The sequence below is a fragment of the Pinus tabuliformis genome, chromosome 4_2 (assembly GCF_031772625.1).
Source record: "Pinus tabuliformis cultivar Carrire ecotype Pingquan chromosome 4_2, CPIR1, whole genome shotgun sequence".
NCBI classification, from domain to species: domain Eukaryota; kingdom Viridiplantae; phylum Streptophyta; class Pinopsida; order Pinales; family Pinaceae; genus Pinus; species Pinus tabuliformis.
The window spans coordinates 349,177,214-349,249,302 of NC_142304.1; positions in this window are offsets into that span (position 1 = coordinate 349,177,214).

Here is a 72,089-nt window from a genome sequence, read left to right on the forward strand (position 1 = left end):
TTTTGATTTGATTGTTAAGGAAAGATTTGTTTTAACAAGCATTTGCATTCTCAACTCTTTCTTTAGCTAGAAATTAATTGAAGAAAAAGGATTGCTTATCATCTTAAGTGCATTTTTAGTGATTTGGAGTCGAGTCTTCACACCATAAAGTTTCATCTCCGCACCTTTTGACTTAAGAAAAAACCAATAAAAATAACGCTTAAAGTAAAATCTATCTAGTAATCTTTTTATTTCTAGGGCTCTTTATCACCAACATAGCTTAGGCTAGTATCTTGGAGTAGGGAGTAATTAACTCTCCAAGATAGTAAAACAAACAAGTAGTTGTATCTTGCGGTAGGAGATAAATTCCAATTGTTACATCTATGCTCTGGGAAGCTCCTCTTATAGAAGTCAAGCACGAGATCGTGTCCGAACCAGTGGGGTAATAAACCCTTCCTCATTGGGAACGATACTAGATATACACGTATTAAAAACGGTAAACCTTGGATTAACCATTGTCGAGGAGCCTGGGGTCACTTGTTGGTAAAGCTTGTATTATGTCAAGGAACCTTCAAGGGGATTGAGCTTGCTACTCTGCCCTTGCGTGTGTATCGGATCACAGACTGTTCCCCCAGGTATATTTGTTTCCGTTGGTAACCATAGTGACCATATTCTATAGGATTCTTTCCTAAGGTGATGGTGGAGGGAAGATCCCACTGTACCTGGAGTAGACGTCGGCTAGACTCACTTGGATTTTCTGGGGGGTTCTCTTCACTCGAGACGGTTTAGTGGAGAAACTTGTGCCATTCTATTCATTAAGGAGGTTGCCGGGGTAACTGTTCCAACCGCCATTTCTGTATTGAATTCTGCGACATTGGATTTCATCACCAACTAGTGTTTTCGGTATGGAAAGTTACTGTTTGTGTGTGGTTTGACCTCCTAGATTCTTTAGGCGTGTGATTCAAAATTGTTTGGTTCTTTATAGACTTTAGGTGGTTTTCATTGAGATTTTTCTTTGTTTGTGTGTGAAGTAGTTAAAATATTTAATCGTGGCTGAATTACCGAGGAAGTCGCGTAGACTTCAGGGCCAACCTCCTGAGTTTTCACCGAGCCAGCTTGAAGGGCTTCGAGCCCTTGTAACTCCTAGTGACAGTAGAGTTGGGTCACCTGAAGAAGGAGAGTCTTCTTTAGTTGTACATCCTTTTTATCAAGTGCAAGCACCAGAGTATATTTTAGAACCTATTTCATTTTCCGAAGTTGTTGGTAGTTTTTCTTCTACTAGTGAATTAGCCGAGGAACCTGAAATATCTGAACCTGAAACTGAACCTGCTGCTACTCCAACATTAGGGTTTGTCTCTCCAACTTCCAATGGTCCTGGTTCACCTAGGGTAGAAAGAGTCATTACCCAAAATCTTCCTTCTGGACTTATTGCTATTGAAGAACTTGTTACTCCGGAAGAAGGTATACCTATTCCTGAAAATCAACCAGCTATAGGACTTAGGGAGCGTGAATCGATCTTTTACAGTCCACCTAGGAGGGACGCTTGGTACATTTCATTGACCAATTTTTTGGAAAACCCGGGACTAATTTTTTCACCACCTCGCATTCCTTTTCATCTAACACCTAGGGGTTATTATCCTCCTTTCAATATGTCGAGACAGTCATCCATGTTTTCTCAATCTCCATAAACCTTTTTATATGGTGGTTCTTATGTTCCCTCTGGGTATCAGTCTCTTACTGGTACTTTTTCGGGAGCATCTCCTCAACCTATTGAACAAGGGTTATTAACTGGTAATAACGGAACTAAGCCGTTGAGTGTAGAATATATTCTTATGATGTCAGGTACCATTCCAAATCCGCAACCTCAAGGTGTCTAGTTATCGCTTGGGGGTAGCCTCAAGGTCCTCAATTATTACCTGGGGGGCAACCTCAAGGTACCCAATTACCGCCTGGGGGGAAACCTCAAGGACAGTACATACCTACGGGACAGTACATTCCTCAAGGTCAACCCCAGACTCAGTATGTACCTCAAGGTCAACCCCAATATCAATATGTACCTCAAGGTCAACCCCAGTATCAGTACGTGCCTCAAGGTTATCAACCTCAAGGTTAGTACCCAACCCAAGGTTTCCAACCACCTTCCGGTCAATCATTTGTTCAAGGAACTGGAAATGTACCTTTTAATTATCAACCCTACCCTCAACCCGGTTATGGTCCTCAATATGTTCAACCTGCTATGGGTCCGTACCCCAGAATGAATTTAGTGTGGGATCCATCTCAATCCCAATAGATTTTGCAACCGAATGTGCAATTGTCTTCTCAATCTGGACAACCCTTGGTTTATGGTTCAACCCAACAACCTGTCCAGTCTACTATTCAAACTTCTGCACCTTCTGTAGTTTCTCAGCCTGGCCTTAGTTTGCCTCGAACTCCACCTCAAACGACTGCTGCAACATCTGTTCAATCTACCCCACCTACTTCTGGAGTATCGACAGCTCCGGTTTCTACTGTTCCTATATCAACTCCTCAAGCATCTTTACCTCAGTCTGGACCCACAATTCAGACTTCGGTTCAAATTCCTGTAGGATAACCTGGTCCAAGTACAGTTGTCACAAGTCAACCTCAATTTACTTATCAACCGTACCAGGGACAGTACCAATTCGGTCCTGCTGTGCAGCAGCCAGTCTATCAGTATCAACAGTACCCTGGATATACATATCAACAACCCCAGTATGGTCCAGTTAATCCTGGTTTTCCGGGAGGATATAATATCCCAAATGCAATTCCAATTCCTAGTTATCCTGGATATCCTCCTCCTGGGGCTGGTCTCATGACCCAGGGTTTCAGGGACCCTAATCGTCAGTTACCGTTCATTGCAACTTTGGACTTGCCTGATTTGTCGCGCGTAACGAACGATCTGATTAATTATCTTTCGTTTTGGCCGCCAATGCCGAATAAGTTGCCTAGTGATATTCCTAAGTTCGAAGGTAAATCAGGAGAGGATCCGTCGAACCATGTGATGACTTATCACCTCTGGTGTGCGTCTAACGCCATTTCAGATGATTCAATCCGTTTAAGGCTCTCTCAATGCACTCTAATTGGTCTTGCGGGCAAGTGGTACATTGAGTTACCGCGAGCCACTTTTTATAATTTTAGTCAGCTAGCTAGTTCGTTTTTAACTCATTTTCAGTTGCCAGTCAGATATGACAATGGCACAGAATTATTAACTTCATTAAAACAGTCGACGTCCACTTATATTTCAGATCACATTCATGAATGGAGACGTCGACGGCGTTTAGTGAAAGTTTTTATTCCGGATCAGATCGTAGCAGAATGGTTTGTCAAATCATTATTACCGAAAATCACTGAGGATGTAGCTAAAGCCATAGTCGTTACTGAAGAGCAAGTAATTGCTCAAGCTCAGTACCTTGACCTAGTTTATACGCAGTCAGGTACGTTACACGAGAAAATCCCCAACCTTCCTAAACAAAATAAAATAACTGCAGCTCCTTCAGGGTCTCATGCCGCTGATGGTATGATTGGTACAGTTAATACCAAAAGTAAGAAGCAATCTTCCAAGAATTCTTCTCCTATCATAACTTTACCAGATTCCCTGACAGGAGATTCTTCCGCGGAAATTTCTGCTGATATTCATGTTGTAGAGTCATCTACAGCCAAATCAAAATCCAGTGGTAAAAAGAAATGGAATAAGAAAAATAAAACAAATAAAAATTTGAAAGAGAAAACAGAAAAAACGGAATCTACTGATGAGAAACGCAAACCTCGTTATCCTTGTCTCATTTGTGACGAAGAGCATTTTACAAGAGACTTCCCTCATCACGCTGAGGTTGCAAAAATTGTCAAAGGTTCCCAAATGCTTGCTGTTTTGAAGGATCCTTTTCCTAGTCAAGACAGTAAGATGATAGGTTCTTCCTCAAATGCCTCCGAAGAACCCATAATGATGATGTCCCATGTTAGGATTGCGACACGATCGCAAGATTATGGAAGTAAAAGTCCTGTTGGTGGTAAGGAAGTGGAATCTTCTAATTCGAACCCATCAACTTCAACTCCCGGTTCCGATCCACTACAGATCAAGAAATCTAACCCAGACTTAGTAATCAAACCGCCCGCCAAGGGTATACTTCGAAAGTCAGCTTTCAATCCACATGCAAGAGCTGCTCAGAACTATAACATTGTTGAAGATTTGGCTATTTCACCTTCAGCAATGTCGGCTTTGGAGGTGCTGCAATCATGTCCAGCACAATGTAAATTGCTATTATCGGCTATAGAAGCTGTTGACATTCAGGACTCGAACCTTATAATTTTCGATCTAGAAAATTGTACACCTCGCTTACCTCATCAAATGGCTTTCCAGATTCCAGTGTTAGTCAAAAACAGACCTTGCTATAGGACTGTGATTGATGAGGGAACCTCAACGTGTATTATGTCGATTCAATGTTGGAGATCTCTTGGTTCTCCTACACTTAATCAATCCCCAACGATTCTGAAGGCCTTTGATGGTCGTGGGTTCCATCCTTTTGGCATTCTACAGGATTTACCTATAGGGGTTGAAGGCAAAACTGTTAATCTAGATGTGGAGGTGGTTGATGCCCCTCTAGATTACAACCTTCTCTTGGGTCGTAGTTGGTCTTTCTCTATGACAGCTGTGGTTTCATCGGTCTTTCGGCTTATAAAGTTTCCTCATAATGGAAAGATCGTAACTATAGACCAGCTAACTTACTTTTCATCCGACCCAACCTCTTCTGAAAGTATCCAGCATGTTGGCAAAACAGCTATCCCTTATAAGGATGTTGGAGTAGGACTAGTTAAAGATTCTAGTTTACTAGAAACTTTTCCCTTTCCTCCTCTCAACGTATTGCCTTCTACTACAACCATTCATATGATTTCATCAGACACTATTGTTTATGATGATCCTTGGATCGTACCTTCCGAATCTGAGATAGATTCATTTGGTGATGCTATGCCTTTGAGTCCATATGAAATTGCGTATCAGGCCGTACAGTCGTTTTCCGACCCTTCTTCAACCGAAATTGACTTAATGAATGTGGTCCATGAAGAATCACTTTCAACATCAAACTCAGATTCAATAACTTTTTCCGAACTTGTTCACATTGATGAGAAAATTCGTGAAATCCTGTGTGTTGATGATTTACCATGGGAAGATCTTCATCATAGATCTTCGTTTTTACCTGAGATTGATTGCTTTGAAAATGATTTTTCATCTATTTTTACGACTGATTATGTCAAGGAACCTCAGAATCCAATGAAAAATCCTGATTTTGAGTTAAATTTGGGAAATATTTCTCGAACTATTCCTATTGACATTTCGGTTAAGCCTGGAATTGTTGAAAACATTCATATAGGTGCCTCTTGTACGGAAGATGAAATTCAAACATATAAGGCCCTATTTCAAGAATTCTGCGACGTGTTTGCCTGGTCATATGAGGAAATGCCAGGAATTGACCTAGCAATTGTTGTTCATGAAATCAAAACTTACCCGGATGCTAAACCCGTCCGGCAATGTTTGCGTCAGATCCACCCGCGAAAAGCTACTGCTATTAAAGCAAAAGTTGAAAAATTACTTAAAGCAGGTTTCATTTATCCAATTCCCTTAACGGATTGGGTATCGAATATTGTTCTCGTTAACAGAAAGCAAGGAACAATAAGAATATGTATCGATTATATGGATATTAATCGAGCCTGTCCAAAAGAAAATTACCCAACTCCCTATATCGATCAAATCATTGATGATTGTGCCGGCAGTGAAATATTCTCCTTCATGGATGGTTTTTCCAGATACAATCAAATAAATATTCTACCTGCTGATCAACCAAAAACGGCTTTCATTTGTCCATGGGGGACATTTTCTTATTGCAAATTACCTTTTGGGCTCAAGAACTCCGGGACAACTTTTCAAAGAGCCATGTCTTACGCGTTTCATGACATCAAGCACATTGTGCAACCCTATCTCGATGATTTACCTGCTCATTCATTACATCGAGCCAATCATCTCATCCATTTACGAGTAATCTTTATGAGTTGTAGGCATTATCGAATTAGGTTGAATCCACATAAGTGTGTTTTCTGTATAGAGGGTTGGTTACTGGGGTTTGTTGTTTCGAAAGCCAGCTTTCACGTCGATCCCTCGAAGGTTGAAGCTATTGTTAAATTGCCTCCTCCTTCGAGTCTTCGCCAACTCCAAAGTTTGCAAGGGAAAGCAATCTTTTTACGTCGATTCATTCCTAACTACGCCGAGATCACAAAGGGTTTTACCCAATTGTTGAAACAGAATACTCCATTCTTTTGGGATGAGATAGCTGACAAATCTTTTGATGCACTAAAACACGCGTTGACCCATGCACCGTTATTGCATCCTCCTAACTACAACCAGGACTACTTCTTATATCTCGCCACTTCGCATTCCACCATTGGAATGGTGTTAGTTCAGGAAGATGAATTCGGTAGTGAACATGTGATATATTACCTTAGTCGCACTTTGAATCCAACTGAGCTAAAATATTCACATGTGGAGAAATTGGCCTTGACAGTTGTTCAAGTTGTCCAGCGTTTTTGTCATTACATTTTACTACGCAAAACTACAGTAATTTCCGATTGCAACCCTATGATCTATATTTTGACCAAACAATTGCTAGGGGGCAAGTACTCCAAATGGATTGTGATACTGCAGGAGTTTGACTTGGAATTCGAAAATTCTAAGTCAAAGAAATCTTTAGTTTTTGCGGAGTTGATGTGTGACTTCCCGCGTGTTGACACTGAAACTATGGCGGAGGAGCCCATTGCGGACGAATCCTTGTTTCTAATCAGCACTTTAGATCCATGGTATGGGGATATCATAGTTTATCTCCAAACCCAATCCTTTCGGCCAGAAATTTCAAGGTCAGAGCATCGAAAAATACGATTCCAGTCCCAAAAATTCAAAATTATTGGAGATACACTTTATCGTTGTGGGGTGGACTCTGTTTTCCGATGTTGTTTAACTCATGAGGAAGCTGAAAGGGTTCTAATGACTGTCGCTCTGGAGCGTGTGGTGGTCATATGTCTGGGTTTGCCACAACCCAAAATATATTGCGCGTTGGCTATTTCTGGCCGTCTTTGTTTAAAGACTGTATTAACGCGGTCCAAAAATGCCACAACTACCAAATTTTTGATCGAAAGATGCGCGCTCCACCTGCTCCTCTCCACCCTATAGTTGCCGTCGGTCCTTTTGCGAAATGGGGTATCGATTTTATTACATGTAACACTCACTCAGCCAGGGGGCATGCGTATATCATCCTTGCGGTAGATTATTTTACCAAGTGGGCCGAGGCGATGCCTACATGTGAGGTAGACGGAAAATCTGCTGCGATTTTCGTGTTCAATCATATAATAGCTAGGTTCGTTGTTCCACAAGCGATTATCATTGATCATGGGCGTCATTTTCAAAACATTATGATGACTTAACTAACAAACCAACTTGGCCTGCGTTACAATAATTCAACTCCATATTATCCACAGGCTAATGGTCTGGTTGAAGCCATCAACAAAGTTCTATTCATCATGATCCGACGAATCATTGGGATTCATAGGTTGAATTGGCATAACATGCTATTTTTAGTGCTTTGGGCGTATCGAACCTCAGTAAAAACGTTAACCGGTTTCACTCCTTTGCAACTAGTTTACGGTTTGGAAGCTATGTTACCCATTTGAATGCGAAATATCGTCACTGCAAATGGCCATAGAATTACTTCCAGCCACTTTCGAAGAGGAAAAGCGTTTGTTGTACTTGGCTTAGCTAGATGAGAATCGACGTGATGCTGCATTAGCAATCGAAGCTCATGCCAAACGTATTAAAGCTCAGTATGATCGAAATGTTACACCTCATAATTTTTCAGAAGGAGACCCAGTCTTACTATACGATCAAGCAAATGATAAATTAGGCGTTGGAAAATTCGTACCCATGTGGCATGGTCCTTATGTTCTTAAGCGAAAGCTGGAAAAAGGGGCCTATGAATTGCTAGACTTTGACGGGGTCTCTTTAGGTAAGCCCAGAAATGGTCTTTACCTGAAGAGATATTATGCTTAAATCTGGGTGTGGAGATTTTAGTTAGGTTAGTTTTCTTTCTAGCGGGTGTGTTTTAGATTAAAAAGTGTGCTTAGCTTAGAGAGTGTTTTTGTCATTATTCCTACTTATCTTGATTTTACTCTTGATATTGCAAATGTCAACATCTCTCCAAACATACATTGGTTTTGCTGATGGTGCTTGTCGTAATACACGGAACATTTCTTCCGATGCTTGGGTTATCTATTCGCCCTCTGATGAGTTGGTATATATGCATGGGGTAAGCCTTGGTCAAACAACGAACAACATTGCAGGGTATAGTGCAGTGATTGAGTTATTGTCTGAATCCATCTCATTTGGGATTCAGAGTTTGATTGTGAGGTTAGATTCTGAACTCGTTGTGTTACAACTTAATAGAGTATATGCCATTAGAAATCCAGTATTATTGAGATTATTTTTGAGAGTTCGTCTCTTGGAACGTGAATTTGACTATATTGAATATCAGCATATTCCAAGATATTTAAATACATTAGCAGATGCAGTTGCTTCTCGAATGTTAAGTAGACATTTGCAATAATCATACAAGTAAATTTAAAAACATTCCATAATATGTTTTACAAGATAAGGCAGTAATAGTGATATAGCAAAGCATAGAAGTGTGTCAAATATACATCGTCTTGGATCATAGGTTGAAAAACACCTTATGATCGGCAAAAATGATAGTACAAAAAGCAAAAATGTCATATGAGTCTACAACAGGCGATCATCCTATCACTGGTGATGATCACGATAAGAAACCACTGTACGGGCCACCCTACAAAGGAACCTCCTGAAAGGTCCTGGGACCCCAATCACATAGCGTTGTAGCCTAAGAGGAATGTCATCTATGCTGGTCTCTGGAATGTCTATTGTGAAACGCTCTAGATGGCTTTCCAATTTGGCCAAGGTCTCTGTAGATTCGTCCTATGGGGCTGGTGCTGCTGCAGCTGGCTGTTTCCTCTCATAAGGCCGGAGAGTGGCTGGTCGCCGTGGACCTACATCTACATTTGAAACTTTCACTATCAATTTTGGGACGATTTAAAAAACAAAAAAAAAAAAAAAATTAGAAAATGTTGAAAATGATTTTACCTGAGCCATCCCATTGCTCTCCTGGTGGAAGAGCCATGTCTGGGTCACCACGATAATCTATCCCAGCATAAGGAAAATCCTGAATAGCAAAAACTTGGTTCTCCAACCAATGAAAATACTCAGGAGGAAATCGAACGACTTCTGTTCCCTCCTCAGGATGACGGGCCATAACTGCAACCCAACGCATCAATTTGGGCTCTCGGGGAAGTCCAGCTCCGATGGTAAGATGCTGTGGCACCAACATCGGGACCCTCTCTAGACCAAATCTCACAACTAAAGCACCGTATCCAAAGTTCTTCAGTTGTCCGTTCTTTGCTCTAGTCAGTTGGCCTTTTACATTAGCCAACACAGCCTCGCACCAATTGAAGATGGTGCCTCGAAAGCAGCCTACTGCCATCCACATTTGGGATCCAGTGGCCACATGTAGTGTTGCACTTCCGCAGAGCTTGGTAACAATAAATGCAATCACTTTGAGTTCAGGACGAGAGATGGTTTTGATATCAATCCCTTTGTCTCTAATTTGGTCGTTACAAAACTCTAGCCAAGGCTATCGACAGACTAGCCACCTGGCCTAGTCCTGAATAGAGTCAAATGTTCACCTCTCTTAGGCAAACCAGTCAAAAAGTAAATGTCTTCCGGCTCGATTTCGAGCTGGTGGCCACCAATAAAGAAACACTGGTCCTGTATATTCCACATGTCTACCAGCCACTACAAAAAGTCCACTTGGGCCCTCATGCCAGGTATGGCCCAGAATTTGAATAAACTGCATGCCTTCAATGCATCAATCGAAGGTTGATGATTAATCGTGGCGAGATCCACATCCTCGTGCTCCCATTCCCGCCAGTCAAGCATGATGTATACCCTACATTCAATAAAAAGGCGGATTAGAATATTTAAAATCAAAATTTTTGGGTGGAATTTGAAAAATTTAAGTTTGAAAACCTTTGCTGCGGGGACCGCACCCTCTATGTTAGAGACAGTGCGTAGGTCCGCACTCTGCCTTAATGGCAGGTGCGGGCCCCTGACTTTTTTCCTTTTACGAAAAAGTCGGGGTCCGCAGGTTCCCTATGCTATGCCTGCGGACCCGCGCGCGCGGGTTTTTAACCTAAAAATTTCCTAAAAAACAAAATAAAACCCTAAAAACAAATTTCAAACGGATGAAATGAAAGAGTAAGATGATGTGGATTACCTGGAGGTGACGATGTTCGATTCCAACGGATGGATTTTCCACAATCTTCACGAGAAGTTTCTGACCAAAAGCTCTCTTTTCTCACTCTGAAGTCAAACGGTAAAAATGAATTTACAAAATCCCTTTTTATAAGTTTTTTTGAATAAATGAATTTTTAATTTGTTTATTTTTTACTTTAAAGAGGTAACTTTTGAATAATTTTTATCTATTTTAAACAGATATGAGTAATGTTTGAGTTTTTGTGGAGGATAACAGATTTTTCAGGCAAAATTGATCATTTTTGACAAAAAACATTAGTCACCTTTAAGCTCTTTTCTGACTCCTAAAATATGAAAAGATTGCCGAGTTTTTCTTTTTAAGCTCATTAAAATGGAACTAAAAAGACGGTCCACTTACATCCCTTTTCTGACCGTAAAAACATGAAAAGATTGCCGGATTTTTGTCGTTTCAATTTCGATGTTGGTTGTAAAACAACGTGTCATTGATCGCTTTTTTACTTTTTTGGATCAGAGGCACTAATTATGAAAAGTAGTCCTTGATCGTAATGGTCAAGCGGTTCTCTCATTATTTTATACTTTTTCGGGCTTGGGAGACACAAATTTACAAAAAAGGACAACCATGGAGTTTTCTTAAGTTTTTTCAGACTCCCTAAAATTGAAAAACGCTGAGTTTCTCCTATACTGGACTCGTTAAAACTTAACAGTAAAGGACCTGTTCAATTACAAACAGGAATGGACCACTCCTTCTTAGGGTTCGAATTTAAACTAAGTTGGACTCATCCGAAGGATGAGCTTATAATCAAGCAAATGTTATCCTCCTCAAGCTTGTTAAAAATAAAGAGGTACTTGCCAGAAATGGTGGGGGAAAAGAGAGAAAAATGAGCATGTTTGTCATACTTTATGTCTCAGAAAAACATTTAACCACTCTTCAACACGACACTTTTTATTCACCTGGGTTGGGAAATCCTTTGCTTAACAGTTGATCAAACCATATTGAAAGTCTTCATCTGGTTTCTGGGTATTAACTTTGGGTCAATTGTCACCAAACCATCTGCTGTGTCATTATGTGTTCAAGAGGTCAGTGCAAATAGACCATTCATCTGCAAAATATTTGTCATCCATCTTGACCATCCCTGAGTCAGCGCTTGCAACTATATTTCTTCAAACTTGATCTATGATTTCGTGTTGTGGGCTTGCCTACGATGGATCGCTTTCTATCGACTTCAGCTCATTATCTAGAAAGATGATCTAGAAATCGTCAGTACCTCGAGCTCTGCATGCCTCAATGGCAGGTTGCTCGCCTTCGACGATAGGTTGCATCATTGACCTTCGATCAAAGGATTCCGTGACATGTTCGACATCAACACATCTATTCACATCTCATGGATTGTACTAAGTACTTTGAGAGCCATTGACATTACTGGTGGTTTCTCTCACACTTGTTAACAGTTTACATCATTGACTAGTAATCAAGTGGTTTCTACCATGTTCGACTTCGACACATTCATCAAGACCCTGGATCTAGTTTCCACCATCTAGGCTGCGAGGAATTTTGTATTCATTATAAAGTGGACTATTCATAAACAGATGGCTGCGCCCATACTGTGTCTACATGTGTCTATACTTGTGATGTATTGCAAGATCATTCCTATATCAGAGCAGTTTAGTTAGTTTTCTAGTCAGTTATGATTTGAGTATGGGAATGCCTGCCTCAGCGATGATATGATCTCATATATATATTTTGTATTGAATTTTTTTACAAGTTCCAACCAGGCTCTCCACAAGATGATCCTCAAAATGATAAAGTACTTCACTCTTCTTAGATGATAAATGAAATCCTCATCTACTACAGACTTCGCACTTTAGGGGGCAATCTGTTACACAAAATATTGTCACCATGACTATTTGCAGTTAATGTGAGTCTATCACCACTCATACTGTCCTCCTTTGCAAGTCTCAAACCTCAGCTCTTCATGTCAAGCTTTAAAAATGAGAGAAAGTCCTTGAAAATCAATAAAGCTCTGGTTTCGCACTTTCTCTTACTGTTACCTGCGGTCCCGCACCCCTTGGTCATGTTACCTGCAGACTTGCCCGCTCTGTCTCTAAAGGAGTGGGTGCAAACCCCTGTGAAAGTCAAAAAGGCACAAGTTTATTATTAAAAACTCACTTGTGGTTAATTCTGGATGCTTCTATAAGGAATCTTGACGTGGATGGTTCACTCCTAGGTGGTTCATGCATCCCATAATTAAAGGAGCTAATCCCTTGATGAGAGGAGCTTATCCCTTTGAAGGAGGGCTTTATCCCTTTGAAGGTGGACCTAGTAACTTCCCTCCATTGCACTATAAATTAAGGCATTGGGCTGGTTGCTAGGGAGGTTACAAGTTGAACATTTTTGAGGGTAAATGTTGTTGGAATTGAGACTTCCTAGTTAAGCTTGAGAGGAGAGATTACATACCTTTTGGCTTCTTTGGGAAGAGAGTGAAACTTGTCAAAGTAGAGGAGATTCTTGCTAGACCCTGGGAGGATCTTGTACAGCATCGAGGCACCAAGGTTGTAAAGTTCTTCTTTGATTAAAGTTAATACAATCAGATTCATTTTTCTCAATAAATTGTCTTATATGGTTTGTTTCATGAATTCCTTGATCATCATGATAAATATGCTTTATTATGTTGGCTTTTCAGGTGCTATTTAATGTGTGTGCTTGTTTGTGTTTGCAGATTCTTTAAAAGGGAGCTCATTTGGATCAACGGAGCGTGGCTTCCACAAACTAGCACTGGACCCGAGGTAGGCCTAAAACACCTGTTTGCCTCTATTTATAAATTGCATATTTATAGAAAGATAGAATTTGTTTGGTTTGCTTGTCCCTAGATATCATTAGATACTAGGGAGTTTGGTCTTGTCCGCAAGAACGACTTATCCGGTCGACACATAACAAGGTTGCAAACATGTTATCTAGATCCATTATAAATGCATCTACATACTTAAGCATAATTCTGCGCTACATGAAAGCTACATAGAACAATATGCTTAAGATATGGATTTTAAAGATGTATATTCAACTTTGACTCAAGGCAAAAGAGTAGAAGAATTGGACTATCATATAAAGGACCGACTCTTATATCATTGTGGGAAAATCTACATTCTAGAAACTGAGAGGATAAAGATAATTAGGGAAGCACACACTTCTCTGATATCAGGTCACTTTGGGTAAGTAAAACAGTTGCACAGCTGTAAAGATTCTGCTATTGGCCGAAAATGAATGAGACAGTTTCTAGATATGTAAGAGGGTGTGCCATGTGTGCTAAAAGCAAGCCCAGCAATAGAAAACTAGGCTTGTACACTCCATTGCCAATTCCTTCTCACCCTTGGGAAAGTGTTTCCATGGATTTTGTTGGAGGACCGCCTAAATCTAGGAAAGGTCATGATTATCTATATGTTGTTGTGGATAGGTTCAACAAAATGTGTATTTTAATACCTTGTAGTAAACAGAGTACAACTGAACAGACTGCAAAATTGTTCTTTGAACATGTATGGGTTCATTTTGGATTACCCACTTCCATTGTATCTGATCGAGACACTTGATTTGTGGGGAAGTTTTGGTCGAGTATGTGTGAACTGATGGACACCAAGTTGAAGAAAAACACAACTTTTCATCCACAAACAGATGGCTAGACAGAAGTAGTAAACAGGACAGTGATCCAGTTACTGAGAGGATATTGCAGTAAACATCCTAAGCTTTGGGATGAACATTTGTGTTATGTGCAACATGCTTACAATAGAGCCAAACACTCTTCTACACAAAGATCTCCTTTTGAGACCTGTTTTGGTTTCACACCAAGGTCTCTTTTGGATACCATGGTTGATGGACACGATGATGTGGACAAGGCAACTAGGTTCATTGAACAGATCCAGGAGATCCACCAGGTAGTACAGGAATAGCTGGAAAAGAGCCAGGCCAAGTATAAGGCTAGGCATGATAAGCATCAGATGGAGCATAGTTTTCAAGTTGGAGACCAAGTCTGGCTGTATATCAGCAAGGACAGGATGCAAGGTGAAGGTAAAAAGCTAAAGCTTATCAGGTATGGACCTTTTAGGATACTTGAGAAGATTGGTGAAAATGCTTTTCACCTTGATTTACCAGCTTACATGCACATCTACTCAGTCGTAAATGCAGATTGCTTGAGATTGTTTGAACCTTCAATGATTGAGGACCCTGAAGAGCAAAGTCAATTGCCTTCTATTGATGACCTGCTACCTGAATACCTCAATGAGTTGCAGGAAGACACAGTGTTGGACAGGAAGGTGAGGACAACGCACAGGGGAGATGTTGAGTACCTCAGGATTGGGCTCAAAGGTTCAAAGCCAAGCAGTGCAAAGTGGATTGAGATTAGACAAGTGAGAAAACAGTATCCTCACTTAGTCGATGCTTCAAAACCAACTTTTGGTGGTCCAAAAGCTTTTTCAGTGGGAAGGCCGTGATCCGAATTGGATCCATAGAAGACTGTCAAAGAACCATGACTGTATCAGGTTGAACAAATCTCTAAAGAAATCCAAAATAGCGATCAAAGACACCCTGAACCAGTGGCAATGGCAGCCGACGTGGAACGACGAGGGCCTCGGTCAAAGTGCGCTAACCGAGGAACATGGAGATCGCACAGGAGGCCAAAGTAGCCTTGGGAGCCCCAGAATGGGAAAAGGAGATGATTTTTGATGCGCTAGGTGAACAGGGCCATGAAGGAAAAGCCTGAGCACTCAGTCGCACGGGGAAACTGGAGGACCGCGGGCTGAAAAGGGAAAAAGCGCCAAAACACAACGACAGGACCCGCGCTTTGGCAACCGGCAGTTTTGATCAGGGCGCCCTTAAAAGGTAAGAGGTTTTGGACAAAAGTGGAGCGATTCCATACACTGATCGACACATGGCAGACTAAGCATCACATTTGGCTCTTTCCACTGTAGACTAGAAGGTCACAGCGCTAGTAGGAAGAAGAAGAGTCTATGTACTCTAGTGGCTTGGGGAGTCCAAGAACCACCCTGCCAAGAAAAACCTGCTTCAGGAGAACTCACATTGAGTCCATGTATTGTAATTTCTCTACCCAAAGGCACAATAAAACAAGGCCACCAGTGAAAGTTGGACCGAAGACGTAGCCCTGGAGGATAGGGTGAACTCCTTATTAAAATTGCTTGTGTCTTTGTGTTTGCTTACTGTATTTCTCTGCTGTCTTTCCATTTTATTGTCTGTGTGTTGGCAATCTGATTGATTCGTTGCTTCAATAACACAGAACACACACTAGAACATGAGTTTGTAATACCTTAGTTTAATAAATGTTTAACCGATGTCACTCATAGGGTGAATATCAGATCATGAACATTGGTTGGACCTTTACCAATTCCTTACTTTCACCAATCCAACACACCTCTAATATATGTTCACTTATTTTTGACACAGAAAATGTTGATATTTTAGATCTATTATTTTGATAATACAAAATATAAATTCATTGGTTTATGAACTCTTAGGAGTTTTTTTTATGTTCAAATATTCACTTTTACTTCTTTCACATTCTTTTAAATATTTGTTCTAATAAATTAAAAACCATCTAACATGGCCCATCATGGAAATTTGCACTTAATGAACCATCTTTATTTATGAGTTTATTTAAGGAAACACAACTAGTGATAAAATAATCTTAATCTCTTCCTAGAATCCAAACAATTCTAAGGGGTTAAAGCCATCCTATAAGTGCAATTTGAAATCATCGATTCCAATAAAATGTTATTTTTGAATTCACTCATCATTTTCAAGAACAACAATTATTATAAAGTTTCAAATGAAGGGTTGTGTTTTCAATAGCTCATTAGTGTTACAACTCCTAAGCTATGAGTGGTTAATGGTCACTATAACTTCAATTTTAAATGAGCATGTATGTGAGTGGTAGTTAATATTCTTGATTCAATACATGTTATTTGCATTTGACATATTAAAAAAATCATCACAACTGTCATTTACCATGATCTATTCATTTGTAAGATGTACCTTTCCACAACATTAAATCCATTAAATATATCACCACACATAATATTAGCACCATATCATCATATTAGTTTCACTTGATCAAAGGTAATACACCTTATCTTCTTGAATCCCTCCTTGAATTCATGTGTTATAAGAATCATTGATCCTCATTGATCTAATGATTAGCATGCAATTTATTGTCCATACTAAAGCTATTTGGTTCCACACTCTGTCATAATGAGTAGGTTTTATGTGTTTCATGTTGGTCCTCAATTTTGTCATTAAAAAGCCACATAAACTTTATTTGTTTTGGCCATTTTCACCTATTTTTCCTCATTTTCGTGCATTTTGCTTACGTTTTGGCCCAATAAAGATAAACAAACCTACAAAAATGCATTTACACTATTTTATTTTAATTTTATTTATTTAACAAATAATGTGTTTAAAGTTGAATTTTATTAGTTTTTATAAGAAAAAAATAATCATGTAAATCATCCTTTGTTTAGATATTTGCAAATAATTTCAAGAAAAACAAAGACATGGATTTTCTTCCCAAGGTTCATGACATGGTTGATTTCCTCTTGGATATTTTGAAAGCTAAAACATAAGAAATTGGTCAACATGACAATCAATGTTATGGTTACTGAGAGAATCACAAACCATTTAAGGAAAAATCTGCACCTCGTCCAAATTGTGTGACTGTGCATGAATTCAACTAATCTAGGGGTCTAATTTGTTGGGTTTTAGATGCTAAATTAGGATTGTTATGGTCCATATAGGATTGATAGCTAAGTTTGTTTTATTTGATTATATAAATAGATATAAGGAGTGGAGACCAAAGGATGGAATTTCTTAATGCAAAAAAACCTTTTAATGAAGAGTTGTATCTATTTCTACCAATAATGTATAGTGAATCTAAGTTTCTACAATTAGTATATTGTTTTGTGTGTGCAAGAAAAGTCCTAGAGGGCCCCCAAAATGTGGCATGCACACTCATCCTTTATGTGTACATATATCTTACTTTCCTATGCATTAATTTTTTGGTAAAAAATATTTCTTATCCTATTTAAATTTTTGTTATATATGTGTAAAATAACCTTTTCTTTGTATATGGCTACAAGATACATAGAGTTTGCTTTCAAATCAAGTCTAAATTTTATTTTTAGTGAGGATAGGTGTGGTTTGTAGAGTACTACTACAAGTCTCTTTCAACCATGGGAGTTGTATAGATACATTATATTTTTTTTTCTACCCATTGATACCCCAATGCATGTTAATGAGCTAGTTGGACTTCGCCAAGTTTATTTCATGTGATTTGATATAAAGACTCTTTTTATTTGATGCATAAATGTTATAATTCCTTCTTAATTAACAAATTCCATAAGTGAACAAACTATTGTTGTGGGAGCCACCCAAGTCATGATATCTCGCAAACTGATTTTCTACCTATGGAAGCTTTGATAACCTTAGATTAGAAGGATTAGTTCTTGTTTTACTTTAAAATTTACGTTGCGAGTTTATAATTTCATTGCAATAGTTTGAGTGGAGAAAGTATTGATTTTCTTATGATCTCAAGTTAGAACTTTTAGTTTTCTACCACAATGACATTGTTAGCTTTCATACTTCTTTTGATCATAGTGGTTAATTTGATAATATTCTTAAGCTGATTTAGTAACTTAATTAGTATTCATACTTCATATGGTTATATATGTTAGTTTGAAATTCATTCTTAAGGTAAGCCTTTGTTTACACTCATACTCATTAATTTGAATTTCATTTTTAAAAACCATTTAGAATTTATATTATTTACTAAGTGATATATATTTCATTTTTAGTTAAGCTTATTATTTATTAAGTAGCATCTTAGGAAAATTATAAGTTAATTCCTTCACATATAGTGGGCATACTTCATCAATTTATGAATTTCCAATTGATATAATGATGTCTTAATTTATGTAAGCAAATTAATCCCAACATTCATATAGATTTTTGCTAATGCTTCTCTTTGGGATAAAAAATCATATCAAGCCAAGTGAAAACTTCTAACATGTCAATTCTTTATTCAATATAGAAATTGATCCTACACAAAATGGACCTTGTCACCATAAAAAAACCTAAAATTATGAATATATTTGTTGGAATTATGATCATTTTAAGTCTTTTTTACACAAATAAAATCCTCACTTCTCTATTCTCACGAGTGACCATTCCACTTTTCTCAATTATATGCATTTTTTCTATCATACTCCATTGAATTCTTCTTACCACTTCTAGTAGCATTGCCACCTTTTTGGTAGCACTCTTCCCTATCAAATAAAATAATTTAAGAATGCATTCAAATTTAACTTTTTGCATGCCTCATTCCAAGCTCAAGATCCATGATACATAATCTTTGCAAATTTGAATACTTGAAGCAACATTTTTTATGCTTGGGTCACAAATTCTTCAACAAGTTATAGAAAATGTAACAAAGTTGTGGTTACTATGGACTATGCTTTAACCTTTAACATTCACTACAGAAAATATTTTGCAAGGTTTGAGATATGAGTGAACAATCAATATCCTTTATAAGGTTAGTAGATTTGGTGGTTAGATTAACAATTTCCTTTAATCTCTTGTTTGTATGGATCTCACAAAACTCCAACTCATAACATCTTACCCTGATTTAAAACAACCATGCATGCAATCATGTTAGGCATACATATTTGTAGAGCACCATAGAGCAAGTAGACTCTCTTTTGGGATCTTCTAGTGTTTTGATAGAAATCTCATCCTCTAGCGAAGATTTCAAAATTTGTTACAATTTATTTTTCTAATGAGATTTACATCTAACATACGGTACTAATTGGGATTTTTAAAGGGCACTAATTTCCATTGTTGAGGATGCTTTGTGATATGCTTAAGACATAAATTTAAGATATAGTTTTTGGTAATCACAAGGATACATAGAACACATCCTCTCTTATGATACAACTAACATACTATAGTAATTAGGAATTATAAGGGTGACTAACATCCACATTTAAGTGTGTTTTCTAATATGTTTGAGCTACAAATCCAAGGTATAGTTCTAGTGATCATATGATTACATAGAAAAAATCATATTTTATAGTAATATCCAAAAATGATCAATGTCAAAAATTTTGTGTGATTTTTAACACTTTTAAATTCTCAAAAAATCAATTGAAATTAAAAAATTATATTCATTATTAATTTTTAATGAAATTATAATTTATTTATTTAGTGTTTGATTAATTTTTAATATTTTTAAAAGTAAAATAATTATTCTATTCATTTTTTAAAATAAACCATAGACTTGATGTATTATGGTTAGTTGTCAATTATAATATAATTATTTGTACAATTAGAATATGACAAACTATAATTATTCTATAGATTTTTCATTGAAATTCTACAATACAATGCTTGTTGAGAATGCATCTTTTTATTGTTTAAATTATGTTTTTGATGTGTCTAGAAAACCCCAAGAACATTGAAATTGTACAAACTACACAACTCAAACTTACAATTTCAATCAATTCATACTAGATTTCATGTGAAAATGTTAAAAAATATACCTCAAAAAATTAAAATGGAAAACATTTATACTCTATTAAAATAATTTTAAGTTAATAGTAAACATATAAATTTTTACAAAACATTTTTAATTTGTGTATCTTTTTTTTTTTACTTTCTTGGTCAAATCAATAATGGGGACAACCACCATTGTCTGCTATATGCAAGCCTAGGTTGACTCATAACAGATATTCAAGGAAAACCACGAGGAAAATGCCACCTCAAATTACCAACTGGTGGTCTGTAAAGGGGTAGACTTTCACTCTTGCCAAATATCTCTAACTCTTGAGCTATTAACATCTTTCCTTACATTCCCCTATCCTAGCAAAACCATTTTTATATTTGTGTATCTTATTAATGGATTATATATATTTAATGTAAGATATTTTAAAATTTAATATAAGATATTATATTTGAAATAATATAATTGTTTTATTTTTAAATTCATCTTAATTGTATGGTATAACATAATCAGTTTTGCCTTTGACTTGGTATTAGTTTGTCTTTAACCAAAAATTTATGAAGTTTATCATAGTTTAATATTAGGAATTCATTTTTTGTTATTTTTTATTATTATTTAAATTTATTTATGTGTAAAGTGATTGGTTGAGGTCTTATTATACGTTGTTTAGTAACTTCCATTTCTATTTGTTACTATTTTTTTGTTTTTAGTTTTATTTCATTTTTATTTAAAGTTTTGATTTTTTTTCTATTATTTTTATTTTCATGAATTATAATTTTTCACAATATTTTCAATTTAAAGGACTTACTATTATATTAAAATCATATTTTAATAAGTTTAATTATAAACAATTATATATATTAATAAAAATAAAACACATACATATAAATATATGTATGTTAATATAAACAATATTCGAATTCAAGCTTTTGTGATCCATAACTTGTTAATTCATGATTTTTTTTTTTTTTAAATCACATAGAGAGTATTTGGTCCACGCATTTCGAACCAAAGATGAAGAGATAGAGGAAAGGTTAAATAAGAGCTATATTTGACTGGGGAGGGAAAACCAACTAAACGGCTATATATGACTAGGGAAGGGGATTACTTTAAATTGTTTAAATAATTAATTAATAATAAATTTATTTATTTAAATAATTATTTAATATATTAATTAACTTATTCATTCCTTATTTATTAATTAATATTATTTATTTGATTATCCAAATAAAAAAATAAAAATAAAAAATATATATATAAATAACTAAATAAACTAAACTAAACTAAATAAATAAATAATAAAATGGATAAATGAATAAGAATATATAAACATAAAAAGTAAAGAAGTTAAAAAAATAAAAAAATAAAAAAAAAATAAATAGAATTAAAAAATATAACCAATTATTAAAAAAATTAATAATAATTAATAAATAACTTTTTATATAAAAGTAATAAATAAATAATAAAGGGATAAATAAACAATAATACAATGAAAATTATTTAAAATATATAAAAATAGAAGAAAAAGGGTATTCAATGAAAAAGGGTGTTCAAAAAAAAAAAAAGTTCCTCTTTGAAACTTTAGTCACTTCGGTCATCTTATATGGTGTGAGGTTTGGGGTTGTAGCATCTTTAGAGAATCCTAGAGAAAGATTCGGCAAATCCAAAACCTCAAAATTAAAAGCAACACACCCTATCTTATTCTCCTTATAGAAGTGGGTCTTTCCCCTATCGAGAGCCTAGCTATGACTAGGCTTCTGTTGTACAAGCACAAGTTCAATAACATAGGAGACCATAGACTTCCTAAGCTAGCTTAAATTCCAGCCAAAACCACCTAAGGCTCAAATGAGGTTGGTATAAAGACACCAGGCCTTGATTAAACCATTGGGGACTAGGCTTCTGTTGTACAAGCACAAATTCAATAACATAGAAGACCATAGACTTCCTAAGCTAGCTTTAAATTCCAGCCAAAACCACCTAAGGCTCAAATGAGGCTGGTATAAAGACACTAGGCCCTGGTTAAACCATTGGGGGATCGATGAGAATGTTGCATTGCAAAACATTAAAAACATTAAAAATATTGTTACTTCTAAGTTCAAAGAAAAAATGTGGTGTGAGAAAGATTTAGAAGCTAAAAGAAAATTAAGATATTATAAGGAGGTCATCAACCTCACCCTAGAAGATCAAAAGTATCTCTCTGTTTTAACTAGCTCAAAGAAGAAAATTAATATAGCCAAGATTAGAACGAACTCTCATGAGCTCCATAGTGAAAGGGGTCATTGGGCAGTTCCTAAAACACCATGGATGGGAAGGTTCTCCCATCTCTGTGAGAATACGAACATCAAGGATGAAAATCACTTCCTCTTAGAGTGCCGCGTATACAACCACATTACATCTCAGTGTCAAAATCTTTGTTGCAATACTAACCTTCCTAGCCTTTTACGTTGTCAAAATTATAGTGAGCTCGTGAGGCTTCTCTCTAAGCTTTTTGAGCATAGGAATAGAATCTTAAATCAAACTAAATAATTCGTTTGGTTAGGTCCGATAGGCCAAAGTTTGGTCGACATTAACCATCATCATCATCATCAATAATAGTAATAAATGAAATTGATTACAAATACATTATATAACTAAAAAACAATAAAAATAAATAAAAAGAGGGGGGAAGAAATTGAATAGTCAGAAGAAAAAACAGCTATATTTGAGTGGGGAGGGAAAACCAACTAAACAACTATTTTTGGTGATAATATTTAACAATACAATATTTTATTAACCTTTTTTTATTTTTATAATGAAATCTTTGTTTTTATTATTTTGTGTTTAGTTAAATTATATTTAAACTACACTGCAAGTACTAACTAATATATAACCCGTATTTACTTATTGTTTAACTAAAATATTATACTTAAAATGATCTAATTATTTTCTTTTAATTATATATTTACTTTTAAATTTATTTTAATTATAATTTAAGTAGTTAAAAAAAAACAAAAAAGACTTGATTAAATCCACTCCAAGATCAACATAACTTTATTAAATCCAATACTACATCAAAATAAAAATCCAGTAAGTGTCCATATCTCGGTGGTTGTTATCATCGAAAATCTGATGATCATGTGATTTGTGGTTCGTATCTACATAGTGCCACGTGGTTTCAACATCTCCCGTGAATGACATGTTAACAGCCAAAAACAACTTAGCGACAATGACCTGCCTTTGTTTTTTCCGATAAAAATTACCTCCATGTTGATTGGGGAATGGAATTCTTAATATAAAACCACCAACGTCGGTGAAAAAGAAATAGATGAGCCTTCTAAACTCAAATTCGCAATCCATTCAATAAAAATATAATGTTGGGAAAAAATACGAAAGCGCCACCAAATAGGATATGTTCCACATTATCCCCATTTTGTAAATGGGGAAGCGCCTATTTGGCAACCACTGCCGTCACCAAGTCAAGTATATATATCTTTTTTTCACTGCTACGTGTTGCACTAAAGATTAATGGTGTGAATTTTTTTGTTTTTTAATGAAAAAATTATAATTTTAAATTATTAATAAAACTTCATAGTAATAAATATATTTTTACATTTAAAAATATAATTTAAATTATTTTATTTATGGATTTTTATTATAAAATCTAAAAACTCAACCCATTAATTTTTTTTTATAATAATATTATAATTATAAAATTATATTATTATCATTATTATTGGTTTTCACTTTATTTATGTGTGTTTTGATAAAGGAAGAGATTATTTGCATCTATACATGGCATGCATTTAACACAATTTACTCAACTAGGAACCATTCATTTATTGAATGTGTCTATTAACAAGGGCTATATAATAGCTACTTGAACGAAATTACAAAAGATTAAGAAATATGATTAATTAATATTGTTTATAGTAACATATATACACTTCAATATATATAGTTATTTTATATATTTAGATGTATTTTTTTTATTATATATATATATATTTTTTTATAATTAAATTTATTAAAATATATTTTTAATATAATAATAAGTTATCGCCCACAGGGTGTAGCTCAATTGGTTATCGCCTTGTTTCAAAGTCATGTGTAAAACAAGAGATTCAATGTTCAATTCTTTGGGGGTTCCATCAACAAAAAATAAATAATAGTAAGTCATCTTAAATTGAAAATATGGAGAGACAATTATAATTAATGAAAAGATAAAAAATAAAATAAACATACACATTTTATTTAATTTACTAAAATAGGTTTTTAATATAATAATAGTCATCATCAATTGAAAATATGGAGAAAAAATTATAATTTATGAAAATGGAAAAAATAGAAAAATAAAAATGGAAAAAATAAAAAAATAAAAATAAATAAATAAAACTAAAAATTAGTAACTAATAGAAATAGAAGTTACTAAACAACCCATAATATGACCTCAACCAATTACCTTACAAATAAATAAATTTAAATAATAATAAAAAATAACAAAAAATGAATTTCCAATATTAAATTTTATTTAATTTATTAAAATATGTTTTTAATCTAATAATAAATCATCTTAAATTGAAAATATGGAGAAAAAATTACAATTCAAAAAAAATTCAATGAAAAAGGAAAACAAAAAATTAGTAACTAATAGAAATGGAAGTTAATAAATAACCCATAATAAGACTTCAACCAATTACTTTACAAATAAATAAATTTAAATAATAATAAAAAATAACAAAAATGAATAATAATAAAAAACATAAAATTGTAATAAAAACAAACTAATATACAATTAAAAACAAGAGTGAATAAGTAATACATATCTACAACAGATATAATAAATAAATATATTTATTTATAAATAAATAAATATACTTAGTCATAACTTTAAATCACATATTTTATATATAATACTAAACAAAACTAAATATCAAAAATAATACATATCTACAACACATATAATAAATAAATGTATTTATTCATAAATAAATAAATATACTTATTCATAACTTTGAATCACATATTTTATAAGTAATACTAAACAAAACTAAATATCAAAAGATTTTATTGACACTGGGTTATTTTTATTTAGAAATGAACACCTTTTATCTTCAAACTTCTAATCAAATTTATAGCAATAAAACTCTACTTATATATAAAATAACTTAACAATGCATATCATATAAAATAAAATAAAATAATTTAAAAACAAAACTGTACTTGTATATAAAATATATAATTTATATACCATGCATATCAAAATTATGGGGAAAACTGGTGATGGTCTCCTTCCTTGAGAAATAAGAAATCAAATAGAAAAACTTATGTCGTTTATCTTCAAACTTCTAATCAAATTTATAGCAATAAAACTCTACTTATATATAAAATAATTTAACAATGTATATCATATAAAATAAAATAATTTAAAAACAAAACTGTACTTGTATATAAAATATATAATTTATATACCATGCATATCAAAATTATGGGGAAAACTGGTGATAGTCTCTTTCTTTGAGAAATAAGAAATCAAATAGAAAAACTTATGTCGACGCGTTTCGAACCATCCAGTGTGGTTCATCATCAGGACAAGTTGAATGAGCAGATCTCATTTAGCACATTAAATAGACAAGGCAGAGAATCCATGACTCAACGACTAAAAAATAACAGCTAGAAATGACATGATAACGGCTAGTTTGACTAAGATAAAGGGATATTAATAATAATAATAATAATAATAATAATAATATTATTATTATCAATAATATTTTCTTTTAAAATTAATAATAAGTAAATAAAAAATTAATAATTTCAAATATGTTGAAAAAATTAAAATGAATTAAATTAAAAATTATATCAAATGAACTACTTTTAAAATTTTTTAATAATTAGTTATAAACTCAAACATATTATAATTATTATTAATAATATTTTCTTTTAAAATTAAAATTAATAATAAGTAAATTAAAAAATAAATAATTTCAAATATGTTGAAAAAATTAAAATGAATTAAATTAAAAATTATATAAAATGAATTATTTAAAAAAAAAAATTAATAGTTAGTTATAAACGTCAAACATAGAGTAATAAATGCTCGTCAAAAAAAAAATATTACCATAATAACAATTAATTTAAGGAACCAAAAGTATAATAGTTTTATATTAAAAAATTAGATTAATTTTAAAATTAATTTTTATGAATTAAAATAAGATTAATAGGCAAATAACTACACAAAAATTAATAAGTAAAATACATAATTATAAATAAAACTCAATATATTAAGAACCATTAATAGTTTAAATTAATTAACTAACATGAAATTAATATTAGTGAAAAAATTATAATTAAATCAAAATTGAAACACAAAGTTTAAAATAAATAATAAAATAATAAAGATAGATAATAATAATAACATAGATTATATATATATATATATATATATATATATATATATATATAATAATAAATAAATAAATAATAATAAATAAATAAATAAATAAATTGATAGAAAACACAAACTTAATAAAAAACAAAAATTAAGGGAGAGAAAGAAGGCAAACAACTAGGAGGAGAGGGCTGGGACCCAACAACTACTAATCTTCCAGTCATCCTCTCTATTCAGATTGATCGGCCTTTTTTCAATCTCAAGGGCTTCCCTAAATTTCCGGTGATGGAATTGAGACACTCTAGCAATCACACTAGCCTCTTCGATGCAGACATGATGATTGGTTTTCTCTACATGTTCTGCTAACGTGGAAGATTTAGTTCTCATATGCTTTAGGTCAGCCGCGTGCTCACTAATCCTTTGATTAATGGAGCGACCAGTCTCACCAATATAAGGGGTTCCACAAGAACAAGGAATAATATAAACCCCTTTCATGTCTTTGGGGTCGATGGGATCCTTTACAGATCTTAGGGATTTACGAATGGTGTTAAGAGGCATAAATGTTTGTCACACCCCTGTTCATATATGCATAAATCAAAAAATTTGAGTGCTTAAATGTATACCATACACATAAATTTCGCTATACTATATGCTTATACCTTGTGCATTGCCGCATGTTTAAACTATATGCCGCATAGTCCAACACTTATGCCATGCATCCTTCGTAATAATAAATTTATTAGTCTAACACTTGATTACTTTGCAATATGGTATACATATGCACCATGGTATTAAGTTTATGTCGTAACTTGTTTTTATGAAGCACTTTTGGCTTACAGCTGAACCTAATTATTAACCCACCTCAGCATACAGCGTATATTAAATAGGCGCGGGGTTTGGTGGTCCAGCCGCAGCCCTTGCAGGCGCCAACTCATCCGTTGCTTAAATGACCTCGGTCCACAACAGGGGAGGTGGCATGGCTTGCCCATCCGGCCATGTGACACCTCGGGTTCGGGTTTCTCGGCCTTCTCGCTTCATTTTCCCGCTTTGTTTGAACGGACAAGATCTCATCCTGGGAATGAAGGGCGGGGATGAGTTCGAGGGTTTTAAGTTACTACATAACCCTTTGGAGCAAGCTCAAGGTTTATTTTCTCGCACTGCTCTTCCGGCTCCGCCTCGGCGTTTAGACGCTGGTTCGATTCCACCAGGGTCATTTCCACAACCTGCAACCTCACCAGAAGCCGTGAGGTGCCCAGCACCAGGCCTACACTGGTAAATACCCTCTGTTCCGAATTTACTATTCTATTGTTAAATGTAGCGACTCATGTTAATTTGTTCCTTTTCGCTGGTAGCGAATGCAGATGGGATTATTCAGACCCCTTCGATGGTGTCGAGGTGACTAGTCTCGACGGTTCAGCCCTCTCGGCAGCTACAGGTAAGCTCTCATCTAATATTTGCTTTTCCGAATTTACTATTCTATTGTTAAATGTAGCGACTCATGTTAATTTGTTCCTTTTCGCTGGTAGCGAATGCAGATGGGATTATTCAGACCCCTTCGATGGTGTCGAGGTGACTAGTCTCGACGGTTCAGCCCTCTCGGCGGCTACAGGTAAGCTCTCATCTAATATTTGCTTTTCCCCTGCATACGAGAGCTCAGAGCTCCTCGTTCCTGAGCTATTCTCATTGTGTTTTGTTACAGACCGCCGTTGGTATGCTGGTTCTTTGCTTTGGTTTGCTGAGGCATTCTCCGAGGAGGACCCTCACGGTTTACCTTTATGTTTTAATGTCTGGTTTGAGTCAATGACCCGCCTGATGAGTTGTTGTCCCCGGCGGAACTCATGAGTTCTAATACATGTATTTACGGATTCATTTTGTTTGTATTGCTGCCCTTGCGGCATTCCCGGACTTTGGCTTGCTATATCTGTTATAAGACATAAGGCATCGGATCTGGCCGTAATGCACAGATCTGGGCTAACGGATTCAGGTTCCTTTTATTTAAAGTTGCCTCCATTTATCATTGTATATGCACTTGTTCCCTTCCCAGAGTTACACTATCTGGTATTATTTTTGTTGAAAGATATATGAACATGTTGCCCTGTTCGAGCCCTCAGGATGGCTTACGCTTTGAATCATTGATTAATATACTTGTGTGCTCAGCAACATTAATTCGATGCATGGTTGATTGCTTATTATCGTTGATTCCGCCTCTGACTATGGATACGCTGCGCGTCTCAGCGACGGAAGGACTCCTAAATTTATTCAAGATATACTATGGTTTCGAATAATTCGTTCTGATATATTCATGCGTTTCTCGTCTTTACTAGCTTTTGCTATGAATGCTCTCGGTTAGTTATGTTGACAATACCTTACTGCTTCCTTTATTTTACAAATGTTGGAATATACATATGTTTTGAGTTTTGTTTTTTCCTCCCTGAGGTAGTATGCACAGGGTCCTTGTTCGGATATCTCGTTTCTTCCTTTATCGTTTCTCATTAAACTAGTTCCTCTGTTATTTTATCGGCAAACGCTGTGGTTTGATAAACGTTGTTTATAACCGGTTACATAATGGCTCTCTCTCTGTCTCATACAGCTGTAGAATAGATTTTTCTTGTCTGGATTAGTATGTTTAATCTCGCATTTCAACAGTTTTCTTATAAATCACAGTAGATTCTTCTCTTTCCTATCACTAAGTTTATAATCCGGCTACAGCCGTGATTTCTTCCCAAGCTCTGGGGTTTCCAGGCTTGTTCTTGTTGGCACATTATATGTATGGTTTAATTATGTTCAAGGTATTCGGGACTGTTTGTCTCGGTATTGGCTTCTTCTTTACTTAAAATACCTCTGTCTCTCTGACTGTTTCGTGCCATGTTTCCCTATCCATAAGCGGTCTTTTAATTAAACTACACCTCTGTAGCTTTATTAACCGCGTGACTATATTCAGGTCAGGTCTATCAACTGATAACCTGTCTTTTAATTTAATACTACGGTTATGCAGTTATATGAATAATATGACAGTTTCTAAGAAATGAAGCACAGTTCTTATTTAACTACTGTGAGTTCACTGTAGGTTTCTCATTTAATTCAAAATGACTCTGAGGTTTGAAACCGTACCTGTTTCACCAGAGTTATAAATAGATACTCAAGCAAGTCACCTGTGCTTCGAGTATGCTCTTCCACCCAGCTGTGAGATCCATCTCTCAGACGGAATTCTCCCCCCGAGCCATCTTGCAGGCCTCAAGCCCTCAACAAGATCTGTGCACCTTGTGCCTGGTTATCTGGTCCCTACCAGACTTAACCAGTTTTCCTTTGTATTTTTCCTTTTTCTTTGCCTTGGAAAAGATCTCTTCTGTCTGTCCCAACAGCACAAAACTTCCTCCCTACAGCCAGGACTTTTCCTGTTTGGGAGGGTAGTTTCAATCAGTTATTACAACTGATCTCTTTCTTTTAAATCCACCTCCTAGAGGCTGCCAGCGTTTCAAGAAAATATTTAAATTACTTTAATAAAATAGTTTGTCACAGTTTTGTTTTTTTTTAAACATAAAACAACAATTGTCATACTGTCTTTTACCATAGTAAAATTTCACATTTACATTGTCTGGGGTCATTACAATGTTGCGGGGATATTATGCTTCTTAAGAACCCTCGCAATCTTATCCGTGGTCCCCTGAACATACGGAAGATGGACTCCAGGAGTTCGCTCTTTAGGCTCCTTCCTGGTAAACGAATTCTTAGCTGCTTTGAGGAAAGCCTTATGTCCCAAGTGTCTGCTATAATCTTATTTTAATTCATAAAAAATAATTTTAAAATTAATCTAATTTTTTAATATAAAACTATTATACTTTTGGTTCCTTAAATTAATTGTTATTATGGTAATATTTATTTATTTATTTTTTTTTTACGAGCATTTAATACTCTATGTTTGACGTTTATAACTAACTATTAATTTTTATTTATTTTTAAATAATTCATTTTATATAATTTTTAATTTAATTCATTTTAATTTTTCAACATATTTGAAATTATTAATTTTTTATTTACTTATTAATTTTAAAAGAAAATATTATTGATAATAATAATAATATTATTATTATTAATTTCTCTTTATCTTGGTCAAACTAGCTGTTATCATGTCATTTCTAGCTTTTATTTTTTAGCCGTTGAGTCATGGATTCTCTGCCCTGTCTATTTAATGTGCTAAATGACATCTGCTCATTCAACTTGTCCTGATGATGAACCACACTGGATGGTTCGAAACGCGTCGACATAAGTTTTTCTATGTGATTTTCGCCGAAGATTCTCCAAAAAAAATCGATATGGATCATAAAAGTCTCAGTTCAATAAATAAAAAATCACCAACATCAACGAGAAAGAAAGAAATCGAAAGAAAGATGTACAATTTTTGTGAAATTAAAAAATCACCAACATCAACGAGAAAGAAAGAAGTCGAAGTCGAAGTCGAAAGAAAGATGTACAATTTTTCTTTTCACACTTTGCAAGTAGATACGCCTTTAATGCCAAATTTGCATTGAATAAATATAATGTTGGTGGCATATCGAAAGGACCACCCAATAGAATTCCCTTTGTGTAAATGAGGAAGCAGTTACTTGGCGGTAGCACTTGTAAGTAAGTAAAATATATTTGAACTGATCATAGTTAATAAAATAATTTTTTAGGTAAATTTTTTATATTGGTGATTGTTTAATAAAATGTTTTTTGGTTTTCAAGTATTTTTTTTAATTAAATTTTAGTTTAAAAAAAAATTATGATTTTAAATTATTAAATTTATATTTTAAAATAAATAAATAAATTTATTATATTTCAAAATACAATTTAAATCAGAAAACATTATCATTTCCCAAAAAATCAACGAAAAACCAAAAAACCCGCTCATTAAACTGCTCGAAACAACATCATTAATGTAAAAAGATTATATTGATATTTTCCCCTTTATTCACGCATCTCGATTGTCGTTTTAAGTGTGGTAGACAAGGAAGAGAGGATCTGCATCTATACATTGTGGGCATCTAACATCATTCATCAAACTTACCAACCATCCATTTATTAAATCTGCCTTTTAATAAATAGAAATAAGCAACTTTATATTCGAACCTTCTAATCAAACTTATTCAAATAAAACTGTACTTGTATATAATTTAATAATGTAAAATTTAAATTAATATATAAATTTAATAATGTAAAATTGTATATACTTGTGTATCATAAATTTAATAATGTAAAATTGGTTTGATGGGATAAGAATATATAAAAGACATACTCCATAGTTTGGGTTTGAGATTGTGATTGTCCAGTTTATGCATGTTCCACAATAAATGAAATTTATATAAATTGGTGTATCATAAATTTAATAATGTGAAATAGTGTTTATGGGATAAGAATCCATGAAACACATATTCCATAAAGTTTGGATTTGAGATTGTGATTGTCCCGTATATATCGTATTAATGATTTAAAATTACCTCACTTGATTGGGTGTACTTTTAAATGAGAGTCATCACTTTATTTTAAAATTATAATGCTGCTCTTCTTTCTTCTTTTTTCATTTTCTTCTCTTTTCTTTCTGTATTTTTTTTTAAACAGAGAGAAATATTTGGGTTTTAAAAGTATTTTTCAGAAATATTTTGGTTTTAAAAGTATTTTTCAAGTTTTGTTTATTATTAGTTTTTATTTTGTTACGGATTATAGCATTATTATTTTGCTGAATTTTTCTAATTTAAACAAAAGTTTTGAGAAAATGTTAAATATTTCTATTTTCATATAAATAAAAAAGGTTATTTTCTAATATCTGGAAATTTTATTTTTAATTTTCTAATGATACAGCGAGTCTTGATGCAACATAATTTCATCACTAGAGGGCAATTTATTTTTAGTGTTTGACAGTGCTTGACAATTCATTTGAAAATAAAAAAAGTCTAATTTTGTGATTGGCCATTCATTTTCGGTATTTGTGGGTGCTTGACAATTCATTTTCAAATTAAAAAAAGAGGTCTAATTTTGTGATTGGCCATTCCATCAGCGAGTGCTCTAACACTAACATTGACATAATGCTTGGAGCAGGTTAGTGCCCTAACATTGACAGTAAGACAGGTATTGCTCTGACACTGACATTGACATAATGCTCTGAGCAGGTCAGTGCTCTAACATTGACAGTAAGACATGTATTGCTAGTGTGTTTATCTCTTATTTAATTTTAAACTTTTCCATTTTAGACTTTTACAAATTTAGTTGTGCGACAGAACAATTGCATAAAGTTGTAAATCTATGCGGAATGAAAGATGTGTGAAAGAAGGGGTGTGTGCGGAAGAACGAGGGTGTGGAGGGAACTTTATATCTTAGACACAAAATTAATCTAACTTTAACCAGAAACTTAGTATCTTATATTAAATGAAGTCTCTTTTTACTATGTGAGAAAGGAATGTTGGATGTGTGAAAGAAGGGGTATGTTCAGAAGAACGAGGGTGTGGAGGGAACTTTATATCTCAGACACAAAATTAATCTAACTTTAACCAGAAACTTAGTATCTTATATTAAATGAAGTCTCTTTTTACTATGTGAGAAAGGAATGTTGTGCGGGACAATGGGTGTGAAAAGGAAGGAACAAAAACTTTAATGCCTAATATTCTGCTCTCCATATACATTTTTCCTTAAGGGTGGATTGACGTGGGATGTGTAGTTTTCAAAACTAGAAACAACGGTTTAAAAACTAGAAATAGATAAAATTGGTATTCAAGGTTTCCGAATACTATGTGCATTTGTGATTTCACATTTGTGGATTAAATACTTAAAATTATGCAATATTAAATTAAGTGTTTTTTAATGCATGTGAAGAAGTGGTGTTGTGCAAAAGAATGGCTGTGTGGAGCAAGGAACGCAAACTTTCTTCCACAAAGTTTTGGTTCTCCTTCCGCACACCACTCTCCCACACAACAATACATACTAATCAACTAATAATGAGCAATGTGAGTGCAAAGGGAACCTTATTCCTCAGACATAAAAAAATTTAAACTTTAAGAAGAAACTTCGCATCTAATATTAAATGAAGCATCCTTGTGATGTGTGTGAGAAATAAGTGTTGTGTGGGAGAATGGGTGTGCAAAGAAAGGAACATAAACTATAATTCATAATATTTTGCATCTCTAGATACATTTCCTCTTAAGAGTGGATTAACATGGGCCCATTTTATTAGTCCATGCTACTTATTATTATGTGATATTAAACTAATTATTTTTTTAGGTGTGCAGAGCAAGCAATAAAAACTTTCTTCCACAATGTTTCAGTGCTCATTCTGCACACCTCTCTCCTGCATGACCATACATATTAATCAATTAATAATGAGCAATGGGGGTGTAGAGGGAACCTTATTATGCAAAAAAAAAACATACAATAGCAAGAAAAGAAAAATATACATAGAGATTTTCTCCTAGAACCTAAAATAGGGAAAACCAGATTGATTTTTCATTATGTTCCTTTCAATGTTACAATACATTATATACATTTTCCCATAAGTGTGGATGGAAGTGGGATGTGCAGTTTTCAAAACTAGAAATAATGGTTTAAAAAATAGAAATAGATAAACTTGGTATTCAAGGTTTCCAAATACTGTGTGCATTTGTGATTGACATATGTGGATTAAATAGTTAAAATTATGCAATATTAAATTAAGTGTTTTTTAATGCATGTGAAGAAGTAGTGTTGTGTAGAAGAATGGGTGTGCAAAGCAAGGAACACAAACTTTCTTCCACAATGTTTACTACTCTCCCACACAACAATGCATACTAATCAATTAATAATGAGCAATGGGGCTGCAAAGGGAACCTTAATCCTCAGACATAAAAACATTTAAACTTTAAGAAGAAGCTTAGTATCCAATATTAAATGAAGTGTCCTTTTGATGTGTGTGAGAAAGGAATGTTCTATGGGAGAATGGGTATGCGGAGCAAGGAACATAAACTTTAATTCACAATATTTTGCATCTTCGACTACATTTCCTCTTAAGGGTGGATCAATGTGGGCCCGTTTTATTAGTCAATGCTACTTGTTATTATGTGATATTAAATTAATTAATTTTTTAGGTGTGCAGATCAAGAAATAAAAATTTCTTCCTGAATGTTTCAGTCCTCATTTTGCACACCTCTCTCCTGGATGACAATACATATTAATCAATTAATAATGAGTAATGGGGGTATAGAGGGAACCTTATTATGCAAAACAAAAAAATATACAACGGAGAGAACATAAAAATATACATAGATATTTTCTCCTAGAACACAAAATAGGGAAAATCAGATTGATTTTTCATTATATTCCTTTCAATATTACAATACATTATATACATTCCAAAGCATCTATAAACCCCAATCCACTAACCTTGGATTAGAACATAACCATAGTTCCCTTGAATGGATCTACAAAATACCATGGGAAAACCATGATGCCCAAAAACCATGCACAAAACCATGGGTAGGTCTGCCCACCATCCTTGGGGCAGTATAAAAAAATATTCTCAGGGCGCTGCCCCAGATCCCATGCAAGGGGGCTACCAGCCCCTGCAAACCCCCCAACAAGGGGGCTTTCCACCTGCTTGTGAACCCCTTGTTACACATGACGAAATGTTATAGCATGTGGGGCTAGTCATGGAAAGAATACAACACATACCTAACACTTTAAGCAAAAAAATAGTGTCCAATATTAAATGAAGTGTCCTTTTGATGCGTGTATAAAAGTAGTGTTGTGCGGGAGAATGGGTGTGCGAAGCAAAGAACAAAAACTTGAATTCGTAATATTCTAGAGGGTGGATTAACGTGGGCTCATTTTATTAGTCCCTACCTCACTAAGGATTATAGCACTCATTTCGCGGTCAAAGTGCATTGACTCTTGATTATTTCGCTGAATTTTTGCAATTTTAACCAAAGTTTTGGGAAAATGTTGAATATTTATATTTTATGATATCGGGTTATTCAATGTGTGGTTTTCAAAACTTTGTTAAAAAATTTTGATAATTTAAAAACTAGAAACAACAAATGTTGGTATTCAAAGTTCCCAAAAACTTATTATGTAATATTAAATACATTTGTGGATTAAATATTTATAATGCAATGTTTAATGAATTGTCTTTTTAATGTGTGTGAAGAAGTGTTGTGTGGAAGAACAGGTGTGTGGAGCAAGGAATGTTATGAAACCAGCTCACAAAAATATAGAAAAGAAAGATCAACACCTTAGAAATCAGCCTCTTCAAGGGGGCAACCTCATTTACATTACACAAATGAACAATTCTTTGATGATACAAATGGCAAGACCTCCTTTCTATATATAGGAGTCTAAGGGGACATAATGTAATCAAAGCCAACATAACAATAATAATGTAAGGGCACAACAATAACAATAGTGGGCTTCTATGGGGCACAATAATAACAACATGGGAACTACACGGGCACAACAATATAATAAGGGGGTTGCACTAATAACAATAAGGGGTTACACTAGTAGTATAGGGATGTAACATGCCCCTCTCATTCAAAAAGTGTTGTCCTCAATGCTTGAGTAGTTTTGGATGCTTCTGTATAAAATTCACGTCCTCCCACGTGGAACCTTTAGCAGGTAAGTTCTTCCACTTGATGAGATATGAAATTGATCGATTTCGTAGCTATCGGGTTCTTGCTTCCGTGACTGCTTCAGGTTCCAATATGATTTTTCCTTCCTCACCAAGTTCCAACAATATTATTTGAATTGGGAACTTCTATAACTTTCGAATGAGTGGCCACACTTCTTCGTCATTCTTCCATTCATTCCTTGCTTCATTTATCCAATCTAGTTGGATAATAGAAATAGCACAAAATAATGCTTCCACATCCTCATCCTTTCTTGAGAGTGCATCTGCAACAACATTTTGCTTCCCTTTTTTGTAGATGATTTCAAAGTCATAACCCAACATATTTGTGACCCATTTTTGATTTTCTTCTAAAGATAATCTTTGTTCTAAAAAGTATTTAAGACTATCATGATCCGTTTTTACCTTGAAGTGTCTTCCCATTAAGTAAGGTCGTCATTTCTTAAGTGCATGTAGTATTTCCAAAATTTCCTTCTCATAAATATATTTCTTGAGGGACACTTTTTTGTATGGTTGCAGTTGTAAAAATACCCAATCGCCTACATCAAAACTTCTTTCATTGCGATGTTGATATGCCTGTTATTTCATTCGATTTTGCACCAAAGTGGGGTTATCCTTTAAAAGTTGGATAACTTGTTGTTGATGCTCGATGTGATCTTTCACTGCTTGAACCCTTTTCTTCTTGATATGTCCTTCTATCTTGAGAGTTTGAGGAATGGTAATTTTTGCCAATGCATCACAATATATGGTCGGATTCATTTCTTGATGCTCGATGTGATATTTCACTTCTTGAACATTTTTCTTCTTGATATGTCCTTCTATCTTGAGAGTTTGAGGAGTGGTAATTCTTGCCAATGCTTTACAAGATATGGTCAGATTCATTTCTTCTTTCTCTCAGGTTGGTTCCTAGTGTATATCCTCTTCTTTTGACATTTCTTGATCCTTTTCTTCCTCCTCTTCACAATCAATGTAAAATAATTTCTTCTCAGCACACTTATGACCTTTAATGTATTTTTTATCACAATTGTAAAAAAGCCCTTTTGCTCTTTTTTCTTCCAATTGTTGTGGTGTCAACCTTGTAGGTTGTGGAAGGCTAGGAGAAACAACACTTCCATCTTTATAGTTGTGAGGGGTAGACTTCCTTGTTGCCATAATTTTTCTTTCCACTTTTCTTGCCCTCTCCAATGAATCGGGTTCCCAAATACGAACCTCATGTTGAATGTTATCCTTTAAAATCCCTATGGAGACATCAATCCTTTGCTTCTCTGGAATATCACTTTCCCTTATATTCAATTTTTGAAAGTTCTCAATGTGCTCTACCATTGAACACTTTTGTTTGAGATTTATCAATTGGTTAAAGAAGGTGTTGCTCTTTGTATCCTCATAATGTTCTATCATTTCCTACATGAAAAATGACCATGTAACAAGTGGTTTACGAGAACAAAGCCCTTTATACCATAAAAATTGATCTGGTTCTAAATATGAAGATGCAATACGTACCTTTTTGGAACAGTTGCACCTCATGTAGATCAAAATATTTTTCCATCTGTAGTATCCAATTTACGAGATCCTTGCCATCAAACTTCCTTATATTTCCTTTTCTTGATTTTAGGATCTCAATTTTCAAACGACTGTAACTCTGTAATTTCAGATCTCCAAGTTCTGAAATTGCATTTTACGGTGGCCCTCCCAGTCCTCTTTGTAACCCTACAAGTCTGATCCAGATTGGATTCTACAAGGAAAAGTTATGTCAAATCTCCCATGATGGCTTGATTATAGACTAGTTCAGTAGAGCAAACTTGTATGAAGTGCCACGTGTCACTGTTTCAACTTTAGGACTTGAAACTTATACACATAAAACTACAGTCCGTCTTCTTTCTATAGCTTCTTACGAAACTTTAATCTGATGCTTAGAAGGAATGTTATTATGATTTTCCCAAGGTCACTTGTTTGGGATGTAATTCAGGAGCCTACAGAAACCCTAAATGTCTTGGACTGTATCTCAGAAAATATAGCGAAACAAGATCTGAAATTCGGATGCGAGGTTCACTGAGATTTCGTCTCAAATGGGTTTTTTTTAGCTTCTGAAATGTCGCATAAAAACAGTTATAACGAAACTTCCACAATTACCTCTTTGGAGCAGCGAAACCTTGGAATCCAAAGCTCTGATACAAAATGTTATGAAACCAGCTCACAAAAATATAGAAAAGAAAGATCAACGCCTTAGAAATCAACCTCTTTAAGGGGGAAACCTCATTTACATTACTCAAATGACAAGACCTCCTTTCTATATAGGAGTCTAAGGGGTCATAATGTAATCAGAGCCGACATAACAATAATAATGTAAGGGCACAACAATAACAATAGTGGGCTTCTATGGGGCACAAAAATAACAATATGGGGATTTTATGGGAATAACAATATAATAAGAGGGTTTCACTAATAATAATAAGGGGTTACACTAGTAGTATAGGGACCTAACAATATATAATATCTCGGTTATTCGCATGACTTTTCTATCCACAAATTTGTTGTGCACAACTCCCTCCTACATGACAATACATAATATTTAGGGATTTCAAATACCATGTACATTTGTCATCTTACATTTGTGAATTAAATACTTATTATCAAATATTAAATGAAGTGTCTTTTTAATGCATGTGAAGAAGAGGCATTGTGTTGAAGAATGGGTGTGTGGAGCAAGGAACATAACAATTTTTCCAATAATGTTTCATATCTCCATATGCATTTATGCAAATGTTTGTCCAAAAAAATAGTAAATATTAATGAATTATTAATGTTTTTTAAATTTTAGTTAGTGTTTAAGTTGAAGCCAATATTAATATTGAATTTCACAGCGAATGGATGTTATTATAGGTTAAGATGAGAAAACTAGAAATATTACATTTTTAACAAATTTGTAAACATTTTATATGATGCATTTCAATTGTGGAGCTAGTTTACAACTACAATTATTATTAATATCTTCACAGAACAACCATCATTTCATAATATTTCAGAGTAAATGCAATTTAATACTGATATAATCTAAACAATATACAAGGAGATGACTTGCACATGCATGTGTTCAATGAACTGAATGCTAAAAAGACTGATATTTAAATACAACAGTGTTTTTTATTAATCATATATACCAGTTATCTGTAACACCCCACCCCACATTTAACCACTTTCAAACTTACCAGGGTAAACATGAGCTGAGAGTTACTATGCATGACCCAAAAAAATTGATCTGGTTCTAAATATGAAGATGCAATACGTACCATTTTGGAACAGTTGCACCTCATGTAGTTCAAAATATTGTTCCATCTATTTTATCCAATTTACGAGATCCTTGCCATCAAACTTCCTTATATTGCATTTTCTTGATTTTAGGATCTCAATTTTCAAACGATTGTAACTCTGTAATTTCAGATCTCCAAGTTCTGAAATTGCATTTTATGGTGGCCCTCTCAGTCCTCTTTGTAAACCTACAAGTCTGATCCAGATTGGATTCTACAAGGAAAAATTATGTCAAATCTCCCATGATGGCTTGATTATAGACTAGTTCAGTAGAGCAAACTTGTATGAAGTGCCACGTGTCACTGTTTCAACCTTAGGACTTGAAACTGATACACATAAAACTACAGTCCGTCTTCTTTCTGTAGCTTCTTACGAAACTTTAATCTGATGCTTAGAAGGAATGTTATTATGATTTTCCCAAGGTCACTTGTTTGGGATGTAATTCAGGAACCTACAGAAACCCTAAATGTCTTGGACTGTATCTCAGAAAATATAGTGAAACAAGATCTGAAATTCGGATGCGAGGTTCACTGAGATTTCGTCTCAAATGGGTTTTTTTTAGCTTCTGAAATGTCGCATAAAAACACTTATAACGAAACTTCCACAATTACCTCTTTGGAGCAGCGAAACCTTGGAATCCAAAGCTCTGATCAAAATGTTATGAAACTAGCTCACAAAAATATAGAAAAGAAATATCAACGCCTTAGAAATCAACCTCTTTAAGGGGGAAACCTCATTTACATTACTCAAATGACAAGACCTCCTTTCTATATAGGAGTCTAAGGGGTCATAATGTAATCAGAGCCGACATAACAATAATAATGTAAGGGCACAACAATAACAATAGTGGGCTTCTATGGGGCACAAAAATAACAATATGGGGTGTCATGCAGAAAGAGTCAATAGTGCGGACACAACCGACCTCCCTAGAAGCAAAAGCTTTCTAGTGACAAACAAGACAAATAAACACTACCTTTCTCTAAACATGCATTGAGAATACAAGTAATCAGGGGATCTTTAACATACCTTTAGTCCAACGCTTTGTAGTAGTCCAGCCTCGCCGATCCGGATGAGCTCCTCCTTCTCTTCGAAACCTGCATTCACTAACAAGCCAAAAGATTAAATAGCACCTGATAAACTTATAAAACAATACATATCCAACATACAGACCAAGGAGTATATGAAACAAATCATGAATAACAATCTGTTGAGAAAAATGAGTTCATTTGTATTAAGAGGAAACAAAAGGAACCATTACAACCTGGGACTTGGTGTTGTGCAAGTCCCTCCTAGGGTCCAGCAAGAGTTTTCCTTTACTTTGATCAGCTCACCCACTCTCAAATAAGGCTAGGAAAGGATGGGAATCTCTCCTCTCAAGCTTTACAAGGGAGTCCTAATTCCAGCAGCATCTACCCTTAGGAATGTTCAGCTTTCAACCTCCCCTCCCTCTGGCCCAATGCCTGTATTTATAGTGCTCTAGAGGAAGTTATTCAGGTCCACCATCAATGGGATAAGCCCCTCTTTGGATGGGATAGCTCCCCTCTTGATGGGATAAGTTCCTCTTTGGTAGGGATACATGAACCATCTGGAGGCGCTTCATACACGTCAAACAAGCTTCTAGAATGCTCTAGAAACGACCACAAGTAACTTTTTGGGAGTGAAACTTGCGCCTTTTGACCTTTACAGGAGTACGCACCCATTGCTTTATAGACAGAGCATACAAGTACGCAAGTATTGTGAACTTGGGGTGCGTACACGCAGGTAAGGCTAAGAGAAACTGCGTACCCAGAGATATATAGATTTTTAATGACTTTCTCTCTTTCTTGGAGTTTGACATGGAGAGCAGAGGTATGAGGCTTGCCAAGGAGGATAGTATGACAGTTGATGAAGCCATACTAACTGTGAATAGTCATGGTGACAAATTTTAGTGTAACAGATTGCCCCCTAAAGTGCAAAGCCTATAGTAGATTAGGGTTTTCATATAATCTAGGAAGGGTGAAGTACTTTATCATTTCAAGGATTATCTTGTGGAGAGCCCAGTCAGAACCTGCAAGTATTCAACACAAAATACATATATATGATCATATCATCGCTGAGGTAGGCATTCCCATACTCAGATTGAAAACTTTAACTAATTGACTATCTATTGCTCTGATACAGGAATGATTCTGCAGTACATCATAATCATAGACTTTTGTAGACACAGTATGGATGCAGCCATCTGTTTATAATTAGTCTACTGTATAATGAATACAAAACTCCTCGCAGCCTGGATGGTGGAAACTAGATCCAGGGTCTTCATTTCTACTTCCCGAACAGGTACGATTCTATCCATGTGAATAAATGAGTTGATGTCGAACATGGTAGAAACCACTTGATTACCAGTCAATAATGTAAACTGTTAACAAGCGTGAGAGAGACCACCAGTGATGTCAATGGTTCTCAAAGTACCCATTACAATCCATGAGATGTGAATGAATGAGTTGATGTCGAACATTTCACGGAATCCTTCGATCGAAAGTCAATGATGTAAACTGTCGTCAAAGGCGAGAAACCTGCCATTGATGCATGCAGACTTCAAGGTATTGACGATTCCTAGGTCATCTTTCTAGATAATGTGCCGATGTCAATAGAAAGCGACCTGTTGCAGGCAAGCCCACAACACGAAATCATAGATCAAGTTGAAGAAATGTAGCTGTAAGCACTGACTCAGGGATGGTCAAAATGGATGATGAGTATTTTGCAGATGAATGTTTATTGCAGAGACCTCTTGAACACATAACGACACGACAGATGGCTTGGTGACATTTGACCCAAAGTTAATACCCGGCAAAAGACTTTCAATGTGTTTAATCAATTGTGAGGCAAAGGATTTCCCAACCCAGGTGAATGAAAAGTGTCGTGTTCAAGAGTGGTAATAAGGCTTCTTCTGAGACAAAGGATAACAAATGGGCTCATTTTTCTCTCTTTTCCCCCACCATTTCTGGCAAGTACCTCTTTATTTTTTACAAGCTTGAGGAGGATAACATATGCTTGATTATAAGCTCATCCTTCAGATGAGTCCAACTTAGTTTTGATGCGAACCCTAAGAAGGAGTGGTCTGTTCCTGTTTGTAATCAAACAGGTCCTTTACTGTGAAATTTTAACGAGTCCAGTATAGGAGAAACTCGGCGTTTTTCATTTTTAGAGAGTCTGAAAAAACTTAAGAAGACTCCAGGTTGAACTTTTTCGTAAAGTTGTGTCTCCCAAGCCCGAAAAAGTATAAAATAATACTTGAGAGAACCGCTTAGTCTTGCGACCAAGGAGTACTTTCATGATTAGTGCCTCTGACCTGAAAAGTAAAAAGCGATCAAGGACACGTCGTTTTATTTCCAGTATCGAGTTTGAAACGACAAAAACCTGGCAATCTTTTCCTGTTTTTATGGTCAGAAAAGAGCTATAAGGGGACCGTCTTTTAATTCCGTTTTAACGAGTGTAAAAGAAACGCTCGACAATCTTTACATGTTTTAGGAGTCAGAAAAGGGCTTAAAAGATGACTCTGATGTTTTGGTTCGTGAAAAATGATAATTTTCCCTTGAAAGTCCTTTTGTCCTGCACAAAAACGACACATTACTCATACTTGTTTAAGATAAGAAAAAATGCATTGAGAAATATCCTTCCATGGTGAAAAATAAACAAATTTAGCATTCATTTATCCAAAAAACCTATAAAAAGACCTTTTACCATGTCATTTTTACCATTTTACTGTTGAGGGAGAGAAAAGGGCTTTTGGCAAGAAACTTCCCGTGGACTTTGCGGAGAATCCGACCGTCAGAATCGAGTGCCGTCTCTTTCAGGTATTTCACAACATCCTCCTCTTTGTTTTCATCCATTTAGAATTTCATTTTAAGCCCTAGTTTGATTTTTTGGGGGCTTTGGGGTTTTAGGATCCGCTTTTCGGGGTACGCAGGTGCCCCATGGGCGACCTGCATACCCCGACATTTTCGTTAATGGGAAAATGGCCGGAGTACGCAGCCTACCTTCAGAACAGCTGCGTACCCACGCTCTGTTTTCTGAACGCGGGGTGCGTACTCCGCGCAAAGTGAATTTAAAACCCCAAATCTCAAAACTAAACCATTAATTTTTGATTTAATGAATTCTAATGAATGTTTTTTGGTGTGTAGATTGCCCACCATGCTTGATTGGCACAAAAGAGAACACGAAGATGTCGATTTGGCCGCAATAGATCATCAACCCTCCATTGATGCTTTGAAGGCATGCGGTCTCTACAAATACTGGGCCATACCTGGCATGAGGGCCCAGGTGTGATTCTTAGAATGGCTGGTTGAAAGGTGGAACGTTCAGGATCAATGCTTCTACATCGGAGGGCACCAGCTCGAGATAGAGCCCTCAGACATATATTTTCTCACTAGTTTGCCTAATAGGGGCGAGCAACTGACTCTGTCCGGGACTAGGCCGGGTGGCCAATCCCTTGCTAGCCTCCGACTAGAGTGGTGCAACAATCAGCACCAGGAGAAAGGGACAGAAATCAAATACATATCCCTGCCTGAACTTATGGTAATTTCCTTTACAGTTACCAGACTCTGCGGCGAAGCCGCCTTGCATATTGCCACCGGGTCCCAAATGCGGATGGCGATAGATTGCTACCGAGGCACCATTTTCAATTGGTGTGACGCTGTGTTGGCCAATATGAAGGGCCAACTGACTAGGGCAAAGAACGAGCAATTAAAGACCTTTGGGTATGGGCCTCTAGTTGTGAGCTTTGCCCTAGAGAGGGTTCTGATGCTGATCCCACAACATCTCACTGTTGCAGCTGGGCCTCCTCGGGAGCCAATGTTGATGCGATGGGTTGCGGTGATGGCCCGACATCCTGATGAGGGAGCGGGAGTTGTTCGATTTCCTGCGGGTTACTTTCACTGGTTGGAGGACCAGGTCTTTGCAATCCAGGATTTTCCTTATGCCGGAGTAGATTTTCGCGGTGATCCGGACATGGTTCTTCCACAGGGAGAACAATGGGACGACAGAGGTACTTCATTTTTCACAAGTTTTTAAATTATTTACTTTTTGTTTGTTTTTATATCGTCTCAAAACTGACAGTGACAATTTTCAAAATGCAGATGTAGGTCCACAGCGTCTGGCCAATCTCCGGCCATTCGAGAGAAGAGTACCAGTTGCACCAGCACCGGCCCCACAGGATGTGGCCGCAGAGACCTTAGCCGAGTTGGAAAAGGACCTAGAGCGTCTCACGACGGACATACCAGAGACGACTATAGACGATATTCCTATCCGACTTCAGTGCTATGTGGTCGCAGTCCTAGGACCTTTCAGGAGGTTCCTGTGTAGGGTAGCGCGAGCAGTGGTCTCGTATAGAGAGCACCACCAGTGATTGGCTAGTCACTTTTTGTAGACACATGTGACATTTTTGGTTTTTTGTACTTATCATTTTTGCCGATCATAAGGTGTTTTTCAACCTATGATCGAAGATGATGTATATTTTTTGACACACTCCTATCTATATATATATCATTATTACCGGCTCATCTTGTTAAACATGTATGATGAAATGTTTTTAAATTTACATTTATGATTATCGCAAGTGTCTGTCTAACATTCGAGAAGCAATTGCATCTGCTAATGTATTTAATGACCTTGGAATATGTTGATATTCAATGTAATCAAATTCACGTTCCAAGAGGCGCACTCTCAAAAATAACCTTAATAACACTGGATTTCTAATGGCATATACTCTATTAAGTTGTAATACAACGAGTTCAGAATCTAACCTCACTATCAAACTCCGAATCCCAAATGAAATAGATTCAGATAATAACTCAATCACTGCATTGTACTCTGCAATGTTGTTTGTTGTTTGACCGAGGCTCACCCCATGCATAGAAACTAACTCGTCAGAGGGCGAATAGATAACCCAAGCCGCGGAAGAGATATTCCGTGTACTACGACAAGCACCATCAGCAAATCCAATGTATGTTTGGAGAGGCGTCGACATCTGCAATATCAAGAGTAAATCCAAGATAAGCCAAAATAACGACGAAAAACACACTCTCTAAGCTAAGCACACTGTCTATACTAACAAACACACCAGCTAGAAAGAAAAACTAACCTAACTAAATCTCCATACCCATCATTTAAGCATAATACCTCTTTAGGTAAAGTCCATTTCTGGGCTTACCCAAAGAGTCCCCATCAAAATCTACCAGCTCATAGGCCCCTTTTGCTAGCTTTCACTTGACAATGTAGGGCCCATACCACATAGGAACGAATTTGCCAGCACCTAATTTATCGTTAGCTTGATCATATAATAGCACTAGGTCTCCTTCCGAAAAATTACGAGGGGTCACGTTGCGATCATACTGAGCTTTCATCCTTTTTGCGTGAGTCTCGATTGCCAATGCAGCGTCACGTCGAGTCTCATCTAATTTAGCTAAGTATAATAGACGCTTCTCCTCTTCGGAAGTTGCTGGAAGAAATTCGACAGCCATTTGAAGTGATGGGATTTCGCATTCAATGGGCAACACTGATTCCAAACCATAAACTAGTTGGAAAGGAGTGAACCCTGTTGATGTTTTCACTGAGGTTCGGTACACCCAAAGCACTGAAAATAACATGTTGTGCCAATTCGACCGATGAATACCAATGATCCGTCGGATCATGATAACCAGAACTTTGTTGATGGACTCAACCAAACCGTTTGCTTGGGGATAATAAGGAGTAGAACTATCATGACGTAAACCAAGCTGGCTTGTAAGTTCTGTCATCATAATGTTTCGAAAATGGCGCCCATGGTCAGTGATTATCGCTTGTGGGACACCAAACCTAGCAATAATATGATTGAATATGAAAATCGCAGTTGTCTTGCCGTCTGCCTCGAATGTAGGCATCGCCTCGGCCCACTTAGTAAAATAATCAACCGCAAGGATGATATACGCATGCCCCCCGGGTGAGTGAGGGTTACATGTAATAAAATCGATACCCCATTTAGCAAAAGGAACAACGACAATTATAGGGTGGAGAGGAGCAGATGGTGCGCGCATCTTGTGATCAAACACTTGACAGTTGTGGCATTTTCGGACCGCAATGATACAATCTTTAAACATGGATGGCCAGAAGTAGCCAGCACGCAACACCTTCTGGGTTGTGGCATACCCAGACATATGACCGCCACACGCTCCAGAATGACAGTCATTCATAACCCTTTCTGCCTCTTCATGAGTTAAGCAACGACGAAAAACCAAATCCGCCCCACGACGATAAAGAGTATCTCCAATAATTTTGTACTGTTGGGACTGGAATCGAATTTTTCGGCGTTCCGAATTTGAAGCTTCGGGCCGAAAGGATTGGGTTTGGAGATAGACGATTATATCCCCATACCACGGATCTAAAGTGCTGATGAGAAACAGAGATTCGTCCGCAATGGGTTCCTCTGCCACAGTTTCCAGGTCAGCACGCGGGAAATCACACATCAACTCTGCAAAAACTAAAGATTTCTTAGACTTAGATTTTTCAAACTCCAAGTCGAACTCTTGCAAGATAACAATCCATTTAGAGTACTTGCCCCCTAGCAATTGTTTAGTCAAAATATAGATCATAGGGTTGCAATCCGAAATGACTGTAGTTTTAGGAGAAGAATGTAATGACGAAAACGTTGGACAGCCTGAACAGCTGCCAGGGCCAATTTCTCCACATGCAAATATTTTAGCTCAGTGGGATTTAACATCCTACTAAGATAATATATCACATGTTCCGTTTCGAATTCATCTTCTTGTACTAAGACCATTCCAATGGTGGAATGAGCGGCGGCGAGGTACAAAAAGTAATCCTGGTTGTAGTTGGGAGGATGCAGCAACGGTGCATGGGTCAACGCGTGCTTTAACGCATCAAAAGATTTCTGAGCTATCTCATCCCAAGAAAATTGGGCATTTTGTTTCAACAACCGGGTAAAACCCTTGGTAATCTCGGTGTAGTTAGGAATGAATCGACGTAAAAATTTTGCTTTCCCTTGCAAACTTTGGAGTTGGCGCAGACTCGAAGGAGGAGGCAATTTGATGATAGCTTCGACCTTCGAAGGATCGACGCAAATGCTGGCTTTTGAAACTACAAATCCCAGCAATCGTCCCACTTCGATGCAGAAGACACATTTGTGTGGGTTCAAACGTATACGATAATTCCTACACCTCATAAAAATTGCTCGTAAATGAACAAGGTGATCAGCTCGATGTAAGGAGTGAGCGGGCAAATCATCGAGATACGGTTGCACAATGTGCTTGATGTCATGAAATGCATAAGAAATCGCCCTTTGAAAAGTGGCTCCGACATTCTTAAGCCCAAAAGGTAATTTGCAATAAGCAAATGTCCCCCATGGACAAATGAAAGCCGTTTTTGGTTGATCGGCAGGTAGAATATTGATTTGGTTGTAACCGGAAAAACCATCCATAAAGGAAAATATTTCACTGCCGGCACAATCATCAATTATTTGATCGATATAGGGCGTTGGATAGTTGTCCTTGGGACAAGCACGATTGATATCCCTATAGTCGATACATATTCTTATTGTTCCCTGCTTTTTGTTAACCAGAACAATATTCGATACCCAATCCGTTAACGGGATCGGATAAATGAAACCTACTTTCAACAGCTTCTCAACTTCTGCTTTAATTGCAGCCGCTTTCCGAGGGTGTATCTGACGCAGACGTTGCCGAACGGGTTTAGCGTCCGGGTAAGTCTTGATCTCATGAACAACAATGGAGGGATCAATTCCTGGCATTTCCTCATAGGACCAGGCAAACACGTCGCGGAATTCTTGAAATAGGACCTTGTATGTTTGAATTTCGTCATCTGAACACGAGGCACCTATATGAATGTGTTCAACAATTCCAGGCTTCACTAAAATGTCAATGGGAATAGTGCGAGAAACGTTTCCCAAATTCAGCTCTGAATCAGGATGTTTCATTGGACTTTGAGCGTCTTTGACATATTCAGCTGTAAAAATTGATGAGAAATCATTTTCAAAATGATCATCCTCAGGTAAAAACGAAGATCTATGATGGAGATCTTCCCATGGTAAATCGTCTACACACAGGACTTCACAAAGTTGTTCGTCAGATGACACAACTTCGGGAAACGTTATTAACTCCGAGGTTGACGCGAAAAGGGATTCCTTACGGACCACATTCATTTGGTCGATTTGGGTTGAACTTGGGTCGGAAAAAGACTGCACGGCTTCATAAGCAATTTCATATGGACTCAAAGGCATTGCATCACCGAATGAGTCTATTTCAGATTCAGATGGGACAATCCAAGGATCATCGTAAATAATAGTATCTGACGTAATCATATGAATGAATGCGAATGAAGGGTCTGCGTTGATTGGAGGAAAAGTAAAAGTTCCCAGTAAACCGGAATCTTTAACTAATCCAACGCCAACATCCTTATAAGGGATAGTCGTTTTACCAACATGCTGGATACTCTCTGAAGAGGCTGGGTCGGATGAAAAATAAGCCAGTTGGTCTATGGTTACGATCTTGCCATTGTGTGGAAACTTTATTACTCTGAAGACCAATGAAACGACCGTTGTCATAGCGTAAGACCAACTTCGACCCAAGAGAAGGTTGTAGTCTAGAGGGGCATCAACCACCTCCACATCTAGACTAACGGTTTTTCCTTCAACCCCTATAGGCAAATCCTGTAAAATGCCAAACGGATGGAACCCACGGCCATCAAAGGCCTTAAGAATTGTCGGGGATTGGTTCAGTGAAGGAGAGCCAAGCGATCTCCAACACTGAATCGACATAATACACGTGGAAGCTCCTTCATCAATTACAGTCCGATGAATAGGCCTGTTTTTTACTATCACTGGAATCTGGAAAGCCATCTGATGAGGGAGACACGGTGTACTATTTTCTAGATCAAAGATTATCAGGTTCGGGTCCTGAACATCAACAGCTCCTATAGCCGCCAAAAGTAATTTTCGCTGTGCTGGGCATGATTGCAGCACTTCTAAAGCCGACATTGCTGAGGGTGAAACAGCTAAATCCTCAACATTGTTGTAATTCTGAGCCGCTCTCGCATGTGGATTGAAAGCAGACCTTCGAAGTACACCCTTGGCGGGCGGTTTTATTACTAAGTCAGGGTTAGGTTTCTCGATCTGTAGTGGATCGGAACCGGGAGCTGAGGTTGATGGATTTGATTGAGAAGATTCTGCTTCTTTCGATCCATCAACAGGACTTTTACTACCATAATCGTGTGATTGAGTCCCAATCCTTACATGAGACATCATCAATATGGGTTCTTCAGTGGCACTCGAGGAAGAACCTATCATCTTACTCTCCTGCTTTGGAAATGGATCTTCAAAACAGTAGGAGTTGAGGAACCTTTGACGATTTTCACAACCTCGGCCCGATGGGGGCAATCTCTTGTAAAATGATCCTCTTCACAAATTAGACAAGGATATCGAGGTTTGCGTTTTTCGTCATTGGTTTCCGACTTTTCTTTTTTCTCCTTTGGAGTCTTGTCTGCTTTATCCTTCTTCTTACCCTTTTTCTTTCCACCGTTTTTTGATTTAGCCGTAGATGACTCTACAGCATGAATATCGGCGGAAATTTTAGGAGAAGACTCTCCTGTCAGGGAATCTGGTAAGGTTATAATGGGCGAAGAATTCTTTGAAGACTTCTTCTTGCTTTTAGTATTTACCGTACCAATCATGCCAGTAGCAGCATGAGACCCCGAAGGAGCAGCAGCGATTTGATTTGACTTTGGAAGACCTGGGATATTTTCATGTAACGTACCTGACTGAGTGTAAACTAAGTCAAGGTACTGCGCTTGAGCAATTACTTGCTCCTTAGTAACTACTCCGGCCTTAGCTACGTCTTCAGTAATCTTCGGTAATAATGATTTAACGAACCATTCAGCTAAGATTTGGTCCGGGATAAAAACTTTCACTAATCGCCTTCGACGTCTCCATTCATGAATATGGTCGGAAATATAAGTGGACGTCGACTGTTTCAATGAAGTTAATAACTCGGTGCCATTATCATACCTGACCGGCAACTGAAAATGTGTTAAGAATGAGGTAGCTAACTGACTAAAATTGTAAAAAGAGGCCCGTGGTAACTCAATGTACCACTTGGCCGCGAGACCAATGAGCGTACGCTGAAAAAGACGTAAACGGATCGAATCATCCGAGATGGAATTTGAAGCACACCAGAGGTGGTAAGTCATCACATGATTGGACGGATCCTCTCTAGACTTACCTTCGAACTTGGGTATATCACTGGGCAACTTATTTGGCATTAGCGGCCAAAACGGAAGATAATTTATTGGATCGTTCATTAGGCGCGACAAGTCTGGTAAATCCAAAGTTGCGATAAACGGTAATTGCCGATTAGGATCCCTAAAACTCTGGGTCACAAGACCAGTCCCAGGAGGAGGATATCCAGGATAACTTGGAATGGGAATCGCATTCGGGATATTGTATCCTCCTGGAAAACCAGGATTAACCGGACCGTACTGGGGTTGTTGAGGTTGTTGATAAGTGTACCTAGGATACGGTTGATACTGGTAAACCGGCTGTTGGACAGCAGGCCCGTATTGGTACTGTCCCTGGTACGGTTGATAAGTGAATTGTGGTTGACTAGTGACAACCGTACTTAAACCAGGCTGTCCTACAGGCATCTGAACCGTAGTTTGAATCGTAGATCCAGACAACGGTGAAGATGTCTGAGGAGTAGTTGCAGAGACAGTAGAAACCGGAGCTGTCGATACTCCAGAAGCAAGTGTGGTGGAAGGAGCAGATGTTGCGGTAGTTGCAGCAGTCGTTGTTTGAGATGGAGTACTAGGTGTAATTGGCGGCTGAGTAACTACCGAAGGTACAGAAGTTTGAACATTAGACTGGACTGGTTGCTGGGATGGACCAGCAACTAAGGGTTGTCCAGCTTGAGATGACAACTGTACACTTGGCTGCAATACCTGTTGAATTTGTGATGGATCCCACACTATGTTCATTCCGGGGTATTGACCCATGACAGGTTGAGGATACTGAGATCCATAACCGGATTGAGGATAGGATTGATAACTGAAAGGCACAGTTCCCATACCTTGAACATATGATTGACCTTGAGGTGGTTGATAACCTTGACTCGAGTATTGACCTTGAGGTTGATAACCTTGAGGTAAATACTGATACTGGGGTTGACCTTGATCTTGAGGTTGATACCCTTGAGGTAAATACTGATACTGAGGTTGACCTTGGGGTACATATTGAGGCTGGGGTTGACCTTGAGGAATGTATTGTACTATGGGTACATACTGTCCTTGAGGTTGCCTCCCAGACGCAATTTGTGTACCTTGAGGTTGCCCCCCAGACGCAATTTGTGTACCTTGAGGTTGCCCCCCAGGCATTAATTGAGGCTGCCCCCCAGGCGGTAATTGGCCACCTTGAGGTTGAGAACCGGGAACTGAACCTGACATCATGTAAATGTCTCCTACACCCAACGGTTTATTACCATTGTTTCCAGCTAATAACCCATGTTCAATGGGTTGAGGAGATGCTCCCGCAAAAGTACCAGAAAGTGACTGATACCCAGAGGGAACAGAAGGACCGCCGTACAAGAAAGATTCAGGAGATTGAGTGAACACGGACGACTAACCAGACATATTTACAGGAGTATAAATACCTCCAGGTGGAAAGGGAGTACGAGGTGGAGAAAAAATTATCCCTGAGTTGTCTAAATAATTGGTTAACGAAAGGTACCAAGTAGTACTTCTAGGAGGACTGTAAAAGATAGATTCACGCTCCCTTAGATCAATAGTAGGTTGATCTTCAAGGATAGATACGCCAAATTCTTCCTCTGGAGTAAGTTCTTCAATAGCTATCAAACCAGCAGGAAGATTTTTGGTGATGACTCTTTCTACCCTAGGTGAATCAGGTGCACTAGAAGTTGGAGTAACAGGTTCAGATATTTCAGGTTCTTCTCCTATATCACTAGTAGATGAAAAACTACCAGCAAGCTCAGAAACTGCAACAGCTTCAGGATTATAACTTGTTTCTAGACCTTGGTAATCTGGATGGACTACCAATGACGATTCTCCTTCTTCAGGTGAACCTACTTTACTGCCACTAGGAGTTACAAGGACCTTCAAACCTTCGTAATGACTCGGGACCTCTTCAGGAGGTTCGCTCCGCAATCTACGGGACTTCCTCAACAAATCGGCCACGGTAACAATCTCAGGAGACTTGCCCCAAAGTCTACGGGACTGTCTCAGTAATTCAGCCACAGTTAAAAACTTTTAACTACTGCACACGCAAACAAAGTAAAATCTCAACGCAAACCACCTAAAGTCTCTAAAGAACCAAACAAATTTGAATCACACGCCTAAAGAATCTAGGGCGTCAAACCATACACAAACAGTAGCCTTTCGGACCGAAAACACTAGTTGGAGATGAAACCCAACATCGCTGAATTCAGTACAGAAGTGGTGGGTGGAACAGTTACCCCGGCAACCTGCTTAATGAATAGACCGGCACAAGTTCCTCCACTTTAACCGTCTCGAGTGAAGTGAACCCCCCGGAAAATCCAAGTGAGTCTAGCCGACGTCTGCTCCAGGTACAGTGGGATCTTCCCTCCACCGTCACCTCGGTAGAATCCTAAAGATAATGGTCACTAAGGTTACCAACAACAACAAATGCACCTGGGGGAACAGTCTACACTCCGACAGCACGCAAGGGCAGAGTATCAAGCTCAATCCCCTTGCCGGCTCCTTGACAATAATCCAAGGTTTACCGACAAGTGACCCCTGGCTCCTCGACAATGGTTAATCCGAGGTTTACCGTTTGTAATACGTGCGTGTCTGGCGTCGTTCCCAATGAGGGAGGATTGATCCCCTCACTGGTTCGGACACGAGCTCGTGCTTCTCCTTTAAGAGGAGCTTTCCCAGAGTACAAATGAAACAGTTGGATTTATCCTACCACAAGATGAGCTACTTGTTTGGTTTTGCTGTCTTGGAGAGTTAATTACTCTCCTACTCCAAGACACTAGCCTAATCTATATTGGTGTTTCAGAGCCCTAGTAAATAAAAGTTACTAAGTTGATTTTACTTTAAGCGTTAATTTTTATGGCTTTTCTTTAAGACAAAAAGGTAGTGGAGATGAAACTGATGGTGTGTAGACTCGACCGAAATCCACTAAAAAATGCACTTAGGATGATTTATACTATTTTTCCTTTTTCAATGAATTCCCTAGCTAAGAGAGTTGGAGAATGCAAACTTGATATAAAGACAACTTTCTTGGCAATGAAAAACAAAGAAACAAACACTTTATCTTTTCAAAACATACGACACATGACCACTAATCACTTCACGAAAGTTCCTTTTTCTTTCAAAGACTCAAATGCTACCAAAGCAAACTTTCCTTCAAAAGATGTTTTTTTTTTGTATTTTTCCTAATTAATAAAGCATGTAAAACTTACTTTAACAAAAATCAAAGTTAAAAAAAACTATGGCAATCAAATCAACTCAATTTCACTCAAGAAAAGCAAATCTAAGAGAAAAGCACCTAAAAGTAAATCTAACGAGTCAAAAGCTTACTAAAGATGATTCCTGGATGTTTTACTCAGTCAAAATGTAACTAAGGACTAGTTAATGCAGAACAAAAAACCAGTCAAAACAAAAAACAAAATCTTTTGTTCTTTTCTCAAGAATAAAATTCAAAGTTCAAACAACAAACTTTTTCGAGATTCGCAAAGAGAAGACGCAAAGGTAGGTCTCTCACAAGGGTGAATTTTATGACAGGCCCGACTCCTAAGAGGACTGAACAAAACCAAGGAGATCCAAAGTTTAACAACCTCTAACGCCAAAGTCACTACAGGACCAGTTAAAAATCAAACCCTAAGGCAAAATCCCTATGAATTTCACTAAAACCCTCGACACTGACGAAACAAGCTTAGGTGAAGATTTATGGCAGAAAACCAGTGGATCTGGGCAGAAAAAACAAATTAAAGACAAAATTTAAAAGGAAAAAAGAAGAAAATTGATATTTTCTTAATTTTGATAGGGTACGCAGGCGACTTGTTTGCACAGGTGCGGGTACGCTCTGTGCACAAAGAGACAGTGCGTACAAGTACGCACTGTGCTCAACTCAGAGGCTGCGTACTTCTAGCAAAACGAAGAAAAACTAAAATCTAATTTAACCCTAAGCTAGCCCACCCAAATACACATTCAGACAGCCAAAAACCAGAAAACAAATGACTTTTCTCGGATCAAAAGTTGATACAAAGGAAAAAACATTCACATCAATGGATTCCCCAGTGGAGTCGCCATTTTGTCATGCGGAAAGAGTCAATAGTGCGGACACAACCAACCTCCCTAGAAGCAAAAGCTTTCTAGTGACAAACAAGACAAATAAGCACTACCTTTCTCTAAACATGCATCGAGAATACAAGTAATCAGGGGATCTTTAACATACCTTTAGTCCAACGCTTTGTAGTAGTCCAGCCTCGCCGATCCGGATGAGCTCCTCCTTCTCTTCGAAACCTGCATTCACTAACAAGCCAAAAGATTAAATAGCACCTGATAAACTCATAAAACAATACATATCCAACATACAGACCAAGGAGTATATGAAACAAATCATGAATAACAATCTGTTGAGAAAAATGAGTTCATTTGTATTAAGAGGAAACAAAATGAACCATTACAACCTGAGCCTTGGTGTTGTGCAAGTCCCTCCTAGGGTCCAGCAAGAGTTTTCCTTTACTTTGATCAGCTCACCCACTCTCAAATAAGGCTAGGAAAGGATGGGAATCTCTCCTCTCAAGCTTTACAAGGGAGTCCTAATTCCAGCAGCATCTACCCTTAGGAATGTTCAGCTTTCAACCTCCCCTCCCTTTGGCCCAATGCATGTATTTATAGTGCTCTAGAGGAAGTTATTCAGGTCCACCATCAATGGGATAAGCCCCTCTTTGGATGGGATAGCTCCCCTCTTGATGGGATAAGTTCCTCTTTGGTAGGGATACATGAACCATCTGGAGGCGCTTCATACACGTCAAACAAGCTTCTAGAATGCTCTAGAAATGACCACAAGTAACTTTTTGGGAGTGAAACTTGCGCCTTTTGACCTTTACAGGAGTATGCACCCATTGCTTTATAGACAGAGCGTACAAGTACGCAGGTATTGTGAACTTGGGGTGCGTACACGCAGGTAAGGCTAAGAGAAACTGCGTACCCAGAGATATATAGATTTTTAATGACTTTCTCTCTTTCTTGGAGTTTGACATGGAGAGCAGAGGTATGAGGCTTGCCAAGGAGGATAGTATGATAGTTGATGAAGCCATACTAACTGCGAATAGTCATGGTGACAAATTTTAGTGTAACATGGGGATTTTATGGGAATAACAATATAATAAGAGGGTTTCACTAATAATAATAAGGGGTTACACTAGTAGTATAGGGACCTAACAATATATAATATCTCGGTTATTCGCATGACTTTTCTATCCACAAATTTTTTGTGCACAACTCCCTCCTACATGACAATACATAATATTTAGGGATTTCAAATACCATGTACATTTGTCATCTTACATTTGTGAATTAAACACTTATTATCAAATATTAAATGAAGTGTCTTTTTAATGCATGTGAAGAAGAGGCATTGTGTTGAAGAATGGGTGTGTGGAGCAAGGAACATAACAATTTTTCCAATAATGTTTCATATCTCCATATGCATTTATGCAAATCTCTGTCCAAAAAAATAGTAAATATTAATGAATTATTAATGTTTTTTAAATTTTAGTTAGTGTTTAAGTTGAAGCCAATATTAATATTGAATTTCACAACGAATGGATGTTATTATAGGTTAAGATGAGAAAACTAGAAATATTACATTTTTAACAAATTTGTAAACATTTTATATGATGCATTTCAATTGTGGAGCTAGTTTACAACTACAATTATTATTAATATCTTCACATAACAACCATCATTTCATAACATTTCGGAGTAAATGCAATTTAATACTGATATAATCTAAACAATATACAAGGAGATGACTTGCACATGCATGTGTTCAATGAACTGAATGCTAAAAAGACTGATATTTAAATACAACAGTGTTTTTTATTAATCATATATACTAGTTATCTGTAACACCCCACCCCACATTTAACCACTTTCAAACTTACAAGGGTAAACATGAGCTGAGAGTTACTATGCATGACCCAACTTCTAAGATTCCGTTATGGAAATGGGATCCACTTGTCTGGGACTTACTGCAACCACCCAGAGACGCATGATCACACGAATATTAGTTCAACTTCTCTTGGTAATCATTTCCCTAAGCTCAACCTAGATTTACTTCCTATATGCACATATGTAGACCTGCCAGTGTGGCCAGAGGCCTCTAGCTACACAGATAACCCATCCTCAGTGTGGCTAGAGCTGAGATTTCCTAGATCTGAGAGTGTGACCACATAATTTGTTTTAGAATTTTAGGGCTAGCCTACAAGCCATCTGCCCAAAATTTTCTAGAACTCTATCAATAAGGTCTTTGTGTCTTCATGCTTTGTTCTTACTCAAGCTCACCCAATACAAGTCATTCATTTTTACAAACATATTGTGACCAAGTTCCTATAGGTTTGGATGCATAGTTTGTTCATTGTTTTCATTAGTTTCATCATAGATTCATCAAGGAGGTTTACTGCCCTCTGATACTAGCTGCATAAAACACACATTAGCTCATACATCCATATAAAACATCAAAGAGTGTCAATCATGAGCAAGATTATTAACAAGAGAATTTCATATAATAATAAATATTCTATGCATGTAACAAGCATTTAAACATAATGAAACTATGACAAAATAGTCACATAATCAAAACATTAACGCAAAACCTATGCTCATTGGTCTCATTAAATAATAACACATAATAACATATGCATAGTTCCAACCAAGTCAGGGACTTCCACGTACCACCTGACCATAGATTGGGCTGAACCAAATATTTCTTCCAGTGCAATCACCCTCATGCCATATTCAAACCTTGAATTTGGGATTACATGGGACAAACCAAAACATAACCAAACAGGGAATCCAGAGGAAACCATCTCCACCCTCAAGCCACAATGATTTCACCTAATACCAGGTCCATAAATCACCAAAATCAATACAAGATAGGATGCCTCATAATTTCTTCACCACACTTAGAGGAATTTTCATGTCTCCACCCACCTGTCAAGAGCTTCCCAGAGAAAACCATCTCCACCCTCAACCCTAAGGATTTGCCTAAGACCACCTCAACTAGGATCCAAAATATTTTAGCATCCAAAGCTCAACCAAAATAGGGAACCCACTACATCATGGCTATCTAGGAAATGGAATAAGGCAAGGCTACAGATGAATGTCAATCCAAAAAAATCTCCATGCCAATGACAACAAAATTGACTAGCAAACCAATGCATGAATCATGCATTCAAATCCTAGCAAGATAATCAAACATGCACATTGTTACCTGCAAAAATCCTTCTTATTGTTGCTCTTTTTTCTATTATTTTATGCTATTGCTAGATGTTGTTCAAATCTTCTTCTTGGCTTCCACACAAGTTCCTCTTGCACTCCTTGTTTTCCTTTCTAGTCTCTTGCTTGTGTTTTACTTCTCTTCCTTGTGCTCTTAGTGCTCTAGTTTTCTCTTCTTTTCTTCCTCTCTTTTCCCCAAACTAATGCTTAAATGTTCTCTCTCAAATTTTATTTTCTTTTTTTTTTTTCCTTTTTTCTCATTTTCCTTTGCATGCATATTTTTTTACTATTTTTAACCTTTATTGTCTCTTCCCCTTTCCTACCTACTGAAGATGAATTTCTTTCATTTTCCTTTATTCTTTTTGTATTTTTTGTCTCATGTCCTTGCTAGCTTGTAACAATTAATTTCCATTTATTTCCTTTTGTCTCTTTCTAATGGAAATTTTCATATCCAATAAATGAGCAACCACAAGTAGATCTCAATGTAATGCTTTCCCCTCATTCAAATTGGAATGTGTTCCATGACCTTGGTTTTATTTTTATTTTTATAATTTCCATACATTATTTATTTACATGGAAAGTTAACCCGGAGATGTTACAAACCCCTCACCCTTGGGGAAACATCATCCTTAGTGTTCTATGACTCATATGACATGACAAACTGCTAAAAACATGACAAACATACTTCTTATTGGAGCTTTATAAACACAAATCGATACAATATTTACAATGGCACACACACACACATAAGCATATTTTCTTCAGCCAACAGATAAAGAAGGATATAATGCCCACATTTGATCATCCATCTCCCATGTAGCTTCCTCGGGCCCAAAGTGCCTCCATTGCACTTTAACTTGATCTGTTTCTTGTTGAGAAATCTAAGGCATTAGCATTAGATGATTTCTCTTCTATTAGTGACTGCTTGTGAATGCTTTTTACTTGTTTAGATTATGATCTTCTTCAAATTAGATTATTAGTGTTCTTCTTCATCAAACAATAACCAATACATGAACATAAATAGACAAGAGACACAACATGTAGGCTATGATCCAGGGCCAAAACCTCTAAATCTTTAAGAGGAAAACAAGCTTTAAATCCTCTGCCATTTGACCAAGACAAACCCCCTCCTGACACCAGACCAATAGAAATCACAAAACTAGAGGTCTACGATACAACCCTTTTTCCCAATCTCAGCAACACAAGAAACCAGGGTGGCCCTCCATAAAAGATGTACGCGCACAACACTACAACCACCCATGATGCAATATAAATAGTGTTGACTAACAAACTCCCAGACCCAAGACTGATCATGAAAAAGACTCACAATTTTGGAACTTTAAAAAAACCAGGGTTGAAAAAGACACACCCAAGACAACAAATTTAGTGAGAGTATGCATAAAAGAACAAACTCACTGAGACAAAAATATAGAATAGAAGACCAATACTTACATTCCCAGTTCATCGGTCCAAAAGGAAGAGTTCGCCACCTCGTCATCCAATGAAATGCCCAAACCCAAACCACCACCTTCATGTACCATGTGAGGGATAACCTTAGATCCTCCCTCCTCTTAAGGAAAATCCCCTGAAAAAACACGCCAAGAGAGCCCCCACGAACTAGTACCCATACGATATGCTACATGAGGCCAAGGAATAAACCTTAGATCTCACAATCTCCTTGAAGCTACATTACATCACTCGAAACCCTCTCCTTAGATTTAACAACATGCTCATGCATGCGAGGGAGACACTGTGTACTCCCACATTAAATGGGTGTGTGAATGCCGAAGGGTGGTGGGCACAAAAACCCAGACCCAATGGGCTTATTCCAATCTTGATAATGGGGGCCATATCATATCAATATTCACCTCGCTGCCATTACAACCCATATTTTCCAGGAAATCCACCACTTTGTTTACTGATCTCAAGGAGTGATAAGATATAACATACTCTAAAATTCCAATCAGCCATAAAATGTTCCTTATAACAAATTCCAATCTCCAGATACTTGAAATCTTTTCTAGGGGTTGACCTCATATCAACTTCTGCAAAACATTTATGACAATTAGGGAATTTCCATCCACTTGTAATCAACTGTAGCCTTCCCTGACAATTATCATTAGTCCCCACTCCAATGCATGCATCTCAACCACGTTGTTAGTAGTATACCTAGAGCTTTGCATGTGTACCCTTAGTTCCTTGGAGTTCAAATTTCTAAAAAGCTCGCGAACGCTCATAGGACCTAGGTTCCCCTTCGATGCACCATCGAAATTTAATTTTATGAAGCCCATCGAGGGTGGGGAGAATACACTTCGCATTGATTTTCTAAGGTCCAATGAACTCTTTTTCCACTGAATGGCCATACTTCTATTGAGCTCCAAATTATTAAGTATAATCAAATCCCATTCATCCACCTTCCAATATTCTTCCGACCATGAGGACACCAAAATTGTCTCCTTGGCATTCATATTAATAACATTAAGAAGGATTCGTGGACTCTTGCCCTTATTTTTAAATATCCTTGCATTCCTCTCCTTCCATAATACCTAAAAAAAAATTTGAATGTTAGTTCCAATTCTCTCTCTATAATGGGATTTGAAAACTTTGAGCTCCCCCATTGCTTGAAGAGAAGCACAATGCCTTCAGGGGGTCTGACCAGCTGGAATAAAAGTGTAAAAATGAGATTCCATACTTCTCCTGCAAAATCACACGACCCTAGCAAGTGGTCCAAGGTTTCCTCTTGGGCTATGTTGAGGCAACAAAAGGATGGTCCTTTAAAACCTTTACATCTAATACGATCCCGTGTGAGAACATTTTATTTCACTATAAACCATAAGAAATACTTAACATTTGGTCATAGATAAGTTATAACTAGCCCACACCAATGACCAAATATTATCTCTCTCTAGTAGATTCTGCCTTACTGACACCTTATACGTCTCTTCAACGTGAATATTCCAATGGGCTTATGACCCCATCTTAACCTATATTTTCCCTAGTCTCTCGTAATCTTCCTTTCCATCAGCTCATCTTTGCAATTTTCCCATGGAAACTCCCTGGTGCTATTTGGTGAGCACCAGTATTGCAGCAATAATGCTGCAACTCCTGGGCTGCCTACTTTACTCTTATCAACTCGGTAATTTGTAACAAACTTGGAAGCGACAATGTTGTATGCACAAGTACTAGTTCTTACTGCAGGCTGTCACTTGGTCAGCTGGCACAAGATCACTAGGAGCTCAAGCCAACTTCTATGGATTCCAGAAGATGCTCTATATGTGATGAAAGAAAGGAAAGGTTAATCTACAGAAGCTACTCTACTTGCAGAAAGGAAAAAGACTGAAATGTAAAGTAAACCTAGCAAACCCTACTTAACCAACTAATCCTACTTTTGTAGAAAGAACTATGAAAACCATGAAATGAATTCCATTACATACTCAAGGAAGTAAACAACATCTACTTAAGCTATTTCAGGAAGAAATTGAGAGAGAAAACATCTTTTTGGATTTTTATGTATTTTTATGTGAATTTGACATGCATGTATTTTATTATGTGTGAAGGTGAAAGCGAATAGGTAGTGTTGGAGGGAGACTTTTGGGTTTGAAGAGATGTAAGATGGTGTGGATGGGTCCTAGGAGGTCTTAGGTGGCTTTCTGGAGGCTTTTCCCACAATCGGCCTTCAAAAGGAAGCCTACAGGAAAATCTACAGGAGGACACAAGGGATCTACATGAGGTCTACAGGAGGATGTTGAGAGCAGTTTTGAAGGTTTTGAAGGTGTGGGAGTGGGTGGAAAGGGTAGATGAAGGTTGGGATGATGTGTTAGGGTGCCTAGGGTTCACCAAAGATCACTAGGAGAGGGAAATATGGTCGGGAGAGAGGAAGAAATCCTATGGAAAAACACAGAAAACTAAGGCAGATTTGAGGTGAACTTTGGGCGACCTGTAGGACATAGATCAGGGAGAGAACATGATGGCTGATAGGCTGACCTACTGTGAGAAGAAATCTGCTGCAAAAGAACTGACAGTCAGACATTGAAATCAAGCAAGCAAGGAAATTAAGTACATAAAAAAACAGAATTTTGCATCAAGCTAATCTACATTATGAGCTATGGAAAGAAATGCTAAAAAATGCTATAATGAGAGAAAGCATGGAAGAAGACATATTGTAAAGCCAAAAATGAGCTTGGTGAAAGAGATCTAAAACAAAGCATTAACCTTCTAACCAACTGCAACACTAGAAATCCTATGGAGAAGGAAAATCTGTGTTTTTGTGGCAGAAAGAGGGTCTTGGCCTTAGTTCATGGTCCCAAAGGGAGGAAAGGAGGCCAAGGCACTATTACTGGCCTTTTTTATCTCTTTTCTATCACTGTTTACCCTACTATAGAAAACACAAATGGAAACAACCTTCGAAATCACCAAAAGAAACCTATTGTTAACCAAGAAAGAAATTCATCTAACAGCAACTAATCCATAAACTGAAACAGAGCATATAAATACAAACAAGAGGAGCTTGGTTGCTTGGACTGGGCCCTAAGCCAAGAGCTTCAACCCTCTGAGGTAACTCAGTGCTAGCTCAAGAAGAATCTCATCTTTATTATCAAAATAGTAATAGGATTACATGAAACTGTCACCAAAAGTAAGCTCAAACTTGAGCAGAGCAAAATTGCAACAAAAATTCAACAAAAATCCGACCCTAGTGAGGCCCTAGGCCTCTCTACTTATAAAATTGAAGATCCCAATAGCTTCCTTAAAATCATGGAGGCTTGGATCCCAAAACTCGAGATAACATAAGTTATCCTCCACTTGCTTGACTGCCTCCTAGTGCATTGATTTGGCTGCTTGTGCTCCGAGCTGCATGAAGGAGAATTTGAAGTGGGGAGTAATCAATGAGGGGGATTCCCTCCTATAAATCCTCTCCTTTGCCCACTTCGAATTATTGCTGCCAATTGTCCATTGAATCTTTGACTTTGTCTTCAAAATTCACCAAAAATCTGCATTAAACACATATTAGACCTCATGGCATCATAACTAACCAACTCACTCCATAAGCATAAATATAATAAAAAAACATGCAATTTAAGCTACGAGAATAGTTGATTTAACTATGTTAGGAGGAAAAATGAGCCCATATAATTACCCATTTATGGGGCTCATCATCACCCCACTACTGAAGGTGTTGCTCATCCTCTAAGAAACTTAGTCCATTTCCTCATCTTTGATGGCCCTGGTGGCCTCTCTAGCATCCCAAGCTTCTGATGTTGTTTCCTCTTCCTTTTCATAGAAGCCTGCTTTTTTGTCTATCTCTTCCCACTGCCTCTGCTCTTCTTCTTCGGTTCTCCCTTCTAACATGCGTAACAGCAGTGGTGGACTTAGTTTGAGGCCAATCCAATTGACCTGCAGCCTCTACATTAAGCGCTTATATATTGGATCTCTCCTTAGAGCCTCCTTCATCCTCATTAGGGAATGATATTCCCTGATCTTCAGACTGTGTGGTAAGGTGTTCCATCTCCTCATACATGCATCCACACAGTCATCCCCAAGCAACCTTTCCATGTCCTCAAAATGTGCAATGGCCTGTGCTTGATCACTTATATATCTAGGGGCAATTTGAGGATTATTTTCAAGTAGCTAGTGTGTGCTGATGAGAGCCATGGGATTTGATGGCTCAGATCTGATCATTAGTGGCTCATTCTGCTCTCTGATCATCAACCTTTTTACTTCAGTTGCCCTTAACTCCTCATGGTTCATCCACGAAGCCATTGCCACTAGTTGTAGGTCCCCTAGCCTAGCATTGGGGTCCCACACATTCATGTCTATGAGGGCCATATTATGTAGGTAAAATTTTTCCATTTTTACCTTATCTTCTATTATTCTTTGGTCACACAGGTCCATAAATTGTCTCTAATATTGGAAAGGAATTGTGCCTCTTTGTGCCAAAGTCTTGATCTGAAATTGTAGCCATTGGTACCTGAGGTATAATCCATAGGATTTTGCTGGTGTTCTACATTGTATTGCATCCATGGATAAGCTAGCCATGCATGCCAGCTGGGTCTCTTTCTCCTTTAGCTGCCTTCTTAGCAATTCATTTTCAGTTTGGAGTTGGCTTCTTGCAATTGCCTCCCTATGTCTAACAGCACTTAATTCTCTGTCCATTTCTCTAAGTTGATTCTCCATATGGCCAATATCCTCAACTCCCTTGGATTTCGCTATTTGCATCCACCTATGGGTCCTTATTCTTTCTTTCTCCAACTCAAAGAAGAGTAGGATTGCAAATTTTTGTGGAATGATTCTCCGCCCCTCAAGAAGATTGTAGTAAGAGCCAAGACTAGGATGGGGGTCAGGTTCTTGTGCCTCTGTTGCTTCCTTCTTTCTCTGTGGCTATCCTTCTACCCTTTTTTCAATTTTTTCGGCCTCCTATAGTCTTGACAAGGTCTCTTGTAGAACAGTCAGTGCCTCCTGTAGAACTGTTTTTGAGTCCTGTAGTTCTACTTTTTCCTTCCATGTGGGATATCTAGGAGTCCCCCTTTCATAGGTGATAGGTGCTTTGGAAGGGGATTCCTTTCCTTGGGCAGAGGGTGAATCTTCAATAACAATAGGCACCTTAGAAGAAGGATGGGGTTTCCCTGTTTTGATCCTTGTGCTCTTCCCAGCCCTGAAGTACATTGAGGTCTGTATCTTCCTCTTTTGTTTTGGTTTAATTGGGGTGCCGAGGGCAATGAGAGCAGATGCTGCCTCTCTTTCTATGGTATCAGGAGACACTTCTATTTTTTCTACCCCTTTTTCTCCTTCTTCTGTCTTTTCCTCTGTCTCTGTTTGTTTTGTTTCTCCCTACTTTGTTTTTGTTTCTTTCTTCTCCCCTTCTTATTCCTCAGTTTCTTCACCTTCTCCCCCTTGCTGCTCTTCCTCCTCACTATCAAAAGGATTGTTATCATAGGTGAGGGCCTTTGTGTCATCTTCTGTTGTCATGTTTCAAAAAATTTCTCATGCTATGGGGATTGTGAATGTATGGAGGGCTTATTCCACCAAAATTTTAATTAACCGATGGTGAGCCCACTGATCTGGGCTCCCTGCTTTGAACTTAATGCTGGAGTCTATGAGGGATTGTAGGAGGAAATAGGGAATGCTGAGTTTCTGGGGTGTTGGAGTGTCCATGCTATATCTCAGCTCATGAAGGATTATAAAATGGTAGCCATAGACTATGCTACACCTCCCCTCACAGGAAATATATATGATTATTTGGTAACTAAACTCATCCCAAGGGTAGGTATTCTTGTCCTTCTAATGCCATGTTTATCTTCTATGGGATGTTCATTGTTTTGGAAGAAGTTTTTCTTGGCAGACTGTCCAATTGGTTTTTCATCTTTGTTCCAAGGTAATCCAAGAGGAAGGGTAGTAACCCTACTGATAAATTCTGGAGTAATTTCCATGGAAAAACCTTTAAGGGTGATAATGGCATGGGTTCTTGAGTAAGGGACTAAAGAAAGGGAAAATTCCTGAGCAACTTCTTCATCAAACCCTCGAAATTTCTCAAAAAATGTCATCCAATTTGCCCTGGTGAATATGGATACTACTTGGGGATGTTCATGGAGCCTGGTTGAATTAGTGGGTTTGTCACACAGAATAAGTCGATCTTGCGAACAAGATAGACCTTCCTAGAATCTAAAGAAGACCTAATGACAAGCAAACCAACCAGACACTATCTTTCTCTAAATATGCTTTAATAAACAATGGTAAACAAGTGTTTTTAGGGCCTACCTTAGGTCCAATGCAAGCTTGTGGATGCCCTCGCTCCTTCGATCCAAATGAGCTCCTTTGTCGCGAATCTGCAAACACAAACAAGGCAAACAAATTAAATAGCACCTGAAAAGCCAATTGCATAAAACATATTTAACATGAAAGTCAAGGAGTCCATGAAACAAATAACATGAGATACTTGTTGAGAAAAATGAGTTTGATTGTATTAATTCAAAAGAAGAGGAACTTTACAACCTTTGCCTTGACGTTGTACAAGCTCCTCCCAGGGTCCAGCAAGAAGTCTCCTCTACTTTGACAAGTTTCACTCACTCCCCAATGAAGCCAAAAAGGTATGTGATCTCTCCTATTAAGCTCAACTAGGAAGTCTTGATTTCACCAGCATTTACCCTCAAAAATGTTCAGCTTCTAACATCCTTAGCAACCAGCCCAATGCCTGTATTTATAGTGCAACGGAGGGAGGTTACTAGGTCCTCCTTCAAAGGGATAGCTCCTCTCATCAAGGGATTAGCTCCTTCTCTTTTGGGATGCATGAACCACCTCAGAGCGAACAATCCACGTCAAAATTCCTTCTAGAAACCTCTAGAATTAACCCAAAGTGATTTTTTTAAGATAAAACTTGTGCCTTTTGACTTTCACAAGGGTCCGCACCCACACAGTTAGGGACAGAGCGGGCAGGTCTGCAATTTTTGTAAACAGAAGGTGCGGGACCGCAGGTGATAGTGAGAGAAAGTGCGGAACCAGAGTTTTATTGATTTTCAATGTCTTTCTCCCATTTTCAAAGCTTGACTTGAAGAGCTGAGGTCTGAGACTTTCTTAGGAGGACAATACAAGTGATGATAGACCCATACTGACTGCAAATAATCATGGTGACGATATTTGTGTGTAACAGATTGCCCCCTAAAGTGCGAAGTCTGTAGTAGATGAGGATTTCATTGATCATTTAGGAAGAGTGAAGTACTTTATCATTTCGAGGATCATCTTGTGGAGAGCTCGGTTGGAACCTGTAAAAACATTCAATGCAAGATATATATATGAGATCATATCATCGCTGAGGTAGGCATTCCCATACTCAGATCAAAACTAACTACTACTCTGATATAGGAATGATCTTGTAAAACATCACAAGTATAGACTCATGTGGACAAAGTATGGACGCAGCCATCTGTTTATGAATAGTCCATTACATAATGAATACAAAATTCCTCGCAGCCTGGATTGTGGAAACTAGATCCAGGGTCTTCATTTCTACTTCCCGAAACAGTACGATTCTATCCATGCGAATGAATGTGTTGATGTCGGACATGGTAGAAACCACTTGATTACCAGTCAATGATGTAAACTGTTAACAAGTGTGAGAGAAACCACCAGTGATGTCAATGGCTCTCAAAGTACCCAGTACAATCCATGAGATGCGAATAAATGTGTTGATGTCGAACATGTCACGGAATCCTTTGATCGAAGGTCAATGATGCAACTTGTCGTCAAAGGCGAGAAACCTGCCATTGAGGCATGTAGATCTCAAGGTATTGACGATTTCTAGATCATCGTTCTAGATAATGAGCTGAAGTCGATAGAAAGCGATCCGTCGCAGGCAAGCCCTCAACACGAAATCATAGATCAAGTTGAAGAAATTTAGTTGCAATGACTGACTCAGGGATGGTCAAGATGTATGACAGATATTTTGTAGATGAATGGCTTATTGGCAATGACCTCTTGAACACATAACAACACGACAGATGGCTTGGTGACAATTGACCCAAAGTTAATACCCAGAAACCGGTTGAAGACTTTCAATGTGGTTTTATCAACTGTTAGGCAAAGGATTTCCCAACCCAGGTGAATGAAAGTGTCGTGTTCAAGAGTGGTAACAAAGTATGACAAACATGCTCATTTTTCTCTCTTTTCCCCCACCATTTCTGGCAAGTACCTCTTTATTTTTGACAAGCTTGAGGAGGATAACATTTTCTTGATTATAAGCTCATCCTTCGAATGAGTCCAACTTAGTTTAAATTCGAACCCTAAGAAGGAGTGGTTCGTTCCTATTTGTAGTTGAACAAGTCCTTTACTGTAAAATTTTAACGAGTCCAATATAGGAGAAACTCGGCGTTTTTCAATTTTAGAGAGTCTGAAAAAACTTAAGAAGACTCCAGGGTTGACCTTTTTCATAAATTTATGTCTCCCAAGCCCGAAAAAGTATAAAATAATACTTGAGAGAACCGCTTGATCTTTTACGACCAAGGAGTACTTTTCATTATTAGTGCCCTTGATCCAAAAAAGTAAAAAAGCGACCAACGACACGTCATTTTATAACCAATATCGAATTTGAAACGACAAAAATCCGGCAATCTTTTCATGTTTTTACGATCGGAAAAGAGCTGTAAGTAGACCATCTTTTAATTCCATTTTAACGAGTTTAAAAGAAACACTCGGCAACCTTTTCATGTTTCAGGAGTCAGAAAAGAGCTTAAAGGTGACTCTAAATGTTTTTTTTTTGTCGAAAATGATAGATTTCGCCTGAATAATCCGTTATCCTGAACAAAAATGCAAACATTACTCATACCTGTTTGAAATGGATAAAAATGTTGCAAAAATACCTTTCCAAAGTGAAACATAAACAAATTTGCAATTTATTTACTCAAAAAACTTATAAAAAGGGCATTCGTCAATTCATTTTTACCGTTTGAGTTTTGGGTGAGAAAATAGTGCTTTTGCTCAGAAAACTTCCCGTGAAGATTGCGGAAAATCCAACCGTCGGAATCGAACGTCGTCTTCTCCAGGTAATCCACATCATCCTACTCTTCATTTTTAACCATTTCAATTTTTGTTTTAGTCATTTATTTCATTTTTGGGAGGGTTTTTAGGCATAAAACCCGCGCGCGGGGCCCGCAGGTTTACCACTGCTGGCCTGCGGACCCTGACTTTTTCTCCATTGGGAAAAAGCTCGGGGTCCGCACCTTCCATGTAGACAAATTGTGGTCCCATGCACTGTGTCTAACTCGGAGGGTGCGGTCCCCGTCGCAAGGGTTTTTAACCCAAAAATTCTCAAAAATGGACCAATCAAAATAATTTCTAGCAATTTAATTTATCCTTATGCTTGATGCAGAGAGTACATCATGCTAGATTGGCGTGAACGAGAGCATGAGGATGTGGATGCTGCCGCATGGAATCATCAGCCTTCACTTGATGCTTTGAGGGCGTGCGGCTTGTACAAATTCTGGGCCATTCTTGGCATGAGGGCTCAAGTGGATTTCTTATAGTGGATGGTTGACAGATGGAGCATACAGGACCAGTGCTTCTTCATTGGCAGCCACCAGCTCGAAATCGAGTTGGCGGACATATATTTCTTGACTGGTTTGCCTAAGAGAGGCGAAGACTTGACTCTATTTGGGGCTAGGGCAGGTGGCCAGTCTGTCGATAGCCTCCGGCTAGAGTACTGCAACAGCCAGGCTAGAGACAAAGGGATAGACATAAAGACCATATCCCATCCTAAACTCATGGTGATTGCGTTTACTGTCACCAGACGTTGCAGAGATGCCGCATTACATATTGCCACCAGATCCCAGATGCATATGGCAGTTGATTGCTTCCGAGGCACCATCTTCAACTGGTGCGATGCCGTGTTGGCCAATGTGAAAGGCCAACTGACCAGGGCCAAGAACGGACGACTAAAGACCTTTGGTTATGGGGCTTTGGTTGTGAGTTTTTGCCTGGAGAGGGTTCCTATGTTGATCCCGCAACACCTTACTGTTGGAGCTGGGCTTCCTCGAGAACCCAAACTGATGCGATGGGTCGCAGTTATGGCTTGTCACCCGGACGAGAGAACAGAGGTTGCTCGATTCAAACCTGAGTATTTCCAATGGCTGGAAAACCAAGTCTTTTCTATTTAGGACTTCCCTTACGCTAGGATAGATTTTCGTGGTGACCCAGACATGGCTCTTCCACCAGGAGAGCAGTGGGTTGACTCAGGTAAAATCATTTTCAACATTTTTCCTATTTTAATTTTTTTTATTATTTTTCCATCGTCTCAAAACTGATAGAAAAAGTTTCAAATGCAGATGTGGGTCCATAGCGACCAGCCGCTCTCCGGCCTTACGAGAGGAAGCAACCAGTTGCACCCGCGCCAGCCCCACAGGACGAATCAGCAGAGGTTTTGGCCGAGTTGGAGGGTCATCTCGAGCGCTTGACAGGAGATATTCCGGAGACCACTATAAATGACATTCCTCGTCGACTTCAGCGCTATGTGATTGGGGTCCCGGGACCTTTTAGGAGGTTCCTTTGCAAGGTGGCCCGTGCAGTGGTTTCTTATAGAGATCATCACCAGTGATAGGATGATCGCCTATTGTGGGCACATGTGACATTTTTGTTTTTTTGTACTTATCATTTTTGCCGATCATAAGGTGTTTTCCAACCTATGATCGAGGACGATGTATTTTTTGGCACACTCCTATATATATATCATTATTACCGGCTTATCTTGTAAATCATGTTATGGAATGGTTTTAAATTTACATGTATGATTGTTGCAAATGTCTATTTAACATTCGAGAAGCAATTGCATCTGCTAATGTATTTAAAGATCTTGGAATATGCTGATATTCAATATAATCAAATTCACGTTCCAAGAGACGCACTCTCAAAAATAATCTTAATAACACTAGATTTCTAATGGCATACACTCTATTAAGCTGTAATACAACGAGTTCAAAATCTAACCTCACTATCAAACTCCGAATCCCAAATGAAATAGATTCAAATAATAACTCAATCACTGCACTATACTCGACAATGTTGTTCGTTGTTTGACCGAGGCTTACCCCATGCATAGATACTAACTCGTCAGAGGGCGAATAGATAACCCACGCTGCGGAAGAAATGTTCCGTGTATTACGACAAGCACCATCAGCGAAACCAATGAATGTTTGGAGAGGCATCGACATCTGCAATATCAAGAGTAAAACCAAGATAAGAAGGAATAATGACGAAAAAACACTCTCTAATCTAAGCACACTGTTTAAACTAAAACACACCAGCTAGAAAGAAAAACTATTCTAACTAAAAATCTCCATACCCATTCTTTAAGCATAATACCTCTTTAAGTAAATACCATTTTTGGTTCTACCCAAAGAGTCCCAGTCAAAGTCTACCAATTCATAGGCCCCTTCTGCTAGCTTTCGCTTGACAACATAGGGACCATGCCTCATAGGAACGAATTTTCCAGCGCCTAATTTATCATTAGCTTGATCGTAAACTAAGACTAGATCTCCTTCCGAAAAATTTCGAGGGGTCACATTTTGATCATACTGAGCTTTCATGCGTTTTGCGTGAGTCTCGATCACCAATGCACCATCACGTCGATTCTCATCTAATTGAGCCAAGTATAACAAATGCTTTTCCTCTTCGGAAGTGGCTGGAAGTAATTTGATGGCCATTTGCAGTGATGGGATTTCGCATTGTAACACAGCTTCCAGACCATAGACTAGTTGGAAAGGAGTGAACCCTGTTGATTTTTTTACTGAAGTTCGGTACGCCCAAAGCGCTGAAAATAGCATGTTATGCCAATTCGACCGATGAATCCCAATGATTCGTCGGTTCATGATAACTAAAACTTTGTTGATGGATTCAACCAGACCATTAGCTTGTGGATAATAAGGGGTTGAACTATCGTGATGTAAACCAAGCTGGCCTGTAAGTTCAGTCATCATAACGTTTCGAAAATGAAACCCATGATCAGTGATTATCGCTTGCAGGACACCAAACCTAGCAATTATATGATTGAACATGAAAATTGCAGCTGTCTTGCCGTCTGCCTCAAATGTAGGCATCGCCTTGGCCCACTTGGTAAAATAATCTACCGCAAGGATGATATACGCATGCCCCCCGACCGAGTGAGGGTTACATGTAATAAAATCGATACCCCATTTGGCAAAAGGACCAACGACAATTATAGGGTGGAGAGGAGCAGGTGGAGCGCGCATCTTTCGATCAAAAATTTGGTAGTTGTGGCATTTTCGGACCGCCGTAATACAATCTTTAAATAAAGACGGCCCGAAGTAGCCAGCGCGCAATATCTTTTGGGCTGTGGCAAACCCAGACATATGACCGCCACATGCTCCAGAGTGACAGTCATTTAGAACCCTTTTAGCTTCCTCGTGAGTTAAGCAACGTCGAAAAACAGAGTCCGCCCCACGGCGATAAAGAGTATCTCCAATAATCCTGAATTGTTGCGACTGGAATCGAATTTTTCGACGTTCTGACCTTGAAATTTCTGGCCGAAAGGATTGGGTCTGGAGATAAACAATGATATCCCCATACCACGGATATAAAATGCTAATTAGAAACAAGGATTCGTCCGAAATGGGCTCCTCCGCCACAGTTTCCGTGTTAGCACGCGGGAAGTCACATATTAACTCCGCAAAAACTAAAGATTTCTTAGACTTGGATTTCTCAAATTCCAAGTTGAACTCCTACAGGATAATGATCCATTTAGAGTACTTTCCCCCTAGCAATTGCTTGGTCAAAATGTAGATCATAGGGTTGCAATCCGAAATTACCGTAGTTTTACGTAATAAAATGTAGTGACGAAAACGTTGG